Below are 72,089 nucleotides of genomic sequence, written 5' to 3'. Positions count from 1 at the left end.
TGTGCTGTAAAGTGTTGTCATGTTTAATACAATGTCTGTTCTTGATAACGTTCAACATTTGATAAGCCAGAAATTTTTAAATATTTACCGTGGTCAATAATTAAGACATCTCAACGGCCATCTTACTCAAAACGCCTTATGATGTCATAATCCTAGCAATTAAACCACGTTTAACCAAATATTTATCGGAAGTGTTAAAACTCAATATTATTTATCGTTTATTTGTGTACAACATTAAACCATCCATTCACACTGTTAGTTTTAACATAATTAAGTTAGTACGTTTTATAGACGAGAATATCTAACACAAACACCAACCAACAAACACAACTAAATGGGGTTGGATAATGTTTGTCCCAATAATTCTCGTCTAACCAAAATGAAAATGTCCTCGACTTTTTTTCTCCTATTCGGTACGTTTCCGCTCCGCGCTTATTTATTTAGATCGTGCCACGCGAAAGGGCTGACGGATAAACAAGTTTATGCTTTTACAAAAGGTGAGACGCTCCGTAATTTCTTGCCACGCGAAAATCTGAATAAATAACTTTGAGGAAAGCAACACCGAAAACTTTCGCGGAAACGTGAATTAAATATAAGTCGCTCAAGATGGAAAACCGTCGCACCAATAAAATACACTTTAAGATGTGAGGAATTATTGATGGAATGTTATTTAAATTAATGAAAGACCGAGGGAGAAAAGATAGAAAACCAAGGTAAATAAAATGTGGAAACATAAGGAAATAATAGAAATTATAAAGAAGATAGGAAGAGGAGAATTGAAGAAGAAAAGAAAAAAGAAGACGAGAAAAGAGATGATAAAAGGAGAGGAGGGAGGGAAGAGTGTGGAAGAAAAAGAAGAAGCCAAAATAAAGAGAGAGAGAAAGAGAAAAAGAGAGAAGAGAAGAGAAGAGAAGAGAAGAGAAGAAGAGAAGAGAAGAGAAGAGAAGAGAAGAGAAGAGAAGAGAAGAGAAAGAGAAGAGAAGAGAAGAGAATGAGAAGAGAAGAGAAAGAGAAGAGAATAGAAGAGAAGAGAAAGAGAAGAGAAGAGAAGAGAAGAGAAGAGAGAGAAGAGAAGAGAAGAAAGAGAAGAGAAGAGAAGAGAAGAGAAAGAGAAGAGAAGAGAAGAGAAGAGAAGAGAAGAGAAGAGAGAGAATGAGAAGAGAAGAGAAGAGAAGAGAAGAGAACAGAACAGAAAGAGACAGAACAGAAGAGAACAGAAGAACGGAAGAGAACGGAAGAGAACGGAAGAGAAGAGAACAGAACGGAAGAGAACAGAAGAGATCAGAAGAGAAGAGAAGAGAAGAGAAAAGAACCAGAAGAGAACAGAAGAGAACAGAAGAGAACAGAAGAGAACAGAAGAGAACAGAAGAGAACAAAGAGACAGAATTTTCATAACATAATTTACCTTTACAATTTTCATGAGAAGAGAAGCGAAGAGACTTTAATTTAAAATTTTCATAACATAATTTACCTTTACAATTTTCATGATAAAATAATACCTTTACAATTTCATTATAAAATAATTCTATGAACGAACCTATGCCATGAATATAACTCCCGACTCGCCCATTTGTATATTAAAATTAATTAATTCAGATTCTTCGAACCACAAAGCAGTTCATTAATGAATCCGGAATAGGTCTCAATATCAATCGAGTGTATTGTGATGACCAACAAAAGGTTTTCATCCCCGATCTTAGAGTGGAACCCAATATCCTGGCTGTTGAGCGATAAGAGCATCGACACAAAAACCGGGGAAACCTGAGGGATTTAGGACTTGAGTCCTGCTGGTCAGAAAATAATCAGGATTTACGAGTTGAGGGGGACAATGGGCTTCCACTAATTCAATTACCGTTATTTTATCTTTATGGCCGAACTTCACTTATTTATAACGGAATAAATTTGAATATTAAAATTTCCAAAAGGGGACTCCAACCCTCGACCATTCGCATTTATGTACGGCTAATGGATTACGTTTAAATATTAAAACAATGAACAAAACTTTGTACTACTGTAATACTAACAATAATATTTAATATCTGATGGAAGAGTTTGTATTTTTCAGATTGAAACTGGAACATTATACGCATTGTTACTATGAAAGTTCAAGATGCATTAGATGGAACAAACTGAATTGAAGCTAAGCTCCTTTATACAAGTAAAAATTCCGCTGTTCCATTTTACCGGATAAAAGGCTCGCTTTTCGTTCCCCTGCTTTAGCTGAGTGACATCGGAAAAAGTGGACATTTAAAGGGAAGACGGATAAAATCCCGCTACGAAATTGTTATAGTACATAAAATGGAATCTGACTTACTTTTTATATTTATTGTTTTCATAACTCTTAAAACTCTTCTGTTCCATTAGATTGTTGATGGTTAATAAATTAAATCTAATTGTAAATTATTGAATCAGCCCCTACAATTCGGTAACATGTGTAAGCAATAAATATCTTAAACATGCTGGTAGTTATAAAACCGCACCCTGGCAATAAGGGTTGAACGTGGAAATTGGTTTAATGGCTTCGATAAATGTAATCCGATTGATTTGCATCAAGGGAAACGCTGAAGTGGTAAACAGAAGTTGCGAAAAAAGTTAAATAAATTACACCTTGGCGCTAGATAAACATAAACTGTTACGCAAGATAATTTACATCTTTTATTGGTTTCTTAACCCAATTCGATGCGAGTATTATTCTTTAAACAGCATTAATGTAAGCAAATAAATTGCATGTATTCATAAAAAAGCAGGCATAAATACAATTTTATGCAAAGTCTGGCCATACCGTAACGATGTTGTATAATGAAATATGAAAATTATCTGACACTTGATTCTTCGATACGCGGGTAAATTAACCTTGTAATTCCTGCTTATTTGAATTTCTATTGTTTTGTACCTACTTATCTCCGCAATCTAAATATCATATTCATATAAAACCCAGTCAACAACTATTTAATCCAATCCAGTTTTAACCTGTATTAATTTTATGTAATCTATTCATCCCCGTGAGATCTCCGACGATTCGGAAGGACTACGATTTACCCAAATCCTGTTGCCATGGCCAGAGCCACGTGATCGCAATTAAAACCGGGGGATGATTTTGATGAGCGTTCGAAAACACGGGAACGTGATTTCATGCAGAAACGATTCGAGAACTGACGACTGGATCAACATGTTTTCTTGCGGGGAACACTGCCACTGACAACGGTATTGTTTCGATGCTTGTTTGCTTATATGTGTGTGTGTATGTGTACATTGGCTAATGAATGCAAAATGAAGTTTTCGGAGTTACGAATTGTTTCTAAGATTTGCTTATTTAGTTATCTTAATAAGGGTTCCGGTAAACATTTAGGAATTTGACCTGTACACAGGGTGACATAAAACAAACTACAATGCGGTAGAGTATGGAAGTTTTTTTAATAAAGGGTAGAATTTTCTGTTATTAATTATGTTTACCGAAGCTGATTTTAGTCGCGATGGTGTTTAGAACTTGCATAATATGTATTATTGGAGCGATGAAAATCTTCGTCATACCGTAATACGGAATCACCAGTATGGGTGTTTAATGTGTGTCAGGTATAATCGATAATTATCTTATTGATTTATTTCGGTTGCCCAGTCAGGGTAAAAGCATTTTTATAAAGAAGATTTGGAAATAGGTAAATTGGTTGTGGGAGACCTATACCACAGCCAGATCGTAGTACCGATCTTAATCCTCTCTATTTTTCATTTTGAGGGTTATGAAAAATAAATAGTGAAGAGCAATTATGAAACAGGATTGTGGAGTCTGCTGAGAGATTTCGTAATAATCTAAACATATTTCAAAGATTCTGTCAATCATTGACACGAAGATTGGAAATGTGTGTTCAAGAACAGGGTCACCAATTTGAACATCTTCTGTAAATATGTTGTTTAATTAAATATTTAATAAAAGCCTATTCAATTTATAAATAAAAAACTTCAACATGCTGTAACTTGAAAACAAAAAAAAAATTGAAACTTTTTTTATTATTTTTTTTGGCCCCCTACCGCATTGTAGTTTATTCCATGTCACCCTGTAGATTCAAAATTGGAACAAACTATGTTGCTTTCTTATTTTACTATTCCATATCTTTCACATCTCATTAATTTTTCAATGAGTAATTTTATATAAGTATAAAAAGTATACCTTAAATTATTGTGACAAAAAATAATTTGATTCTTTTCTACTGAAGACACTTTACAAAAAGTAATTTTAAACTACAAAATATGTAAAATAAACAAAAAAATACTAAAACATAAAGATTAGATTAATATGTTTACTGATTTTGATAATGAAAGGAATTGTGTTGAAATAACAACTTCAAATTACAAAATTTGAATAAAAAATGAGAAAAATACGTAAGTGTAAAGTATTAGAATACCTAATAATAGTTTTTCTTTATTGATTGATCTGAGGCAATTATATTTATTGGCTCTTATAAAACAAAAATTTTGAAGCACTTCCGAAGAATATTGACAAGAATTTCTATCCTCATTTGAAGTGGATAATTTGAATCTCCTAGATTAAATATATTTTAAAATATTTTCAATATGTTTTATTCTGACCAGTAATATTATTTGAATATTTGTAGCTCTAAATTTTAATTTAATTTATGTATAATAGTCATAAAAATAAACAATATGTAAAATTTTTATACAAAAAAGACGTTTTATGGATGTGAATACATTTTATTCGGTTCATACTTAATATATTTGTTATTTGTCACCATAAAATGACGGTTTTGCTACTATAATCACAATTTTGGAACATAGCAATCTGAATCAGCAACAAGTACAGTCAGCGTCAGATCTGCAGTTACACCTCGAATTCAAATTCGCTTGCGGTGCATTGTCGGCCCCCCACCACATACTGCCCGATCACTCCGCGTGTTTAAGATAACTGATTAAAAACAATTAATCTACCTTGCACTGTCGAAAGGTAAAGATGCCTCGAAACATTTCTGATGAAACACGAAAGCGAGTTATATTTTTACACGAACAAGGGAACAGTAATACAGAGATATGTCTAAATTTAAAACTGTTATTAAATTTAAAATTCTAATTATCACTAATAACGACGACGACGAACGAAACTGCTCATAATTATTTGATCGAATTCAATTTTAGTTAAAATTTTAATATGGATCATAATATTTATAACATGAATTTTTGGGTGGTATTTAAACTTTTAAACAATAGTAGATTTGAATTATTTATTAAATTAATTTATTTACAATATATTTCATGTATCTTGATCAACAAAAATAAACGATATAAAATAAAAAATATAAAAAAGTAGAACTAAACCAATAATGAAAAATCAACATAGTTATTTCAAAATATTTTTAATACTTCTATGACTTGTGAGATTGCAATTTTTTTATTCAAAATAGCTTGTCTTAATGGAACATTTTATTTAGTATATCCAACATCCAACCTCGCTAAAATGTAAGATTTCTTTTTAATATTAAACAATACCAATTATATTTTATAATTTTGTATTTAAATATTATGTTTCATTTTAGTTGTTATTTATAGAAGTATTATACAATATATTTTGTTCAAATAGAATTTAATACTATTTTTTAATTAGTTTTATTAAATATATTCTTATTTTTGAATTTATTTGTTTACTTTAATTATACATTTAACTTTTAATACGAATACGATATGGTAAAAACTTTCGTATGATAGAGTATAATTCTTAATTACCAACATATTATATGATATTTGAGTAAAGTACCTTTTAGAATAAATATATTAGAATTAGGACAACAATTATTATACGAATTAAACAATAAGAACTATAACTATAAAAAAGTTGTATACATTAATATTCGATTCAAAATACTTAAACGTGAATAAGCAATATTCTTAATTTGTCAAACGCCTGGTATCGTTGTTGGCAAACTGGTGATGCCAATGTGGTGATGGTCGACAACGAGCTACGAACAAAAGAGAGGACTGTTCTCTGATTATTTCTTCTAGACGAAATCTACATTTAGGCTGCGTGCAGATGTTGTCTACCTGTCTACCATCAGAAGAAGGTTGCTTGAAGATGGTCTTAGACCCAGAAGACCTTTTCGATACCCTCTATTAAACAGAGGGCATCGGGTTGTCCACAGAGCATAGGCTACCGATCACCGCCTGTGGACTGCAGCCGAATGTAGAGTTTGTTTGTTCACAGATGAGTTGTGACATGGCGTCAACGTGTTGAGAGATATTATGAGCAAAACGTGGCTCCAACTGTTGCTTTTCGAGGTGATAATTAGTGTGAATGTTTCTTTAGAGAAAAACATGAAATTATATTTAATCAAGAAACTATAAATATTCGACATCACAACTTGATTATTCAACCAATTATTATTCTATTTGCTCAAGAATTTGGATGCAGATTTGATTTTTGTAACTATGTAAAATATATAAATATAACGATGTAAAATCATAACACTACACAGAAACAGTGGCCGCCGCGTTTAGTAGATTGAAATCTAATTGAACACTTATGGAACCGAATTCAAAGATAAATTTACACTGGTAACTAACGTCCTCAAAATTTAAAGCAGCTTATTAATGATCTTAGGCAAAAATGGCGAGCTTGTTGATCAAGAACTTACTGCTTTACTATTTTTGAGTATGCCAAGGAGGGTAGAAGCTATTCGTAGAACAAGAACAGATGGACTAAGTACTGATTGGATAGATGTATCGATTAATATTCTGTTTTTTTAATTTTAATTAGTTTTGTTTTATTGATTTCCCAAGAAATTTGGTTTGTTACTGGTTGGAAAGTTATGTTGTTGATACAATTTTGTTTAATTTATGCAGGAGATTACATTGTTTATTAAAACTTATTTTGATACTATATTTATCACAATATAATGCCATTGATATATTGAAATAATAATTTTAAATTACACAATACGCTTAAAAAACCGTTAACAATGGAACTAACTATAAAGATATTTGAAGTATAAAAAGTGTAAAAGTATCAGAATAACTAAATAATAGATCTGAATAAAAGATGATCTATTTATTGACTTTGGTAAAACAAACTTTGAAGTGTCACATATACTGAAACAACAGTTCTAAAACTACAAAATATTATTTAAAGAAGGATTAATAAGGGAACAAAAAATGAATGTATTTTAAATGTAAAAAGTGAACAACTAAATAACAGACTTTAATGAATCAGTTTTAAATAATAAGGATTAGATATATACTTATTGGCTCTCGTAAAACAAACTTAGATACACTTCTGAACTGTCTAAATATATTTCAGAAAGAATTTCAAACTACAAAATATATATTAAAAACAATAGTAATGGAGCAACATACATATAAAGATATTCTAAGAGTAAAAATGTATAGAACTACCAGAGTAACTAAATAAAAGTCTTTATTGAAGTAAATCTAAAATATAAAGATTAGATTATTGTTTTTATTGATTTTGGCAAAACAAACTTTGAAATACCTTTGAAATATACTAGAAAATTTTTATAAAAAATTAAAAAATCAATATCTTAGAAATTTAATAATAGAATATAATATAAATATTTCTAAGGGCAAAAATTGTAGAAATATAATAACAACTAATTAATAGGTTTTCTTCAATAACATCTAAAAGATTAGATTATTATGTTTATTGACTTTTAAAACAAAAATTAGCATTAAGCTTAAAATAACAATCGAGTATTAATAATAAACATTTTTGATAAAATAATAATAAATAATCTAAATTGTCTGCTGCTTAAAATAACCTGATATTTTAAAAACACATTCTCACCGTATAAAATATATAAAAATAAAAAAATATCGGCATGTTGTTATTGCATGAGCGCCCGTAATAAATGTACATTGTATAAAACAACAACTATTTTTAATGGTAGTACTTTTGCTATTTATAATCGGACTGATCATTGACTTGAAAAAATCTTGGCACCGAATTTTCGTGCTGACAAAAGGTTTATGTGTCGGACACCAAAACACTTTTTTACGTTCTTCCGTTGTGCATTATCCCGAAAAATAACAACACCCAAACACAAACTTAGAAAAGCGATAAATCACCGATGGAAACCGGTTTTAGGGAACCTGATTCAATCCGTTAATTTGTTACATCAGGCAACCTGTTCGCAAACAAACCGAGAGCAATTTTTCGTCAGGCCTAAAAGATCGATACGAGAGGGAAATCCTTGAAAGCCAACAAAGCGAAAGATCGTAGGTGGGAATCCCTTTGACAAACGCGTACTCAGTTTGTAACAAACTAATAAAGTAATATGGAAAAATGCCCCGAGTCCGTTTCTTACCCCGGGATCCTCTTACAACAAAGAGACGGGTTTCTTAGAAAAGAATCGGATTTCTCGTGACTTTAGGGAACTTCGACCATCGCAAACTACCTGACCCGTCCCTTTAAATTCACTGCGTCACGTAGGCACCCCGGTTTTTTTTCTTGAGATTTGTTATGTAAAACGTCTTGGTGGACCGAGAGAGAGATGGGACGACTGAAAGGGAATCTTGTCAGGGTTGTTGTATTCAGGTTCTGGGAAACTTTTAGGGGTTTCTTAGAAGTGGCATGGTCGACTTTAAGAAGTTTGATTGTGTGGCCTCAGTCGATACAAATCGGTTGATTATTTATGTGCATTCAAACGGGACGTTTAAATCGTCACTGTTACAGGATCAGATTGCGTCAAATTAGTTTGGTATCAAGAAAATGTCATGGCTTGTTGTATGCAAATTTCCCTCGTCTGCAATAAATCGTCGGTCCACATTAGCGCACGATTTTCCGCCGTCGAGATGAAAAGCCGATTCGATCGGCCGCCATATATCATTTCCTCGTTTCCTTGTTCCGGCAGTGCGGCGGTTTCGCGCCTTGTATGGTCAATACAGGCCGAAACCGATGCGATTATGCGAAAACTTACTGTGACGGACACGCTGCGTTCATGGCGACTGCTAATTGGATTTGTGTTAATGGGTTTTTAAGATTTTTATGTTGGGACAGGAAGAAACGTTTAACAAAGAGTTACAATTCTGGTTTTAGCTTTGTTCTTTATCTGTTAGGTTTTAGCACTTCGATGACAAGTTGTTTTCCAAATAACCTTATCAATGGTCGTAAATGTTTAGGTAATTTAAACAAACAAAAAAAATACTAGATCTAACGTAACAATTACTTACTTACTACAGCTATAGTAACTGAAATGTATTGAATAAAGAATAAAAAATAATATTTTATTAAATATAGTATTTTAACTTTAAATGTGATATTTTAATGGTGAATTTAATATTTTAATATTAAGACATTTATTTATCTTTTTGATATTTAAAGTGGCTAGTTTCGGACTAATGTAGTAATAATGCAAACTAATTACACAAATCTGGTACGCGAATGCGCAATATATCAAGATGACCAACGGTGACATTCAAATAAATATTATATTAAGAAACTATGAATATTCTTATTATATATACAGGGTGTTTCACAACTTATTCCGCAAATTTTAACAACATATGCAGTTACGTATCATACGTTCACAATGGGGATATTTAAAAAATCTTACCTAAAACATCTGGATCAGAACCGTATGCGATATTTTGGGTCTTCAGGATCAGCATGAAAAAAGAACATGAACTGGTACACCAAAATTGGATGGGACGACACCAAGCTTGCGTTCAAGTCAGTGGAAACAATTTTGAATAACTTGTTTAAAAGTTATAAAATTTATGATTTATTATCTCGTTTTCTGTTGGAGTCTTATAACATTTTTTTCAAAAATGAACTTGTTATGTAACAGTGCATATGTGGTTAAAGTTTGTCGGATAAGTTGTGAAACACCCTGTATATACTTAAACATGTATTATTAAAAAAAATGTGGTAGTATATTGTTTAGGGAATCGAGTTAATTAATAATTACTACTCTTTTTTTGTTGTCATTATTTCACCCTTTTGTTTAACGTGGTACTGGGAAGGGGTGGAACGACCCTTGACGAGTACAATTCTCTCTCTTGTGTTTCAACTGTGGAAGAGATAAGACGTTTAGAAGGATAATAAATTATTGATATAAAAAATTATAGTTATTACATTTCTTGTTAAAATTATGCCATTGTATAATATTTGTATTTGTTTTATTTGTTAAATGTCGAATTTTCTCCTAATTTTGAATTTTTTGGATCTTTATTAATATAATGTGTCAAATGTGCAGGTGTACGCGTTTCTTTGTTAATTTTGTCGGCCATGATTCTTATTTTTCCGTCTGTTGAATTAGGTACTCATGAAACGTTGTAGAGATTACTGATGAGAAGATTGTTATTATGTTTATATGTTTAGGTATATGTATATATTGTAGTGTTGTTGTCGATAACTGATTAAACATGACCTCTATTTTAATGTTCTTCAAAATGAGACCAGAAGGGAATTGGCTTCAGCATTCGATAGAGTGTCTACATGACGGTGAACAATAACTAAATTCATTTAAATGGATTAGTTAAAAATAATTATTATTGCACATTATATTGACGTTCATAGTCACTGTAAAGTTAATTTGCATATATTTTAAACAAATATGGATGTGATGATACCAAATCACATTTGTTAATTTTATTTGAGTTTGGTATTTGTGGTTTTTCTTGATTATTCAGTTCTACGTATTCAAAATGGGATTACTACTATATTACTATTACATTCTTCGATTTCATAATAATTTTCGTATAACACACATCAAGGGTTCTTAATTATTCTAGTTGGTCACGTAGTAATTTTCTAGTCCTTTTGTAAATTCTTATGATATCCCGGTTGGTACCATTACAATAGATACGATAATTATACACACACATCAATATTAATGTTACATGATTTTAAAGAAAAACATTGACGTTTTTGCCCAATGGTTTATAAAGAAAATGTAAGCTTATAATATACCTTTCTTTAATAATTTAATAAATGAATCTAACGTAACCATTACTTATTGCAACTGTAGTAACTGCAATATATCGAAACAAGATCTTATATATTTTGGTCTGGTACAGGTGGGCCAACCTGCGGCTCTTTGAATGATTATTTGTGGCTCTCGATAAATGTACTCGAATTCCCTTTTCATTTTAAATAATTATTATTATTATAATTTTAATTTCAATTTTAATATTTAAATTAAAATTTTAGAACTGATAATATAGTTTCTAATTCAACGTTTTAATTTTAAACTTACTACATATTTTTATTTTATTTTATTTAATTTCTGGATCTAATATTTTAATTTAATTTATCTAAATTTTCAATTTTACCAAATATTTTTATTATTTTAAATCTTATTGGAATCAAACATTTTAAGTCAAAAATTTAAATACATATTTTTGCCGTAAGCCAAGGCTTTTGTGCAATCACTTCGTTAAACATTAAAAAGCTTTAAACACACTTGAATCAAGTTTCAAAATGTGGCAGCCATACTAAAATAACGTGGTGAAGGAAATTTAAGCCTTCAATTGTACTCAAGACCCATACATAACTGTAAGATTTTATTAATTAGTTAATAAACTAAAAAATATTTATATGTTTATCATTTGTTTTCTTGGATATGTTATGATACAAATTGCCTTATCTTAAACAAATTTAAACACCATATTTATTATAGTTCTTGTATCGCCTAGCAATAATTAATTTAGTTGTGCAATATGATTATCACAATTTACCATCCAGGTAAACCAATACAAACAATTCCTGATTAATATTTACCAACCGAATAACAAAAGAGTTAATATCCAAATAATCTCCGACTTTCATATGTGACGTGTTTATTAATATTCGACCACACCACAAATCTCGACCAATGATAACTCTTGGAGTTTGTAGTAAACAAAATCGAGAAAATGTGCGTTGATTTCCGAGAACGTGAATAATTTATCAGTGACACAGTATTTTTTCTTTTTTAAACGACAGAAGTAATTAACATTCTAGAAACTGCCACACCGCTGCTCTCGTCCAATCCGGACTCGGTAAACAACTCTTGAAATAATATTAAAGCACACTGATGAAATCTCGATTTGTACTTGCGTCACCATTTTTATAAGACGGCAACAACAATTCCAAAACGAAAATATTGCTCTTAAAATTATTTGGCACGACACTGGATAAAGGTATAAACGCATCGGGGGCCCATTTTAACGCCTGTCGCGTTTTCTGCTCCTTTTATCTGTTTGTGGCAACGTATAACTATATAAGGTTGTTTTTATGTGCCTTTTTATAGACGTGTTTGTCTTGGGTACATGACAAAAGGCCGAACATTTTCCCCCTTGTTGACGAAAACAAAATGTATCTGTCAGTTTCATTAAAAAAATATTTTTCTTTGTTGTCGTCTTTAATATTTTAGGTCTTATGAATAGAAATAAAACACCGGAATAATATAAAAAACCGAATATATTTAAAAAATAAAATAAACAAACTTTTCTGGTATAAATATTTTTATAAACTTTTGTACTAAATCGAAAACAAACAGCATCATAATTAAGTACATCACTTATCATATTTCCCCATGGCAGCCTCGTACAATATGTTATTGATTAAATGTTTAACATGAATTTGGGCTTTCGATTTCAAATTTCTGATCTCGTTCCCTACATGCTCCCCATAAGTAGCGCAGGCGTCCCTTTCCTGGAACCATTTGGGCTTGTCTTCTTGTTCGTATGGAACATCTTCTTCTAAAGGGTTTTGCATCTGCATCTGAGACCTTTTCCTTTTCTTCGCCACGGATTCGGGTTCCGTCTCTTCGTTCTCCTCCAAAGAAGGCAACATTATGGTTTCAGACTTAATGAACTGGTGCACGGACAGCTCCAGGGAGTCTTCGTTGTTCGATTCCTGCAACAAATTCTCAATGTATAATTTACATCGGTCTGTTGCGACGTCGAACGTCACCTCGTATCTCTCATCCTCGGACTTGTCGCAGTCCTGGTGCTTCGCGCCGTTCAGCAGGAAGCACAGACGATCGTACGCGAACCATTTCGGGCCGCGCTTCTTCAGTGTCGACAACTTCTTGTGCTCCCTGTGGAATGCCGACCTTAAGTTTTTGATCTTCTTCTTCAACTCCCACACCTCGCAATTATACTTGGCCGCCAACTTAATGGTCGTTTCGGCCCTGATTGCGGCGTCTGCATATCGTGTGTGGTTGAAGTTCCACAGCTCTGGGGAGTGGTGGTAGTCCTCGATGAAGGCTAGAATCGTATCCTTGGACCACTCGGCTGACGGTGCGGCAGACATGCCGCAGCGACTGGCTGCCACTCGACTGGAGTGCGATGCGGCACGTCGGGTCGGCGGACCGGTCTTGGCGCCAGTGTCGCCGTCGTTGCCGCACGGAACTTTCGAACTTTATATTGGCCTGTGGATAATATTTTTTTGCGCATTTATTTCCATCAAATTTTTTACTTTGCAAATATTCTAAATAATTATCTGTCACCTCATTAAAAATGTATATTATATTAAGGGAAACTACTTGTAATATCCACATTTCAAAACTATGGAACGCAAGAAAAATAGGCAAAAGAACGAACGATTTTCAAAATTTAAAAAAGGTGCTCCCCGGTAGACAACCAGTTAACGTATTTTTACGAAAGTTAACATATTTTTACGAAAACTGAAATTTGCATTAAGCTGCCTTGGCATTTAGTTCGATGCGTTTCAACCTGCAGTAATTGCATTTTGTTCGGCACAGTGTTTGCGTTTTCGATTTTTTTTCGCGTTGTGCAAATGCAGGGAATTGATTCTATAAATAAATGGTTTGTTTGCCTGTCGATGAATGGTTATGGGTATTTGTTTCCTCATTAAGTGTAATTTATGCGAAATTTATGGGTGTACAATAATAGAAGTAACCTTTTGTATATTTATTAGTTGCATTTATTAAATATCAGAGTTTATTACTTTGTATTCGCATTTATTACACACAACACAATTGGCTTATTTTTACCAACACCCGATAATTTATGCAGTATTTACACAACAAAAATGGATCGGTTGAACAAAACTTTTAATCCCTCAAAAAAGTCAATAGGTCAATTTCATCACTTTCTTTTTCACGGTTCTTTCACGAAGGTCACTGAACACAATGAATAGTACATCGACAATTTACGATTGTTGCAGTTTTTTATTGTAAAAATAGTCGGGGGTGAATTTTATTTTAAATACAGATAAAACACATACTAATTTTTTTTGTGACAATTTTTATCACATTTTATTACAGGAGAGCAAAAATTCTTTAAAAATATTATTTTCAAAGACGAGAATTTTTTTTTTACAGAAATAACAAAAAGAAAAACTAAAAAAAAAACAATGGTTTTTGTCATTTTAGAGTAATTACATCAATGATTTTCAAATATGAGTAAATTTTTAATAAATGAAAAATGTCAATTTTTCTTATATTAATTTTTATTACAGCAACAAGTTAAAAAAACCTTTACCATGCAATCAAAGTCATAAAATGTAAGCAGTGAAAAGAAGAGAAATTAATGATTGAAATATTTAATCTCGCACTCATTATATACAAAACAATTTAATTATTTTTAACCACTATCGATCGATATTTTGCAGCATTTACACAATTATAATATAACGGAAATATCACCGAAATTTATATATTCATCAATGACGTAAAGTATGAGTATAGATAATTTTTTTTCTTGTGACTATTTTTATTACGTTTTATTAGAGGAGAGCAAAAATTCTTTAAAAAATAATATTTTCAAAGACAAGAATTTTTTTTACAGAAATAACGAAAAAAAAACTTAAAAAGATTAAAAAGAATGTTTTTTGTAATTTTAGAATAATTACTATTATTACATCAAGAAGTAGAAATTCACCAATGTAATAATTTTCAAATATGAGGAAAATTTTAACAAATGAAAAATGACAATTTTTGTTTTCTTATATTAATTTTTATTACAGTAACAAGTTAAAAAAAAAACATTTAATATGCAATCAAACTCATAAAATGTATGTTAAGCAGGAAGAAGAAGAGAAGTTAATAATAGAAATGTTTAATCTCGCACTCATTATATACAAAACAATTTACTTATTTTGACCAACTATCGATATTTTGAAGCATTTACTCAATTATAATATATCCATTTAAGTTTTCAAAAAATTCATTTCGTAATCGTACTTACATCGACAAATTTTGTATATTTTGTTTTTAATGATAAAATTGGTTTACGTTTTCAATTATGGCAAATGTCAAGAACATATTTATTTAATATATTTCAATTTATTTACTGAGGATTTGTTATTAGATACAAATAAAACGAATTAATTTCTCTTCATGCGGTTATTTTTGTTTCACAGGAAGAAGTAATTCATTTATCAAAATGATTGTTTCTATGAGGAGCAAAATTTCTTAAAATCTAAGATCATCGCAAGAAAACAAACGGAATGATTTTTATCTTTTTAGTGTAATTTTTATCATAATACAATAAATATAAAAACTCATAATCTCTAAAATCAAGAAGTAAAATATTCATCAAAATGAAATAAATTAATTTCGTTAAAAGTAAGTTGATAATTGTGATGTTTAATCTGGCAATTATTACACAAAATAAAATTGATCTATTTTTACCAGCCCCCGATAATATATACATCATTTTCACAACTAAAATATATGATCGGCTAAACCAAACATTTAGTGCCTCAAAAAAAGTCAATAGGTCAATTTCATCACTTTTTTTCACGGTTCTTTGTCGAAGGTCGTTGAACACAATGAATCGTACTTAACATCGACAAATTCCGATTGTTGTAGTTTTTTATTAATAAAATTGGTTCGGTTTTCCAATTAAGCCGATCGTAAAAATAGGCCGGGGCTTATTAAAATTATGGCAAACGTCAAGGACTTGTTTATTTAATTTATTTAAATTTGTTTACCGAGGATTTATTATTAGATACAGTAGTACAAGTTTTATTGCTCTTTTACGACCGATACAATTGAACGTAACTTGCGTGTTGTTAGTGTTTTTAACTATTTGTAATTGATCGTAAAACACTTTCTTTTCGGTTTGAACAACATATATTTGTTTTTACTTTGGAAATTAATTTAAATGGTTATTTTAGTTTGAAAAAAATTGTTGTTTTTTTTTTAAATTTACAACAGCTAATTATGTTTTTATTGTCATAATAAATTAGACGAATTAATACAAAATTAATTCATTGTGCAAATTTATTTTGGTTTTGTTCGGTTTTTTTATACTGTTTGACGTCAACACGGTACATGAACATTTGTTTAATAGAATAATAAGATTCTTTTAATTAAATAGGTTTGCTTGAAATTAACTAAATAAATTATGCCAACAAACAACAAACAGCTTGATCATTAAGTACAAATTTATTCTAATTTTACTTATTTTACATAATTAATTTTCATTTCTTATCACCTTAACTGCATTTAGTCTTGATATTAATGAGTAGAGACCGGAATGTATGCTTATTTCTTGCTTTTTCTGAAGTTTTACGCTTTTTTCTCTGTCGTACTTATTTAATTTTTTTTACATTTATTTACATAATTGTTAAAAGTAATACATTACATAATATAGAAAAAAAACAAAAACTAAATAACTCTCTGGATTTGTTTATAAAAAGTTTTTTTGTCCAATATGGTTCCAATTGAAAAAATTTATTGATATTAACGTTGAACATATGGAAAATTTGCATTAAATATTATTTTTTTTACAATAATTTAATGTATTTCAACTCTTTATCTGAAAATTAAAATTCCAGTTTTGCATATAAATTAATTAAAAGGAGAAAAAAAATATTTATAAGAGAGAGATTGTCTGATATTCTCTACTCTCATAATTTATTTTAACAAGATTTCCCCGGCTAGACGCCGATAATTTTAGAGAATTTAGAAGCTTTTTTTACATATATTTACATAACTGTTAAAGGTAATAAAACATTATATAGGAAAAAAAAACTGATAATAACACTTCTGAATTTGTTTATAAAAAGTTTTTTTTGTCCGACATGGTTCTAATTGAAACAATTTATTTTTATTAACATTGATTATATGGAAAATCTGCATCAAATATTAATTTTTTACAATACTTTAATACAATTTCACCTCCTTATATGAAAAATAAAATTATAGTTTCGTATATAAATTAATTAGAAAGGGAAAAATATATTATAAACGTTCCATTGTGAGTGTAACATTTTAAAGAGATATTGCCTGATATCCTCTACCCTCAGAATTTATTTGAACAAGATGGGGAACTTGGCTAAATGCCGATAATTTTAGAGAATTTAGAAGCTTGTTATTTAAATTTCAAGGTACAAAAAGCAGTTCAGGAATGTCATAAAGTTTTAGAAATACCCGAACTTGTACACAATTTTTTTTTTATTAAAAGTAATTTTAAATATTCAAATCCGATTTTTGGAAAAAATGGCGGCTATCGTTTGTCGAAATTTTAAAGCAAATGTTAGTCCAGGATCTTTTTGTTAAATAGTAAAAGAAAATTGCATAAAATATGTACTATTTTGAGTGATGTATAAATTCCCATTTTGAAATAGATCCAGCAATATTACCGAAATTTAAATATGTACCAATGACGTAAATTATGAGTGTAGACGTAAAAAGTAGTTTTTCTGTACTTAAAAACAGTTTAACAGTATGTATAATACGTTATTTAAATCATAAATAATAATATTTGCTTATTTGCTGTTTTTGTGACAAACGTAGTGTTAGCGTTTAGAATCTTTTTTTAAAAAAAATTGTTTTGCTTTTTGATCCGGTCTCTATTAATGAATAAATTTAGTATTTTCAAGCCTCGATAAATGTGTAATTTAAAAGCACTTGAGTTATAAAATAATAAACAAAGCGATCCAATTAATTTTGTCAGTGAAAATTTAATCCGAACGAGTCTTAAAATAAAGTTCTGTTGCAGCAGCAATCCATTATTTATGCAAATACTTTCGGCCCCGACAGTTATTATTAACGTCGAGCATTTTAATAAATTCGTAAAATTATCACGGGCATTAAACCGTCGAGCGCGTTCCCCCTTTTTACGCCCTCCGCCAATAATTTCTCATATGCGCCCTTTTCGGCTTAAAAGCGCACATGACCCATAATTAAAACAAAGTTAAACAAAATAATTAAGCCGTGATCCGCGTTCGGGATGCGACCTGCAATTTATATGAAACTTTTTAATTTACAATGGCCAAGGGAAAAAAAGGACGTACGACGTACGTCGTCCGTGGAATTGCTTTATTAAATTTCCGTCGAAAACACACAATCCATCGGGGATGCTGTCGATGTTTATAATCTGCAATCTTGTTTCGAGAGCAAAACCAACACATTAAGCGGCGCGTAATTAAATTTGTTTGGTTATTATAAAACGGAGCTTTGCGCGATAAACTGATAAAGCTTGTTGCCGGGCCATCAAATCGTTTCGCGTTTTGTTGCCATAATGCCGATTTTATTTTGTTTTCGTTGGTGTTTGGGTGGGAAAACAGAAAAGGGTAAGAGAAAAACACGGCACCAAAAGAGCTTTCAGTTGTAGCGGTAAATTTATGTGTATAAGTAGTGACAAGGTCAAACGGCGAGCATAAATTAGCACCACTTAAACGTAATTGCGCATCCAACTTTGGCCACCATTAACAATTAAATAAGATACGACCGCAAAAACGGAAGCGCCGAATTAAATATTAGGTGCACGGTGTTATTGTTTTCGTTTCGTACTACTACTACGAAAATGCCTGAAAGCGCACAAAACGGAAACGCAACCGGCATACGAAAATAGATTCCGGCCGATGGAAACTTGGATGTAACCAGGATGTTCTGATTATACGCAGAGTGGATTTTTATTTTTTCGGGGAGCTTGGAGCTTGTGTTATAAACATTCAACAGCAGTTTGCGGTCGTCGTTATCTACTTGTAATGTGCAAGTTTTTGTCCCGATTAAATTGTTAACAGTCTCCATAAATTATTTTCCGGTATCAGTTACGTTCTAGTTAACATAATACAATCGTAGTCTTGGCAATGGCAAAAATCTTCGGGCCGAATTATTCGAATTGCGCGAATCGAGTTTTTCACTTGAGCCACAACAGTTTAAACGCCATAGTTTAAATGCCGAATTATGTAAAAAATCTCGCGCTAATCGCGCACTCCATGCAGGCACCCACAACTCCAATAAACACGAACGATTTGCATAAACATTAATGCGAATCGTAATTACGATTCGCGAGCTTTTACCGATTTGTTTTTACTGTTTTACTGCCAGGCAGTTGAGTTGAGTTGAGTTCTTTTTTCGAAAACAACGAGTAAACAAGTGACGGAGTTGGGCGAGGTGTTTGAACAACTGAGCAAAATAATAATAATAGAGAAGAAAAAAATTGTCGCTAGATAAATAGATCGGTATGTACGTGATACGGTGTGATAACCTCGTTTCGAGTGGGATAACAAGTAAATAAGCTGTTTTTCCGACTAGTTAAGTAAATATGTTTTACATTAGAGCACCGAGAGATAAAAGGTTATTTTTTTGTCGGAGATGAAAATATTTCCTTGTGAGATAGATAAGATGGCGAATGATTTATTGCGTGCACTCCTTATTGTTCCTTCCTGGGAGAAAATTACGATCGTTAAACAATCAATTTACGAATGTTTCAAAAATGAGTTTTGGTGGGCCTTCAAGCAAAATATTGAAGTAACACGATTACAAACGATCCACGATCCCTTCGACATTTCTCGACTGGATCCACACTGTAATTAATATTCTCTTACGTCCAATTAAAACCAGTTTTCTTCCAACGTTTCGTGTTTCGTCTCTCATCTCCCTCGACAGTGAGTATCAAAACAGAAACGAGTTATCTCCTTACGAACAATGTAATCGGCTCGGCCATCACGACTCTCGGCCTGTGTGGAAAACAACGCGGAATTATGGCCACTAATTTAATTACATTATCATTTAAATGGAGGCCCGTTTCGGTTTAATCTACATCTATCCATCAGTTTTTCAACAGTGCATTTATATTTGAGCCGGACCGTAGGGTTAGGTCGGAATTAATTTTAATAATTTACGTTTCGGGTACGTGAATTATGGCCGGGACGAGGACGCAGCCTTCATCTAATACGTGATCTTCACACTTTTATTTATAATTGCGCTGAACAAATTTAATGTTCATTTATTCAATAACAAATCTTCTTAAATTTAGGTAAAAAATTAATTAATCGAAATGAGCAGATCAGATCAGATCACATCAGACCACAATTTTTTTTTTTTTAATTTTACATTTTAAAAATTTTACAAAAGTAAAATACAGAATAATGCTTGTATTTAGTTGTAATTTTATTTACACTAAAAAAACCCGTATATCGTATACGTGTAACGTCTCCTTAGAGCATTTTTTATATATAAGAAATAAAAATTTATTACAATAAGTATCCAAAGACTTTTCAATCTTTAAAATCTTGGTACAAAAATAAACAGAATAATATTAGTTTTCTTATGACACTCCCTATTTCCTAATAAGTAAAAATTCATCAGAATGATAATTATAAAATACCAACAATATTTCTTTACTTCTAAAATATTTTAATTTTTAAAAACTATGAAATACCTAAAACCTTAGCAAAAAGATAAGGAAAATATTTTTTAGGGTAATTTTTATTTAAACATTTAATCTTTGTGAAAAAATAAGCAGAATATTTTTATTTCTCCTTAAAGGAATTTTCATTACATCAAGGAGTAAAAATTTACCAATAATTTCATTTATTTTTAAAAAAATAAGCAGAAAATTATTTTTTCTTTTATGATGGTTCATATTTTGTAATTAAATTCTCGCTACCTGCGATGTCGATATGTCAAGATGATCAACGTAGACATTCAAATAAGGATTACATTAAAAAACTATGAATATTGTTATTATTTATATAAAATGTGATTGATTTTTATTGTATTTTGTTTATATTGATTGCAATTACTTAATGTAATATAAATGTGTCGTCATTCTTTTGTTCAAGTTGGTAGTAGAAAATAGTACGACCCTTGACTAGTACGATTCGATCTCTTTGGTTTCAACTGTTGAACTGAAAAGACATCGAGAAGAGAAATAAAATCTGGGTATTAAAATTTATATTTAATTTATTCCTTAATTAAAAATTATTCCATTGTAATAATATCTGTATTTGTTCTATTTATTTAAATGCCGAGTTTTTTTTTTAATTTTGAATCTTTCATATCTTTATTAACATAATGTGTCAAATTTGCACCTGTTCGCGTGTCTTTGTTAAATTTATCTGCCATGTTGAATTTCCATCATTTCATAATCTTTTCAATCATATTATTATTATTCTTATTTATTTAAAAACAATATGATGTCGTAAAACTGTTTTTCTCATGTATAGATTTCTGGAGACATAGATGAGAGAGAGCAGTGTTTTCAGACATCTAATATTTTTACAAATTTATTTATGGTAATGCTCATAATTTTTGTTAACTAATTTTAAATTTTTATGCGAGAATTGTTGTTCAGAATTATATTGTTTCTTACGTCATTTTCCGTCCGTTGAATGTTGTTTTTATTTTAATTATTGAAATATTTATTTATATACTTATTTATATTGTTCATGAGACGTTGTGAAGATAACTCTGAGGGGATTGTTATTATGTTTATATATATATATGTATATATTTTATTTGTGTTGTTGTCGATAACTGATTAAAAGACCTTCCTTTTCGTGTTCTTCTAAAATTAAGATCAGGAGAAAATTGGCTTCAGTATTCGATAGAGTGTCTACATGACGATGAACAATAACTAAATTCATTTAATTTGATTGGTTACAAACAATAATTATTTCAAAAAACATTATATTGATATTCATAATCATAGTAAAATCAAGTTACATATATTTTGAACAAATACTAATATCATAATACCAAAGTAAGTAAGTATGTAAGTAAATAAATCACATTTGTTAATTTTATTTGTGTTTGTTATTTGTGGTCTTCCTTGATTATACAGTCTATGCATCCAGAATGGTTGGTACCCTTATACTTTTTAGAGGAAAGGATATGAAGACCTCTTAATTTCTAAAATCTTACAGATATTTTTATTATGCAAGAAGGAAAAATCATCGCAATAAACGAGATAAATATATTAAATTTTAAAAAATGTGAAACATTTTTTATCTTCGACTGTAATTTTAATTACTCTAATAAAAAAACGCAAGAACAATTGAAATATTTTAACTTATAAAATAATAGAAACAATTTTTGCTTTCTTGAATCAATTTTTATTAAAGTAACATAATTAGAAAAATAGCATCATATTGATTATTTAGATAACGAGAGAAACTTCTTAATCTCTGAAATCTTTTCATTAAGAAATAAACAGAATAGATCTTTTTCTTTCTTAAAGAAATTTTTATTACAACAAAAACTAAAAATTTATAAAAAAATTCACTTTTTGGACTCGGGACAACTTCTAAAATCATCAAAACATTTTTTAAAAAGACAATAAAAACCTTGAAACGCTTAAAACATTGATGAAAAAGTAAGCAGAATAATTATTGTCTTCTTGGGGCAATTCTCATGTAATCAAAAAGTAAAAATTATTTCCAAAAATAATAAAAGATAAAATATGATAATTCTGCAATTTTTATTAAAGCGTTAAAATTTCATTAATTTCAAAATGATTATTTAGATGAAAAAAGAACCTCATTAATTCCAAAAATATTCATAAAAAATAAGCAAAAATATTTGTCTCTTTCTTAGGGAAATTTTCATTGTACATTATCACAATTCTAAAATTATGAAAATGTTCACCTATTTAAAATGGCATTAAAAACTTAAAATGCCTTCTTAGAACAATTTTCATTCACCAAGAAACAAAAACTGATAAATATTATTTAAATTATTTCAAATATTATTTTCAAAGAATACGAAAACTTCTAAAATCTTTGAATTACAGCAAGAAGTAGAAATTCCTTAAATTCTAAAATCTAATCTGTTCACAGACAAACGTTGAAAAAATTGCATAGAATCTTCTGTATCTGTCCACGTCACATCATTTTATTGTAACAAAAAGTAAAAAATTCATCGAAAAGAAATGAAACTAATTAAAGGCAAGAAGTGAGAAAAAGAGAAGAAGAAGAAGAAAAAATTGGGATGTTTAATCTCGTTACCATTAAAATCACGTTCCAAATCCACGCGCATTCAAAAAATAATTACGAACCGTGGCAAACCGAATACGAATTTCTTTCGCATTGTTAATAACAGATTAGACGACTGCTCCTAATTTCAATTCAACCAAATTACATGGCAACACACAACCATACAAAGGCTGTATGTGGAACGCACCTATTAATTTTTTCACGAATAATAATAGGTTCACTGAGTCCAATCTAACTAATTTGAATATTTGACGCTTTGTATAAAAAAAACTGTTCGCCTGATTTTAACGCATTAATTCGTGCAATAATTGCGGGTTGCACTGCGATAAATTACCAGTGATATTTCCCATTAGTTACGAAATAATTGGCATACATTTATGTTTGGAATTATTCGCCTAATTGATACAGAGACAATTGTATTGAATAAATAGAGTCCTTTGTGTTTTTACCGTACAAATTATTGGACCTGGTTTGGTAAACAAACAAGGGCGTCTAATTTTAGTGCGGAAATGGTTCTATATCAGTTCAATCAGGAAGTAGGCCCAGTAAACACACTTCATACGCTTTTGATGATAATTATCGACTGAGGAACTGGTAATTTAATTGTTGCATGCGTTATTGTTAATAAAATGACACGAACCAGAAACGTCTTGAGTGCACTGAATATTGGTTTTAACTCAATTTTCTAAACGGGGAAAGTTTAAGCGGGGGCGAAAACTGCAAACTAAACAACTCCATACCACCAGAAATAATAATCCCGTAAAGTTTTATCTCCCCGGATTCCGTGCATCCTTGTTTTCTGGGGGGAGGCGAAATTGAAAGACGATCTTTATTATATCCAAGCGAGAATTCGATAAGCAAAATCAACGAGTGAATGAAAGAATTGTTTTGGTGCGGCACTGGTTTGTGAGAACCGAAATTTAATTAAACCTATTAAACGAATATGACACAATCCCAGGCTTTATTATCTGGATGATGAATCTGCGCAACCTTGACTTATCTAACAATCGCTTCAAGGCTTTTATTTCATTGTAAGATGCCGAAAAACACGTAATAATATTTTTCGGCCAATTAATCTTTATGGCCCTTTCTTCTGGTTAATTTTATAATAATGGTAATAAACTGAAATTTCATTACACAGAACAATTAGGTGAGAACCCATTTTGTTGCCCCAGTTTCTTATGCAGGATATTATAGATGTCACTCTTCAGGAAAAACGTTTAACAATTATTTTATTGTATGACCTTCGTTGAAGCAATTAAAACTAGGTACTCCACAAATCATTGTATCACACGAAATATATCAGCACAATGCTTCCTTAATAATGAGTTCTATTGACATTTAAAACTAATTAAGTATCCACCCGGAGCGGCAATAAATGTTACCATCATACAACTGATTTATGCCCGTCCGATAATTAGCTGGGGCTAATTAAAAATATATATACAACCATACATATCTGATGTAATTGTGATTTACTGGTGAAATCCGCTTTTTTCATATACACTTTGACACAAAACAAACGAGATAAACTGGAATCGAACTCATTTACATTTTCATTAATTGTCTCGGATCGATCGTCTCGACCCCTGAAGATAACCGGACAGCGGGTCAAAACGGCTCAGTTTTTTTATTTTGTTTACTCATTTTACAATCGAATTAATAAACCATGATTGATAGATAGTATTGTTTGTTTTTTTCGTGAGAACTTGAGTCGGTTAAATTGCAGGTCTTATATTACCATGTTTGTCAAATATAAGGGCGTTTTTCGCAGTCATCTGGGCTGACAAAGGGCATTGATTAATGAAGATGGAATGGGGGGGAAAGCATTTTCTTTGAAGCTTTCGATCAAGAAAACAGAGACAAATCTGAAATACCCTTTTATTAATTCCCCTTTCTGAAATTTTTGCAAACTGAAACGGAAATGATTATTTCTTATACGAAAATCCGGCCACGAAAGAAACCAATAACAGTAACTCATTAAGGAAAAATCGACGTTTCGTCATTATCGCCTTATTTATAGGCGCAATTTGCATAGATACCCACACAAATAATTAACAGTTGTCTGTTTAATAGGTTTGTTTTCATTTACACTCGACATATCGGTTATTTGCGACGATTTTTTCGAAACATTTAATCGACACAAAAATGTTGTTTGTTGCATGCATGTTATCGCCGTTCTAACAGGAAGCGTTCGCATAATCGTTTCCTTTTAGATTTCTTAATTGGTGGGTTCAGCAGATGATATTTTGCGGTTTCAAGTGGAAACTAATAATCGCTTTATTTAAAAAATTTACATGTGAAACGACATCAAAGGACAAGCACACGTTTTGAGGTTTTATTATCTCTTTAACACTTGAAGCTTGAACAAAATATATTTTTCATAATTTAATTTAAAGACTAAAATCGCTCATTTTCTTGTCTGTTACACTAATATACAGTAGGAAAAGCGTTTGACCCGTCTGAATAGAAAGAGAGACATCATGCATGTCAGAGACAGTAGAAGTCTGTCCCATAGTGGGAGACTTACTTACTTACTTACTTATTGTCGCTATTGTATATGATGTCTTTTTCAGGATTCAGATGGATCGAACTCTTTTCGTACTGTATATGACACCAAGAACTAAAAAATAAGCATGATTATTTCTAATGTGGATTATTATATTTTACCTTCTGAAAAATTGGAATAAAATATGAGTTAAGATCTTTTTAATATTTGTGGTGATTAAAAAAAGTACGCAACAAAATAATTAGTTCTCAAGATGGGCAAAATGTTTTAGCTTTTAACATCTTTGTAAAAAACAATAAACACAACCATTTTTGTGTTGGTACAAGAATTCTTATTTCACTTATTTCCAGAGACAAGCATAATGTGTTGACTTTTAAAATTTTGGCAAAAACATTAAACGTAATCATTTTCGTTTTGCTAGAGCAATTACGAGTACACCAAGAAGTAAACCGTTTTTTAAACGCTTCGTAAGCCTGAGAAGTGAGCAATTTTTCTCCAGTTGACACATTCGGTCCAAAACATATTCGCAAGCGACCAATGCGATAAACAGCTGTGCGTCGAGTTCAACGATCTCGGTGCATATGCGTTTATTTCTGTGCTGGAAGTTGGTGGTTCGTTGCGAAAAATTTATGGACGACTCGAAAATCGGAAATCGGATCCGTTAATTAAATCCATATTCATATATTAAAAACGTGACCGTAAATTTTTGGTCCACTTTGATGTTGGCACTCATCTGGAATCGGGTCCGTTTCGTAAACACTTCTGAAATATCGTACTAATTAATTTGGTGGAAGAGTATAAATCAGCCGGCGGCTGACAGTTTACCACCTCTGAGTTCGGAATTATCGAAACGGTACGCCCCGCTCTCGCATCTCGGCGTGTGGGACGATGGACCACGAAAAGACATCGAATAATAATAGTTTCGATTTTATCTTGCTGTTGTTACATCACGGGGTCCATCAAATGAAGGCTAGATATAACAATTGAAACATCGTTCAATCGTCAACCAAAATATTTTTTGGGTCTGTGCCTTGTTGTTGCACCAATAAGACTCCAACAAAAGATATCCAATATGTCATAAAGTATGACAACATTCATTTATCCATGTTCGCCTTTCAATGCCTCTAATACCCACAATACTTCTGAGGTTTCACTTTCAATTGCTCATTTACTTGGTTTCTACCTGAGACGTCAGTCCCTTCTACATTTGTCAATCCTCATTAGTCCTCGTCCCTTTTGGACACATTCACTTTGCCACGGATCACTGGCATCATCATAATTTAATCATCATTACCTAGGCTCTCGCGGAAACTCGTTTCAAGCGGCGGAAAATTGAATGAAGGCCTTTTGCTTCCTCATTTTTCTTGCAACAAAATGTGTATTTCGTTCTGCACACACAAATAAACTACATTATCCACCATTCGATGTAAATGAGCCCGAGTTGCCACACGGTATCGCAACCCGGCTTATCTCGTTCTCTAATTTATTTCAAAACTCCGGCCAAGCATTAATATTAAAACGGCGCAGATCCACGCCCAGCTCGCACAATGGCCCGACGATGAAGAAGTTCAAGATCTGAATTAATCAGCTTTTGAGATGCACAGTCACGTTTCACGTCTGACGAATGTTACTTGTCTGTGTTGGATGAAAATTATTGATGTATGACACGAGTTATATTAGTCTTGGAAAAGAATTCAACTATTTAAGGTGTTGATTTTTTGAGGCTTTAAAGAGAATTTCTTTATGATTTATAATGCAATATGTATATTATCTTGCAAATGTAAATGTATGAAAAAGAATTACACAAAAAGTTAATGTTACAGATAAATCTGCTATAAATGTTATAAACCTACACTATTTAAGTTTAACAATTTATAAACAGTAATACTAAATATTACAAACTATCACAGAAAAATAACTATTTTAAAACTCTCTTTTTATTACGTACAATGACAAATTAAGAAGATTATTACAAATCTGACTAGATAGGAACTAAAATGATGATTAATAAAAAAAAATAGGGAGAGGGACATTTTTCATGTCTAAATTCATTGATATTTAATAAGTAAAGTTGTTACTTTCAATTATTAGACGTAAAATTTGGACAGTTTTAACGTTAATTACTGAAAGGTTATTAATTTTTAATTAAAAGATAAAGGCATGGGATTCTAGTTCCAAATAATTAATGATGATTTATGATTCATTATTAATTAATAATTTTTAGGTCATATATTGATTTTGTTGAGATCATTATTAATTTTTACTTTTGCATTCTCAGCGTGATTATTAAAAAAATTATAATAAATTTGGATGTCAACTTCATACATATGAATTTTACAATAATGTATTGTTTTTATTAAGCCAGTTGAAAACAATAGGGGCGAAAGACAGAGCTTTAATGAACACCAGCATTTACTTTTAGTAAGTCTGACAACTGTTTATGATTAGGACTATCGATCTGCTGAAATCAATTTTTTTTTAACTTACGCAAGAGAATATCTAAATTAACACTGTCGAATGCATCATTGGACATATCAAGAAGGCTTAAAGACAAACATTTTCCCGAGTTAATAGACAAAAAATATTGTAATTTACCTTTATTAAAGCTGTATCTGTTCCACGAGTTTTTCTAAATACAAAGTGAACAGGGAGAAGACCTGGCCTTGGTTCCAGAACAGGGGTGTGTTTTATAAATGTGATTAGTTATCGAAAAACAAAGAAAAATTGAAAACAAAGTTCATGTATAGCTTGTCCAATTATTTAAACAAATAGAAACAAATTTGATTGGCATATTCTGGTGGTGTGGTTGTGACAATTTTGGTAAACAAGTCGTTTATGAATATAAGATTAGTTTTATCGCCGCGCCTATTACAATTATTTACTATCGGAAACCGCGATAAGAACAGAAATTAATTTTGTGCCAACAAACAACAAATTAAATTACAGACGCCATTGTTGACATCATCTTTTCGGATTTCCGTGGAGGAGGAGTTTCGACACGTGCTTCTTCTCGAAATAAAAATCCTTGGAACGAAAAACGAAACGAGGCTGGGCCACGAACAACGATCGTGGGTGCGTACTATCGACTGTGATCGATCTCATCCAAAACAATTTGGAGGAGAGAGACGAACTAGACATACAAAAATATACTGTGTTTTATTGAAAAAAAAATCATTTCTGAAGTGTTTTAAGGACTTATTCAAACTCTTAGAACAATTTTAAGTACTATCTTCCCTATTCGTGATGGTTGAAGGTTATTTTTGGCACAACAGCAAAGAACTAGATAATTAATAGATTGACGTCGGTGCCTGACAATGATATTAAACACGTGTCCGTTGATTTCTCACGAGAACCAGCATATCGAGAACCAGTTCGGTCCGTACCGAAAACGCCGATCCACCAAACAAAGAGTCTTAAGCTCCGGAGAGGAGTAACACGGTAGTTTCGAAGGACAGAACCGGTCCTAGTGGTCCAGATTGGCCTTGGCCGTGGGTGTGTGCCACCAATACGTATCCCGAAGAGGGGATGATCGGCGATCAGATGATTTGTGCGAGTCAATCACGACCGGTTTTGCAGTCCGAGTTAATAAAGCGTTTTAATAAAACGCGCGCCCAGATTTTATGCGCGATGCGAAACGGCCAATTTCGTAAATTGTTTATTTCCCAATTTAGCAAACGGCCGAGATAAAATACAGATTCCAATAAAAGGAGCGCACAAACAAAGGGAGAACGGGTGCTTCAATATAAATTCTCCTCCGCTTTGCTCTTCCACACTACATATACACGTCGGTCGATTTCGTGCGGCTTTGTCTACGCTACCCTACACGTTTAAGTGCCGCAAATATTCCATCGGCGAATTGAAATAGTTGCTTTTTATGCGCCACTTATACAACCCTTAAGCCCGCACAGCTTTCCCATATTAACATAACATCAATTACCGCTACTATATTTCGATCCCTTGGTGACAACGAAGGGTTACTTTTAGTATGTGGGGATTATCTTTTCTGCATTTCATTAAAAATTGTATCTCATTTTCTAAATTAATAAAAAACTCCAGTTACATCACTAATGGCATGGCTGACTTTTTTATTCCAAGAGTATTTTAATCAAGGGAAACGTGACGAAAGAATCATTGTTGTTTCAGTCCCTTTTCAACCCTTTCAACTTTCAATCTGGCTAAGTGGTTTTAATAACTTATACGGCAGTATTAAGATACGATTACTTGACAAGCGAACTAATTAATTTTTCAGGAGGCTAATTAAAAGTTAAATGTAAACATTTTATTAAAAGATTTTGTGTTCTCCGAATTACAAAAAAAGTTTAAGGAGAAATTATTCTGACTGAATAAACTACAGCTAAATAAAACATTAAAATAAATAATAGTGTGAGGAAACACAAAATTATATAACACTTGCATAATAAAAACATTAGAAGTGTTTAAGTATTCGAGACGGTCAACAACAACGTTTCAACTAACTCTGTTTGTTAAGTGTTACGTTAAAAATAAGTAACAGGCAATTTTTTTCGTGTAAATATAATTTGTTCTCTAGTCTAAAAATACTTAACTTGTATGTTTATTATATATTAGATTATTACATTTAAAGTACGTACGTAAATAGTTTCGTTTCTGTCAGTATATCTTTTAACAGTTTCGTATACAATTTCAAAAATTGTTATATTATTTATATAAATATATAAAAAAATAATATATAATTTGTAAATTTCAAAATTTCTAGATAGGAATATACAACAGGAAGCGGTTGTGATTTTCTTAAAACTATTGTATAAAATATTTTTTATACAATCTGCATGTTACATGTTGTGAAATCAATCATATACACAATTTCAAACTTCCTAAATTGTTCAGTAAACAATTAAGACTGTTGTGAAACTTCTTAAGTAACTTTCTATACAATTTAGGCAGTCTTAAACTTCTTAAACAGTTGTGCATACAATTAAAACAACTCTTAAACTTCTGAAGTAGTTTTGAAAACAGTTTAGAGAGTTTCAAACTTTCTGAATAGCTGTATATATAATTAGCATAGTTTTAAAAATTTTGAATCATTGTATACAATGTAGACAGTTTGAATCTGTATCGAGGGCTCTGTTATAATTTAATTTAAATTTAAATTTAAAATTTCTTAAGAAAATTTTGTACACAATTTGAAAAGTTTGAAACTTCCTAAAACAGTTCCACATACAATTAAAACAGTTGTGAAACATTCTTTTATACAATTTAAATAGTTCAAAGTCTTCCTGTTAAGAAGTTTTGTATATAATTTAGGCTGTAACTTCTTAAAAAGTTGTGTTGAAAAGTTTTAAACTTCCTAAACACTTCCATATACAGTTAAGACAGTTATGAAACATTCTTTTATACAATTTATATAGTTCAATGTTTTCTGAATAAATGTATACAGACAAAACAGTTTTTAAATTTTTAGAGTAGTTTTGTACATGTGTACACACTTCCTAAATAGCTGGATATATAATTAGTTATTTTGTATATAATTTAAATAGTTTTAAACTCCCTATACAGTTCTATATGCAATTAAGAAAGTTTTAAAATACTTAAATATCTATATACACAATTAAGATTTTTTAAGAAAAATTTTTGTTTTCGTTAAAAAATTGCGCAGTTTCGAAAGAAGATATTTTTAGCAAGTTAATGCTGAATTTAGAATAAATTCCAGGTCTGCGACCTGAATTGTGTGGTTTATGTACTAAAGGTTTTTATTTTTAGACAATAAATGTATTAAATATATTGTGGGTGTACTCAATTCTATTTATATAAATGTCGCAAGAAAATCAACATGAATTTTTGACTTTGCAATTGGTTTACTAGAACAAAACCGGACAAAGATTTTAAATAAATATAAACAATCCATAAAAATTATAACAGATTATAGGTATGTTCGAAAATTGGAACGATTCCAACATGTCCAACATGTCCAACGTTACGTGAATGTCTGTCTAATGATACCCAATATTAAAGTGAAATTAAATTTTCAATCATAAAAATTTTAGTTGAAGTGATGAAGTCTATGCTACCCTTCATATCAATCAAAATATGAACAAACAAACCCCATAAACGTGAACGAATAAAGTCCAAACGGGAACCTGAAATTGTATTTGAATAGGACATCGAAGGGACTGCAGGAAATAAACGTGTCCCCGTTTCCTTCGCAAAATCCTCAAAATAACTCGCAAGGTGAAATATACGAGGGAAAATGCGTAATCGAATTTTGAACCCGAATTGGATTCCGGCCATGCATATTTCATCGGCGGTGAGCGGGGTTGTGTAGAAAAATTCCACTGGCCCAGAAAAACGTCGCGTCATTTACGAAACGTCGAACGATTTTTTTTCCAACCCCCGTTGTTGCTTTTTTTCCGGGGGTAATTATCGGTAACATTTAGGTGGAAGCCCGAGTCCTAATGGAGTCTCCACTGCGATTCGGCTGTTCCGCCCTCCAATTAAGCCGCGGCGTTACTCACCATGTTCACTTGGAGGGCACTACAGGAGAGGACTCGGAAAAGTGGAAAAAGTTGTCTTGTTATTTTTTCGACGTCCTTCGTAATATCACCCCGGGGTTGACTACAATGGACCCGATTTTGTCAGCCCTCATTATCAAGCCACACGCAAAATTTAAACCGCCCTAATTAACTACCGGTTTTATCTGGGTAAATTGGGATTATGAAGAAGAGATTCTTTTTACGTCATTCGTCATTTGAATTTTTGATTACTTTGATACTTCTAATGTGATCGTTTAGTTAATTTATAGGATTTTTAATTTAGGCAAGAGTATAAGTAAAAAACTAATGAATCGGATGACTGTAAAAAATTAATGATTCCTTAATTAAAAAAACTAAAATCGGCTTTTAGATAGTAAAATTGCGAAACTGTAAAACATTACAAAATGATTTACAACGTGCCATTAACAATAAAAACCTAATGCAATATAAACTACATAATTAATGGCGGTTTAAAATAATCAACCCGTCCAAAAATGGTTTTGTTGCAAACATAATGATTGATTTAATGATGGGTTTTAAGAACGAGCATAAATATTTTATTTACCCAATCAATTATAAACTTAGTATGTTAATTGTATCCTAGTTAACATTCAAAGAAAGTTCAAGTAAATTCAATAAACAATAGACATAATAATTATAATATATTATAGATTTTTAAAATGCAACAATAACGGATTAATCAATTTTCAAGGTCCATAACACCAAGATAATGTCACAATGTTTTTATTTAGAAACATATATTTTTTTCCAAATGATTTACAGAAGCAAAAGCGAACAGTGTGCCTCTAATAGTCGTTAAACTGTTAGAAAAAGTGCATAAATTACCATAAATGTTCATAATGGTCGATGATTCACCGCAAAACCTAATCCATAAACATGATACCCGTACATTTTAAAAATTATTGTCTGTTAGTGTAGTTTTAATTATTTTTTGTTATCGCCGAAGCATTGATAGCCGTGAGTCATGTGCTCCAATTTGTTTATACTTGGAACAAAGAAAAAAGTCGTTTTGCTAAATTAATTCGGAAAAGAAAATTTTAAAACGTAATTAATCGAAAGTGACTGTGACTTTGATAATTTTCAACCTTGCCAAAACGTGCCGATAAAAGTTTTAATGAACCTTTTCGCCGAAACGCACAACCATTATTATTTGAGCGGCATAAACATCCGTTTTCTGTTTAGCAAGGGGATGCAAAATGGGCCTTTGTCCGAAGTCATCCCTAAACGAGCGCCTGTTAAGGTCGAGAATCGGGCGATCCGTTCAGGATTATTAACTTGAATTATGATCGGTGTTCCAGTGTGTCGAAAACGTGTTCGTCTTTGTCACCGGTTTTTTGGGGTCTTAATTGATTCGCCGATTCGTGTTTCTGATTGTCTCCGATGCATCGGACGCTCCTAATTGAATTTTCGTCCGAATCAGAAATAAACATACAGCCGATTATCAAATTCGAACGGTTTTCCGTTTTGTGAGGCGGCTTGCGAATCAATATCAGCTGGGCACCGACATGCGCAAATTAACGTCGACCTTGGCCTTGGCAACGGAACGAGTTTTCGTCAATTATGTAAGTAGCGAAAACCGATGAGCTAACACCACAATTGGCCACCTAATAAAAACTCGAACTCGCTAATGCGTCTTGTTGTTGGGCGCCCGAAAATACGAGTACGGGTACGTGCGGTCAATGTCAAATGAATGAATCATCAGCAATTCATCTATTCGATTGGGAAAAGTCGAAAACTTGCTCCAAGCTAAAATCTTTTGTTTCCTGTTCGTTGAATATGCAACGAATTATAAACTGGGGAACACCACACCGAATCTATCTAACGTTATTTTACACAAGTTCACTTTCTTCTGATGATTATTTAAGAGGAATTGGAAAAGTTTAATACAATAATTAAAGTACATTTATTTAGAACGAACAAAAATAAATATTTTTCTAATAAGTTTCCAATTAACTGAGCACCAAGATTTCTACTTTTCAAAATTTTGTCAATAATATATGATTATATTCAAATTTACTTTATTCTGAAGATTATTAGAAAGGACTGCAGAAATTGCAACAAAACAATCAAAAATATATCATTCAAAACGATTAAAAATAAATAATTTAAAATTTTCCGAGCACCGAGATTTATTCTTTTCAAAAGTTTGTCAATACATATTCAAATCTACGATCATTACTCAGATTTACTTTCTTCAGACGAAGATTTAGAAGGAACTATAGAATTTAGAACCAAATAGTTTATTGTATCATTCAAAAAGAACGAAAATGAAAAATTTCTCAATAAGTAATTTTAAAATTTTCAAGTTATAGACTTCAAAGCTTTGTGAATAAACATCCAAATCTACAATTATACTACTCAATTTTACTTTATTCTAAAGAAAATTTAGAACGAATTACAGGAGTTGCAACCAAACAATCAAAAGTATATCATTCAAAACGATTAAAAATACGTAATTAAATATTTTCTGAGCACCAAGATTTATTCTTTTCAAAAGTTTGTCAACACATATTCAAATCTACGATCATTATTCAGATTTACTTTCTTCAGACGAAGATTTAGGAGGAACTATAGAATTTAGAACCAAATAGTTTATTGTATCATTCAAAACGAACGAAAATGAAAAATTTTTTAACAAGTAATTTCAACATTTCCGAGTTCTAGACTTCAAAGCTTTGTGAATAAACATCCAAATCTACGATTATTCTATTCAACTTTAGTTTATTCTAAAGAAAATTTAGAACGAATTACAGGAGTTGCAACCAAACAATCAAAATTATATCATTCAAAACGATTAAAAATATGTAATTAAATATTTTCTGAGCACCAAGATTTATTCTTTTCAAAAGTTTGTCAATACATATTCAATCTACGATCATTATTCAGATTTACTTTCTTCAGACGAAGATTTATAAGGAAATATAGAATTTAGAACCAAATTGTATCATTCAAAAAGAACGAAAATGAAAAATTTCTTAATAAGTAATTTCAAGTAATTTCCGAGTTCTAGATTTCAAAGTTGTGAGAATAAATAGCTAAATTTACGAATATTCTAGTTAAATTTACTTCCTTCTGAGGAACATTTAAACGAATCTATAGATGTCAATAGTCAATAATTTATTGTATCATTCAAACAAGTGAATAATTTGCTAGCAAATAATTTGTAAGTTCCTAAGTGCTACATCTACAGATTTCCACTCTTCAAAATTCTGTCAATAAACACCCAATCTACAATTATTTTACTCAAATTTACTTAAGAATATTTAGAAAGAAATATATAAGCTAGAATTAAATATTATCATAATTATCAACGAACAAAAATGAATTTTTTTTTTTGAATTTTCTAACAAGTATTTTGTAATGATCTGAATTCCACATTTCTACATTTCTAAATTTTGTCAATAAACAATCAATATGCTATTACTTTACTAAGATTTACTTTCATCTGAACAAGATTTAGAAGCAGCTATACTGTTACAAGGAAATTGAAAAATTTCCATATAAGTAATTTGTAATTTTCTGAGTTTTTGAATTATATTTTTCAAAATTACATCAATAAACGCCCTTAACAATTATTTTACTCAAACTTACTTCCTCCTGAAGAATATTCAGAAACTGTAGAAGTTAGAATGAAATAATATATTGTTGTATTGAAAACGAACGAAAATAAATAATTTCCTAATAAGCAATTTTTAATTTTGTAAGTGGTACATTTACTAATAATTATTTTACCCAGGTTTCCCACATTTCAAAGATTTTTTAAATGTAACTGTTTTAAAAGTTTCGTGTCAAGACTAAAGTGCTTCTTTGAAAACAAACTAACATAAAATGAATATTTAATAAATAATCCGCAGGGATTCTCGCATAAAGTCCGCAGATTCATCTCACGCATGCTCCAAACCGGAGTCTTTGTCCGAATCCGAAGAGTGTAACGTGATAATTTCACCTTCATGCATTTTATAGCGTGGCGATTCAATTGATTCGAGATTCACGCACGGTGACTCCCTGTTGCATCGGTTGCAACGTACCCTAAAATCTGGGTCGATCACTGGTAGGTTCATTGTGTTGAAAAGGGTTTGTTCGAATGACCGAATTGATGGAATTATTACGACACTTTGTGTTATTTAAATCGGACGTTTTAATTGGTTGTGTTCGTAAATAAGCAAATAATCATTTGTGTGTGTATGTACAAAGTTGTCTAAATATTTAATTTTGACGCGGTCCGTTCTGTTACCAAGTGCAGATGGATGCATGGAGATAACCGAATTTCTAAATTCGGAACGCGAACTATTAATAAGCGTTTAATATCGGTTAATTATAAATAGATGGCAGCAGAGTTGATTTGATTGAAACCTGCAACATTTCCTGCATCTCAATATTAACTAACATAGTTCTAATGGATTTTTACTTTAGCAATAGGTCCTATAAAGATTTTTATTGGCAAATATTTTAAATATTGTTTCAACTGTTGCATGAGGGAGTAAATTATATTATATGTATATGTTTTTAAACTTCGTAAATGTAATACATATTTATTATTAAAATTCCATATCTGTATTTGTTCAGGTTTATAGGTCGACGTTTGTTGGAATTATTTTCTGACGTTTCGCTAGCACGAGTGACGACTAACATCTTCAGATGTCTGAAGCCACTCGTGCTAGTGAATAATTCCAAAAAACGTCGACCTGCAAACGTGAACTAATATAGATATGGAGACAATGGTCACGAAAGCCTTAACCTTTATATTATTAAAATTATTATATTATCTTAAATTAAACTTTTTAATTATTTGTATACGTAATAAATAAAAAACTTTTATTTTGAAAATTATTTGCTTTATTTCTTGTTTAATTTTTTAAAAAAACTAAAAAACAAAAATATATTTTCACAAAATTTTTTTGTTATTATGTCATTTACTTTTATGATCCAGAATTCAATACTTTTTTCAATATATTCATAATATAATGTAAATAAATAAAACAAATTAAATTTAATGAAATAAATATTAATAAAAATAAGATTAATTAATAATAATTTTAACTATTAATAACTAAACGATTACTTTTTTATTTATTATGTAAATAATTTAAAAAATCAAAATTATCATTTCTTTTTTAAATTTGTTATATTTTGTGTTATTCTAATGTAATTTATTTTTATAGTCATGACTAAGCATATTTAATGTTTTTTTTTTCATTTCATAAAATCAAATAAAAATTTAATTAATTAATAGCTTTTTTCTAATATTTTTGACTAAACAGAATTAAAAAATATAAAAAATTAATATTTCTGTTTTAAATATTTGTTATTATTATTTTTACCATGATGAATATTCGTCTCAAAATTTACATATAAATAAAAAAAATTATAAAATGTCATAAAACCAATATTTAAAGATAAAAATTAATTAAGTAAAAACTTATCAACTATTAAACCACTAAAATACATTTTTCTTACTTTTTTAATATTATTGATCAAACAAAATTAAAATATATAAAAAATTAATATCTCTGTTTTTAAATATTTCTTATTATTATTTTTACCATGATGAATATTTATCTCAAAATTTACATATAAATAAAAAATAATAAAATTTCATAAAACCAATATATAAAGATAAAAATTAATTAAGTAAAAACATTATCAATTGTTAAACCACTAAATAACATTTTTATTACTTTTTTAATATTTTTGATCAAACAGAATTAAAAAATATAAAAAATTAATATTTCTGTTTTAAATATTTGTTATTATTATTTTTACCATGATGAATATTTATCACAAAATTTAAATATAAAAACATTATCAACTATTAAGCTACTAAATAACATTTTTCTTACTTTTTAAATTCTTTAAAATATTAAGATTATAATTTCTTTTTTTAATTTTACGTATCTTTTGTTATTATAATATCATTTAATTTTATAGACCATTTATTCAATGTTTTTTTTTTAATATTTATATAATAATAAGTAAAAATTAATTAATTAATATTAACTATCAATAACTAATTAAAAAACTAAAAAATAATAATAATTTTTATGTTTTATAATTAATATTTCAAAAACAACAACAAAACAAAATCTTTGATTTTAAATGGAAAATAGAAGACTGTTTTATTGAATTTAATTAGTTCAATGTTTTTTAATTATTTTTTACATTATATTATAATTTCATTTTTAATTATCAATTATTTTTAAAATCCTGAATAATATTGGATTTTCTTCCAATATATTCGTAATATAACATAAATAAGTAAAAACAAAATATAATTAATTAATCAAAACAATATTACATTAAAACTTATAATAATTCTACATTTTAATTTCTTTTTAAAATATCACATACTTTTATTTTTTATAATTTATTTAATACTTTTAAAATTTAATCAATTAAAATAGTTAAAATGACAACAATTACACTAATTTTAAATTAAAATAAAAATAATAATAAGATTTTTTATACTTGTATGAATAATATCTTAAATTATCAAACAAATTTTCTTTGGTTTTCTTCTTTTTTAAATAATTAATTTGTAAACTGTTATTTTGAAATTTAGTTGAATGTTTACCTAAATATCATTGTTTATTTATATACTTTTATGGACATTAAAATAAAAGGAGAGAACATAAATATGTAAAATATATAGCACCTTATTATTTTATATTTAAACTTTTTAAAAATTTAAACAATAGATACCTAAATTTACTAATATTTGTTATGTCACTCCATCATTCCTTTTCCTTTCGGCTAAATAAATTACACGAATTTAAATTGATGCCTGTTGACACGATAATTACAGCAGGTTTAATGTACCAATATCAAATTTCAAGGTCGACAATATCAAATTATGTCCACGTGTCATACTCAGCTGATTTTCAAAGCGCAACCCCGTTATTCCAATTTCAATTCGAAATCAGCGCATTTGTTCTCATTAGGGCTTACAAACATTTTTGTATTTTAAAAATACATTAAAAATTTTCGTTTGTATATTTTTAACCTGCCGGATCCGTTACTAAGTGCATATGCATGGGTAAAAATCTAATTCGGTTGCCGATCAAGATTAACAACAGTTTAATTGAATTACGATCATAGTTTCCGAATTATTTTCGGATAAGTTGCCATGGATTTAGCGAAAGTCATACAATGTTAACCATTTCTGTGTTCGTGTGTTTATTGAATCGTTTCTATTTTCGATTTAATTGCTGGTGATTTATGGAAGTTGGTGATTATCGATATGTTTAGTGGCCAAAAATCGGCATTATAAAAAAGTCGTCGGTTCTTCCGTTTTGTTTTCGTTGGGGACTTTGATGTTTTCGGGTCTAATAATGGTGTCGACAGGTTATGAGGTGCCTTAGGCCGATCAAAGAGGATTCTGTCAGGATCTTTTGATTTTAAAATATCCCCACAATTGATACGTTGATTATTAAAATTGGTTACGTTCAATCATTTATTATTTTTGGATGGTTTAAATGATAGGAAATAATGTTTAAGTGATAACAGACTTAAATTTACACAAATTTATTTTGTTTGTAAATTTAAAATTCAACACACTTTTAAAAATGGACATTTATATAAATATATTAAAAAACTTTGGAACTTTAACTATAACTCGATTTTAATCAATGATATTATAACAAATAATAATTGAAAAGAGAGACAGTAGAACTATAAAAATTGTTTTCTGTATCTCCCGATTGTTACCGGGGTAAAAATCACATTTATATTTTGATTAATTAAATTAACTAAATCATGCAACAAAATATAAAATATATATGGAAATACCAGATGCTGACTTAACTATTAATTTTCATAATCAGTTTACTGGTTATTAAAATAACTTTCAATGTGTAAATGGTAACTGAATGGTGTCATGGCGTAACAGACAAAATTGAATTTGTGGGTCTTGTTAGTAATAAAAATTAAATTAATTATGAGAGCCACAAGCTTTTTAGACATTTGATTACATGGTTTACTTACTCAGAAGGAACAAATTCGTTAGAAATGTGACGTGATGAATTTGAAGGATTCTTTATTAATTATTAAATAAAATTACAAATAAAAAATTGTAAGTATTTACTAATTATATAAATTTGGAATTTAATATACGTATATATTTAAGTATATGATTCCTACCCTTAATGAATTTGATCAAAAATATCCAGTCATAATTTACACGAAAAAAGGTCAACTTATCAAAACTTCGAGATATCAAATAAATGACAAAATAATTATTATTGTACTGGGTGGCCAAATAATTGAGATATCACATACTAATCTAATAGGTGAATTATGAATAATAAGTGGCCCTGAAAGAAACGTGAAAGATATCTGCCACTGACTTATCAGAAAAATCAATTGTTGTTCTTAATTTACCAATTAAAAATATGTTTAAGACATTATTATATGTGGTATACACTTATTTTGATGGATCTGAATTCAATGATATACTCATTTTTCTTAAAAATTCTTTATTAATTTATCTTATTTTTAGCGAAAATTAGTAATTTAATATATTTAAAATGATTCTAACCTAAATTAAGCATTTGATAAAAAATATTCAACCATGATTTATCAAAAAAAATCGACTTATCGAGACTTATAGTTATCGAATGAATGACAAAATAATTATGAATGCACTGGGTGGCCAAATAGAGATACCTCAAAAAATACCGATTAAATAGGTGAAGAAAAAATATAATTAATAAGTGTCCCTGAAAGAAACGTGAAACATACCACTGACTTACCAGAAAAATTAATTATTTTTCCTAATTTACCAATTAAAGACATTTGATTATTTTTCTTAGGAACAATTGCCTTATTTTTATTATAAAATATCTGTTTAAATAAAATGTAAAAAATTGTAGTCTTTGAAACAGATAAAACTCTATAATTTTAATTTGGCTGAATAAAAGTCTTATTATTATTAGTATTGAAAGATTAAGTTTTTTAACTCTCTTTTATATTTTATCTTTGTACCTTTTAGAAAAACTAAGTTTCATTATATATATATTTTTTGTTTTAATTAAGTCCTTCCAAAAATTTCTTATCGAATTTACTAGCATATATTTTGTTCAAATATAATGTAAAAATTACATATAATCCTTATTTTTGATGCTAACCAATATCATTCGAGTTATCAAAACTTCCATTTACCAAAGTTATTAATAGATAATAATATTAAGAAAGAAAAATAAGGTTGTAGAGAAATAGAAAAATAAAATAATAAATTTAATAAATAAAAATGATAAGTTTTATGTTTTTTTTTTGTTTTAATTATTTTCAAAAATTTCTTGTCGAATTTACTAACATATTTTGTTCAAATATAATGTAAAAATTATATATAATCCTCACTTTTGATGCTAAAATAAAAATATTATTTAGTGATAATTATTGAATTAATTATTATAATTTAAAAATATTTGTTATAATTTACAACATAAAAATTTACAATAAATTAATAATTTTTATCTTTTATATATGTTTTATCTTTCTACCCTTAAGAAAAACTAAATTGACCACTATACAAAAATGACAAGTTTTATTATGTATTTTTTTTTTGTTTTAATTAAGTCCTTTAAAAATTTTCTTATCAAATTTACTAACATATATTTTGTTCAAATATAATGTAAAAATTACATATAACCCTCACTTTTGAAGCTAATCAATTTCGTTTGAGTTATCAAAATTTCCAGGTGCTCAAGTTATTGAATATATAATAATGTTAAGAAAGAAGAATACGGTTGTAGAGAAACAAAAAAATAAAATAATAAATTTAATAAAAAATGAATTAAAAGGTACACAATATTAAAAAATAAAAATATTATTTAGTGATATTTATTCAGTTAATTAATTTAAAAATATTTCTTATAAATTCCAACATAAAAATTTACAATAAATAAATAATTTTTATTTTATGTATTTTTTTTTTGTTTAAATATAATGTAAAATTACATATAATCCTCACTTTTGATGCTAACCAATATCATTCGAGTTATTAAAACTTCCAGTTGCCCAAGTTATTAAACAGATAACAATATTAAGAAAGAAGAATAAGGTTGTAGAGAAATAGAAAAATAAAATAATAAAGTTAATAAATAACGAATTAAAAAATAAAAATTTTATTTAGTGATAATAATTCAATTAATTATTATAATTAAAAAATATTTTTTATAAGTTACAACATAAAAATGTACAATAAATAAATAATTAATAAAATAAATGTGAGATATGTTGACGAATACTACGTTGGGGCGGTAAGACTCGTGCATTTCGGTACAATGAACTTTCTCCAGATCAGCTGGGGCATTAGCGGATGCTGAACGACCAGGCTCCATCCACTCCGGCCTTTCAGTAAATGTGGGTGCAGGTCAAACATAAACGGGACACAGGTGCTCGATTTCTGAATTAACGCTAAAACAACATCCAAAAGTCCCATGTTCCCGGAGGAAAACGCCTCTGTTTTGTTTATGCTTTTCGTTTTAATGGACCGGAAAATGGATATGTTAATAAGCGCTTTTAGGTTTGCGATCGATCGACACCATTTATTGTTCTTCTTTACCGAATTCGATAGCTCGATAGCGCAAAAGAAAAGAAATAGATAATGTTAATGAAAAGCCGGCTTATCAAACGTTCCGTATCTCCTTGTTTACGATATGTTCCTTCAATTTCCATTGAATTCTATTTTTAATGGTACCGTACCTTACTTCAGTCACGTATCCATAATTTTTGTAATTAAAATCGTCGTTTGGTTAATCGATTCTTGATTACGGCTTTGGTTCCCGGTAATGGGTCAAAACAGGTCGGTAATTCAATTAGTCATTTGTCAAGTTACCAATGTAGAAATAACGATGGTCCGAACGAATATACGAATATACGAATATAGGAATATAGCGAAAATATTTAACTAAGCAATTATGACAACCCCATGAAGCAGCAACTAGTTTTTACTATTAACACCACCTGTGTTTATAATTTTTATTAACCACCATCCATATTCATGACTACGGTATTACTCACCTATTTTGACTCGTAATTAACATACAAAAGAATTAATTTGCCGGACCGTTTTTTTAATTCGTGCACGCACACAATTTTAGAGCAATAAAACAGAATCTCGTGCAAAGATATTTTCGAGTTGCCATGTCATTAGGTTAGTTCTCCTCCTTTTTTTCTCCTTTTCGAATTGTGTAACTCATTATATGGAAATGATTTTTCTGCAGCTGAGAACCACTACTAATGGCCTACTCAAATAAACGTAATCATGCGAATAGATTTAGTAAAGGCACTGTTCCATACTCGCATTGAATATAGAACAACCGTGTCAACCGAGTCTGACCGCGTCGATTTAGCCGTCCACAGCCGCGGTTGTAAACAACAAATTTATTATATATACCCAGCAGTGTTTAATACGTGACTAAAAGAAGGTTCGCGCCATCTAAAATAGATCTAAAATAATTAAAATCATAGCTGTAAACACCATTAAACAATCCTTGAGGTGTTTATGCGAATTTTTCAGCTACCCGTTTGTTTATCGCACATTTTTATTTCGAACCAATCACGTATTGGATAAAAAAATCAATTAATAAGAAAAACCTGACCATAGTTACGCCGTTTCACACGGATCTGTTTCGTCTAAAAATACATATCCGTTTTTTTCCGTTTGAAAACTAATTAAACGCACGAAAATAGCAACGTCTAAACCCTCCGGTTTATTTTTCCGCTGCACCCCAGAAACTGTTTTCAATAAATCCATCTCGTTTAGTTTAAATATAACGGCGTTACGCATAAACAGTTTCGTGGAGATGAAGTTGACTTTACCACCAAGAATATTTCTAATTTAATATATGGTACATATAAACTGGCGTTATAGTTTGTATTAAAAGTACTTTTTGTTTTTAAGTGGGTAATTCGTTGCTCTTAACAACTTACATATTACGTCAGTGTTTAAATATAAAAGTGTTTAAGGAGCTTATAATAATAATAAACACATAAAAATGGATTGTATCTTGCACATCTGTCATTTTATATTTTATATTTTTTAATGAATTTTCTTTAAATTACTCAGGTGTTAATTGAACTATTAAAACGGATTATTTTTATTGCAAATTCGTCTTTTAAAATGGTGTTTTTACTGTTTCGAAAGGAAGTTAATGTGTATGAGTTTCTTTATTTAAATTGAATTTTCCATTTTACTGTCTTGATTTATTATTATTCCTTGATAAGTTTCAAACAAAAAATTAAATTTTAATGGTTTACTTTTTTTTTTATTTTTGCTAGTCGGAACTAAAAATACACCAATGAAAAAATAAATAAAATAAGTTGAAATAATAATAATATTTTTATTTATTATTTGTATATTATACTATTTTTATATATTTTTTATAATAAAGTTTTTCTCCAAAATTTTCACGATAAAATTATTTCCTCTGTCTATTAGAATATTTTTAAATATAAAAAAATCATAGTCTACATCTACATAAGTTACTTTTGTTTGTTTGTTTATTTGTATAATAATTTGATACAAGTGGCAAATCATAATATACCTAACACTCAAAATTGTACATATTTTTTGCAATTAATTCCTAAATAAAGTCAAAACAAAATTTCTTTTGTCCTTGACCTAAAACTTGCTTCAGAATTCAGAAATTTGCCTCTCATTAGAGCTATAAATATGTGAATAAATATAAATATTTTTATATCATATTTATTAATTTATTAACCAAATTGATGCAGCTTTTTCCATATATGATGCAGCCTTGGAAACATCAATATTTTTTTTCCTTATTTAACTATTCATGAATAAATAAAAATAGCATGAATATTTGTGTTTGTTATGTATATATATAATATTTATATATATTTAAAAACGGGACACCCCCGTCAACTTTTAGTATGTACAAAATATGTACTGATAGGTAAAATGTTACATTTTTTAGTACAAAATCAAATCTTACTAAGTAATTTTTTATATTTTAAAATTAAGAAAATCACATTATCAAATTGTTTATAGCAAATCTAACTGCACCTCTGGATTAAGCACCCCCTGAAATGGATGATATAATATTTCAATAAAAAATTATGGATATTCATAATTCTCTATATTCCGAATTTACTTTTAAATGGAATAAACGATGAAAAGTAGCTCAAATTTTCTTATTTTATAATATAAATATAGCAGTAGTATAAATATAGTATAATTTCGACATATGATTCATTAATTCTAAAAAAAATAATATGTCGCGCTATTTTTGATAGTTTATTTCCTACTCTACTTTATTAAAAAAAAAAATCATAAAAAGAATACGATTTTTAATTTTTCCACAGAATAAATATATATATTTTTTTCAGGGAGTACTTAATACACACTAAAGTTGCTAGTATGATTACTTCAATTTTCAAAATTGAACGAACAAAACTAAGTCTATGAAGATGTATGCTGCGAGATGCTTATTTACATTAAAATTATTTTTAAACGTAATATAATTATACCTAAGAAAGTTTAAAGTCTTCTCCATTTATAAGTATAGTTAGTTAATTTGAATTAATAATATCCTTTTTGTTACTATCTTAACATATTTAATGAATAAACTGTTATGAAGGGTCTCAAGTGTGGAATCAGCTGTTTTAGATCAGTTTTCTCTTAAAGCAGGTCTTATCAAAACAATCCGAGGCAGGCAGAAAACATGTTTCCAAACAAAACTTTTTCCATTTTTTATGCTGGATGATTTTGCATTACTTTTATGACTTGAGTAGCTTTTTTGTTGACTTTTATCCTAAACAAAGTTAAATATTTGACCCTTGGAACAGTTTCAGGTAGCCAAAACCTCCATATCAAAATGAGGAGCACATTATTAAGATAAACGGATGACAACTACAAAAAATACGACCACAGCTCTACTATCTTTCTTTCTTTAAGTTAATTTACTTAAAGTTTTCATCAGGTACATGGAACAATCTTGTCTGAAATTTGTAGCTGGTTTGTTTAATGTTGTTGTCACAGTGCTTAAACCGATTGAAATGATCAATTTCACCTACACCAACTAATTAATCCAGATGTTTACAAATTTCCAAGAACGAATCTAGATTTGAATATTGAAGTAAACAATCGGATATGTCGTACGATCGCATTAGCATAAGAAATTAATTCAGATTTTGTTTTTTTTTTTCGAATGCCACAATGAATTTATTCATTAGCGAGGTATGAATCACGATTTTCAATTATTATGGAAAATGTCATAATGTCAAGGTGGAGTTGCAAACTTTTCTGCATGCCATTAAAATATGATTTACGGCAGGTTCCCAACCAAATAAATCCGATGTTTAGCAAGCAAAGAAACGAGTTTTGTACGTACAAAAATAGCAGGAGAACGAAAAGATAAAAGGGTTTAAAATAAAGATCCCGATGCGTGTGTTTATGCTTTTACACAACGTGGTCTGTTTCGTTTCATGGAAGACGAAACACATGTTCGCTATCACGTCGAGATTTTGTTATATTTTCATTAAAAACTCGCTCGCTGTTTACAACATCTCGGTAATGGATTCAAGAAAATCGAATTCGATTTCGTCTTCGTAACCGATGATGGGACGATAATGAAAATAACTAAATTCGTGCGCGAGCTCAAAAATCGTTCGTACGACAATTTTCTATCCGACCATAGGATGGATGAGCGATGGTATCGTGGTGGAACGAAGGCGAACGCAACACAAAAGGTTGCGTACGGGTTTCGGAACGAGTCTCGCTGCACAACAGTTCCAGGCCATTACTTTAACTGGCTGTTAAAATAAATAGTCTTGAAAAACAACAGAGTGGACGTGCTTCGAAGACCTACTTCGCCACGGGCGCACCGGCATTACCGTTCGTTCTGTTCTTTTCCATCGTTTCTCTGTCCGTTCGTTTTTCTGCCGTCTCCGACAATTGTTTTTGGTCTTGGTTTAATCCCGGAGAACAAAACAGGACGTATAAACTGCCAGCGGATAATAAATTAAACAATTTCTCTAATAATGGTCCAAAATTAGCTCGTTGCACGCTGGATTGTTCCTTTCCTTCACAAAAACAAAAAACTACTATTTTTCTTTTAAAACAATTTTGATTTCGAGTAGTCTTAGGTCAGAAAACTAAGAACGAACTACTTCATGTATGCACGAAATTTTGAACTAAACAGCTTCGATAAATGAAATATGTTGTTACATTGGGCCATTTCCGAGTACATAGTTTCAAAGGTAGAAAATTCCTTATGGAAACGTACAGGTGATGAAAATTAGAGCACATTGCAACAAGTCGTTTGACGAGCCCTCGAAAAATAATTAACTTGATTGGTGCAGTGATCGAATCAAGGAAGAGAGGCCGAAATAAATTGAATAGTCGTGACCTCAGTGACATAATTGGTTTATGTATTTTTGATGGGCTTATCGGGCTAAAATTAGACGACGTAAACAAAAAATTTATTTGATTGTATGAACGCTTAATTAATAATTAAAAAACCATGTGACACGTGTACCATAAATCGTGACGAATTTTCGGCAGTTTCGATTAAACTCGAGACGTCTAAATCGAAAGCTCTCTAATGAAGGGTCATTTACATTTAGACTCGGATCATTTTTATTAATATAAACGTTATTTTATGCAAATAATCACGGAGTTGTTCTCGCGTTTAACCCAAATAAACAAAACCTACGTGACTTGTGGAAGGTACGTAATTAATACTACATTATTTATATAGTTGGAAATGATCACTTCAGACATGTGATTATGCAATTAAGTATTATTTTTGTTTATGACAAATCGGGCATTTTCAACATATTTTGTTTTTTTCGTTTTTAACTTAACATGACGAAATCTTTCGTTTATCTTGCCGCATGCTAAAAAATTAACTTAACTTAACTTACTATGATAAATCATTAAAAAAATGACCTTATTCTTAGCCTGAACTAATTCGCGTTTTTTGCCACTGATAAAATTAATTCATTAAATGACTTAATCAATAGACAGCTGTAATTACGATAAATACTGCAAATTTATTGCAGACATGCAGGAATACCGACAGCAACATTGTGCTTGATTACATGCTAATTGATTTATTTTTAGTTGCAAGACAATGATTAACATATTTATTTGATAAACCTGAAGGTTTGTAAATGTGTCCAGTTAAAACTCAATTATCTATCAAAGCAAAAGTTAATCTCACTTTAAATTATTAATAAAACCCAACAGTAACTACCTTTTTGAGTTTTTAAATGTTTACGATCTGTTCTGGATTGTAAACATTCGTTTTTATCTTTCCTGTTTTCTAGTTTTACGATGCCAACGGGGCATTATCAACGTTTTACCTATTATTCTATCTGACGGAGTTTACGGCGTCTTAAATTGTATTTTGTAAGGATAAACAGTCTAAATTTTCTGGTACGGTTCTTTGTTCTTCACTCCGAGATGAAATTTGATAATGTTGATAAGACTGGTTCTATTCTAGTATGTATTCTGGTCGTTTGTGATGTAAAATTTACACCGTTAATAGTTTTATTGCTTCAGTTTAGTGTGATGAAAATAAAATTAATTAAAACGATTAAAATAGTCAAGATTAACGTGACCATATTTGAAACAATTGACATTTGCAGGAATAATTGTTTACGGAAATCGAACTCTGCGATCGAGTCGTGCGTTTTTTTTTTAGTAAAATATCCATTTCCTTCAATTATTGCCAATTGCAATACAACGAGGAATCTTATTTAAGTCAATTAGAACATATTTCAAGGCCGGAGACATATTTTTACTGTAAGAAGATTAAACGCACTGACAAGATTTACGACTAGCACGTCGATAAACTATTAAATGATTTATCAGTAATTGCTTTTTACCGTTTTTTTAAAGTGCACTCCAATTACGCAGCCGCTCGGATCTACATAGAACTCGGCAAACAAAGAGACGCACGGACGAAAAAGTCCGGGGCGTAAAGTAGGTTCGCGAGCAATAAAATTAATTATGAATTATGGTCGTCTGACAGGCGCTACTGCGTTTAGTTGGAAAGTGTTGTCGGGAACGGGTTTCCTTTACTTCGCCTCACCACGGGGCAAAACAACACGGGCAGCGAATCGAGTTTCGATCTCTGTAAAAAGTGTGCAACGGCCATTGGCGTACCCAATTCCCAACAAAATCTCCTCGTTTTATTTCATTTCATACACACAACCAAAATTTACCATTTACTTTTTTCTCTATAAATCTATGTCCAACAGGAACAATCCTCGTTGTTGTTCAAGGTATAAAAACGATTATTTCTTAATCTTCTTATATCTATAGAAAGAAGATTAACGAATGGACGGACAATGACGAAAATTGCTCTTGTTTGACAGAAGTGAGCATGAAAGAACTTTTCTCCAATTGCTTTGGTCAATGATGCAAACCCAAGTAATTGTACTAATTGGTTAATCTTCATTTCATCAACACTCAACACTAGCCATCCAATTAAAGTAATTCCGAAAATTATCCCCTAACCGAAAGAAAAACCTAAATCTAAATTATGATGGATCGTCCCATTTTCAATCCGATACGATTTATTTGAACGGCAATTAGCCGATCGTTCTATGTAGTACCACTCGTACTTAAATTGCTTTAATGGTGAATTAACTAGATAACTGTACGACGTACAGCTTAATTTATGGCAGTTTTTTAAAGAGATTTTAGATAAAGGAGCACGGCTTACAAACTACCGCACAGTGGTGGTGGTACTTTGTATCAGGACACTAGAAATTACATCATTTTGGTTAAAGAATTACCTGAGTGTAAGTCTGTTATTGACGAATTTGATTTTGCGTTAATAATTGATGTCATTGACCAAAAGCCCTTAACAAGTAACTGTATTTTAAGAAATCAATTGTTATGTGTGATTTCAAACATTACAAAACCTTATTGTTCAGATAATTTTTTTCTATAACATAACAATGGTGCCATAATTAAATTGGAAATATTGACAACAATTTGTCTTGACTTGTTACTGTTAACAATTATTATTAATAATTGTGTAACAATAAATCGTTAATAACTCTCTTAATGTGTCCAACAATAAGCTCTAAATCTATAAATAATCCAGTACCACCAATAAATTTTACGGCACTTTTATTGCGTCTACATCCAAAGAATAATTTCAGTCTTGTATTAAGTACAAAATCCATTAGCACACCAATAAAAACCGCACCCTAGAAACGAATCCCCGGGAGATCGTGGAGATGGTACCCCGTCCGAGCGACGAGATTTGTGATGCTGCGCCGGCACCGTAGCTGATGGGCGACCGGTTCTCGAAAAACCCGTTTGCCCGAGGAGGCCAAACCGGCGAACCCATTGGCGTATAAGTGGTACCCGGTATCTAGCCGGTTTCGTAACCATCGTACTACGGCTAGAAAGTAGACGACGGCAAAAACACCGGTGCCTACGACCATTTTTAGTACGGCCTACAGTGGTACGATGAACTTTTCCCCTGCAGTACCGAGATTGGTTCGTTTCCAATTTGATAAGTCCTGCTACCTGGTACTCGGGCTGGTTCTTTCGCGGATTTTCGGTGAGGTTTGTGAACCTTATAAATCTAGTTGCACCCGATAAACACATCGCAAATATATTTCCATCAATAAGCCCGTTGCGTACATTAAGAATATGGCCTTGGGGCGTTATTTAACGAATTTATTTTTGTCGTACTGATTCGAGTGCCAAGAAAATGTTTTTTGCCATCGGTCTTCAATACGGAAGTTATAGGTTCTAATTACTGATAATTATCAGTTTTTCTTCTCTTGTGCACTGTGTGTTTTTATTTTTTAACCATAGTATAAACAAATTAAGGACACGCATCGACTTTATCTTGTGTCTAGTGTGCTATCTAAAATAATTAATATCGCTGACGTACTGCATTTAATTTGGGCTCATAGTAAACAAAATGTATCCTGATTATGGATGTATTGAGAAATATGAACGAAAACAAGATATTCCTAACAAAAAAAAGTTTTAAAATTGGAAATTATCGATAAGAACCTTCCCGAATATGTATATACAATACCGGTCCAAAAAAATAAACAAGAAACTGGTTATTTTGATCGTTTAATTATTTATTTGGCTGTTTGTAGATTATGGATTTTATTTTATCAATAAACAAAAGTATATATAATCTTACATGTTTTTACAACATTTCAAGACTATAGCAACGATTAAAATATTTGAAGTTAAATTTTAAATTGTTAAATCATTGTTTTCCATTTCATGTTTTTTTAGCTAAAATTTTATAGACATTAAAATAAACGAGCGATACGATATGATAATTTTTATCAATAACTGCAATTAAATCATAATTTCATCGGCATATAAAAAAATAATATATTAAACCACTATTGGACGACGTTGTTGGTAAAATAGTTATTAGGAAATTGAAATTAAAATCATTGAGAATATCATAACTTTGAAGTTCAAAATTTCTATATTTTTAGATATGTAAATGTGTTTGTTATTAATAAACAAAAATTATGCAAATATGCACTACAATATTATACAACTACAAGACTCTGACAGAATTATGAGTGTTTACACCACTGTGCACTTTTATTTTAAACTATCATAAAATAATAAATTCAATAAAATTGAAGTGATTTATGTTATTTATAGATTTTATATTTAAAATACCAACCTTCCAATATTTATTTAACACCGTTAATAATTGTGTTTCTTTAATAATTTGGTGCACAGTTGGACAAGCTTAAGTAAGATAGGAATAGGAAATAAAAGTCATTGATTAAAATCAATAAAAATTGTATTTTTTCATAAATCATTTTTCAATAATTTTTTATATAAAAGCTCTGTTGTACAGACATCTGTACTATATCACATTACAGCGATAGAAAACTTAAAAATTGTTACATTACTAAGTTTCTAAGAAAATGTACAAAAAAAAACTTAAACAATAAAAGATTGCCATAAAATGTTCATGGCACAGCATTCACCATGAAATTGAGATCAGTGGCACTTTTTTATAATTCAAAAATTCATTTTTTTGTGGAAAAGAACCAACAAATTATCGAGTGGGGGCGACTACAAATAATCCGGAAAAAATAAAATGATATTCTTTTAAGAATCCGGACGGTAGCCCATTTTTTTAATACTGAAAATTAACAATTTCCTTGAAAATAAAAACATTTGTTAGTCCCAAACCATCTTCGTTATCGTTCTAATATCACATATAGAAACACAAACATAGAAATACTATTTTAAAAAATAAAAAAAAAATTAGAATTTTATATCACAACTTTAAATGAAAAATTGGTCGTTATAGAGTCGATCGTATTGCGTTTGACACTTAACTACAAGTTAAAATTTGAAAATACTATCACTTCAATATAATAAACTATATCATATACTTAACATACAAAATGAATGATTCAGAAAAAAAATTAATGATGATGAAAAACAATTAAATAAAGAGATGAAAATACTTATGCAAAGTCTATCACATGATAGAATTCAGTCTTTCTATCTAGGTACATAAGTATTCCTTCTTTATTCAGATAAAGAAGAACGATAAAGCTTCTTCTTCTGAAGACCGTATTCCGGGCTGATCATCACTGTGCCACTCCTCGTAATTTTCCTGCAAAGGACAACAACCTTTAGTGAACAATTCAAATGTGAAATCCTGAGTAAGAAAGGGGGAACAAAGGATACTTACTTGAGGAATTGTGGCAGGAAGGAATTCCATCCACCCGCGGACTGTTTAAGGGTCAGATAAAGTTCGAAGGTGGTCGGAACCGTGGGATCGCACTTGATTGTGCTTATCCTCTTCACTTCGTCCCCTTCAAAATTGATGTAGAGCGTACATCCCCGGAGACCGCACGGTTCCGAGTCGCCTAACAAGAACATATCCTGCGAAATCCTCCTGGTCAGGCCGTTCGGCAGCAGAACTTCGCCGACGGACAGGTGTTCCTTTTTGGCGGTGCGAAGCTCCTGCTCCAGTCTGGTGGTCAGGGCTTCGATCAGGGCCACCTCCTCCGATTCCGGATAGTCGTATTCGAAATCTGCAAAACGAGAGAGGTGTTCGAGAGATTGTCGGATTGGAAAGCGGAGTGAAACTCTTGTTGCCAGGCGCTCGAGGTCGAGCGGGGTCATCGAGTTTGGCTCCGTTCGTTTCAATGCTAATTCGGATTTTTGTTGTTGATGTTGATGTTGATGTTGCCGTTGTATGCGACCCAACAACACTTATAAAACCAACCCCCCACAAATAAAAATAGTTAGTTTTATGGTACTTACCGTCGGTACTTTTGTAGTCTACGTTTGTAACAGATAGTACTTCCATGGTCACAGTTATGTTCACAAAAACTTTGGGGTAAATTGTTTTGGGGGGTGAAAATGGTTCACCGGTTGCCGGTTTGAAAAAAATTGCCGGTCCTGTTCACTGCACTGGCTCTATTCGAGCGAGTTTAAAGTTTTACTGCTGCCGGATCAGCTGAGACCGGCACTTTTATAACGTTTCCGTCCCCCACCAAAAAGGCGAGCTCGGCTCGGGTTCGGCACGATTCGGTTATGGTGTACGTGATGCAAGCCGTGTGCTCAGTTGCTTCTGCTCCGCCGTGTTGCCATATGTATGTGTGTGTGCTATATCTCCGTTCAAATCTGTCCTTTGTTTAGAATTTTAACAATACTAGACAGGTATCATAAGACAATATGATGAGGATTATCGAATGTCGAATGTTTGACTCTTATTAGGAACTGATTATCTTCAAGTTCTTACGGCGGAAATTGAAGATTACAACTTTATAAAATCAACAAGTTCGATCGTTTTATAAAGTTGTTAACAAAGGATACATCTTCTGGCAACACCACTTAAATTAAACATATTCAAGACATTTAAGAAATCTCTTATAATCAGTAAAAATAACTTCCCTTATATTAAAAGTGTTACTTATTACACCAACAAATATGTACTTAAAAGAAGTTAAAAAGCATATTTTTTTAAATGAAACTAATATTTTATCTCATCTTTCCTTCTTATACATTTTTTCAAAGAACACATAACACTCTTCGAACACAAAGATTAAAAAATGGTCATAAACCTTCCTTTGTCTGAGTAAATGATTATTGTATCATTCATTGTCCATTGACGAGAAAATAAAGAATGATTTTGTTTCGTAGACAAGTTAGTGCTTGTTCCAAAAATCGCAAAAACAATCGTCCTTGAAGTCCGCAGTAAATATAGAACTAAAGCGTTTCAAAAACTTAGTTCACATTTGGTTTATGCGATAACATAAGAGACTAACTATAATTAGTTACGCCGGTCGTTGTTTTCAAGTTGCTTGAAAAATAGTTTTTAAAATGAAATTGAAAGTTTCAGTTTATAAAATCAACGATATTTCATTGTATTTATAATATTTTCAACAAAGGATAATTTGGTGATAAAACAACTGAAATTAATATCTTATAACCAGAAAAAAAGTAACCCTATTGTTGAAACTGTCACTTACGGAAAGGTCTTATTATATCATCTTTCTTTATTTTATTGTTCATTTTTTTAAGGAACAAATTTGACAACATCGTTCGGATACAAAGACTTAATGGTCATAAACCTTCCTTTGTCTGAATTAATAATTATTACACCATTGACCATATGAGGAGAGGGAAGAAAGAATAAAATGTCCGAATGTAGAGTTCGACAAACAAGTTGAAGCTTGTTCTAAAAATCGTTTAATCCATATTTGGTTTATCATATTTATTTAGGCTGGTCATTGTTTTTGAGATTAAAAAAATCGTTCTTAAAACGAAATTAAAAGTTTTCAGTTTGTAACACCTAACAAGTTTTTTGTGTTATTTAATAAATATATTATATGTAGTATAGTTTATAAATAAATAAAAAATGGTCCTGATTAATTCATATTTACTTATTTTATTGTTCATTTTCTCAAGAACAATTTGACAACATTGTTCGGATACAAAGATTTAATGGTCATAAACCATCATTTGTCTAAGTTGACCACTGAGAAAAGAGAAGAGAAGAAAGAAGAAAAAATCCGAATGTATTATGTTTGGAAAACAAGTTAGTGCTTGTTCCAAAAAGCGCAAAAACAGTCGTCCTTGAAGCCCGTGGTAAACATAGAACTAAAGCGGTTCAAAAGCTTAGTTCACATTTGGTTTATGTGATAACATAAGACACTATAATTAGTTACGCTGGTCGTTGTTTTCGAGCTGTTTGAAAAATCGTTTTAAAAACGATTTTTAAACGAACTCAAAATGGAAGATTTCAATTAAAAAGTATGCTCAAAACGCCTTTTAAGGATTTAATGGAAGCGGCATAAAATTCGTCGGCTAATCGATTATTAATTGCCATAAAGTTTAATTTAATTTGTGTATAAATGGCAAAAATGAAATGTTTAAATTATTATATGGGTTGGCCAATTTTAGTGAATCACGATTTCCGTTTTTTTTTTAGAGGATCGATCTGACCACAGATTAATCATAAAATTTGCATTTTTACTTTTATTTATTTTAATAGGGGAACAAAAAACGCCACGTGTATTTTAATTTATTTTTTTATTAATAATTTATGTATTATGTAATACTTGTATTAATAAATGATTTATACGTATTATGTTTTAATTTTGCTTGTTTCTGGTTCATTTTATAAACATGGATTGTTTAAAAATGTCAAATATTAATTAAATTAAATACTGGAAATAGTTGAGCAATTATATGATTCATTGTTTCCGTTATTTTAGTGGCTCTAGTAGCTAACCTCTTATTAATCATACAGCTTGAATAAAATTAAATTGTGGTAATGCAGGAAATATAAGTTACAAAACGTTTTTTATTAAATCATTTATTTATTTGTGATGGTACTATTTGTCTCTGTTTATAACATAATTAATTGTCAGTTTTTAATATAAAAGAATTGAGTAGAACATTCATAAATTAATCGAAAATCAGTCGATTAATCCTTGAAAATTGAGTACACATAAACGAATCAAAGTGACACCACATTTTATTAATAGAAATTTTCAAACGTTTCCTCTGTTGATTTAAGATAAGATAACGTCGGTACAGGAGAGACATTTCGGTGCCCCCCAAATGAAATTCGACGAAATCGCGTTTCGACCTGCTAAAAAATTCTCGCAGACGATTCGGAGCCGGATTATTTTTAGAACGATTTAGAAACGATTTCTTTTGACTAGTCAAATCTTGTACGATTCTAGAATTTTCTGGAAGACGTTAACGGACGAGTCGTTACCTGCTCGCGGTTAAACCGCAGACGAGTCGGAGCCTGAATAGTCTCTGAAGCAATTTTTTTATAACCGGTCGAATCTTGTCGGCTTCTAGAATTTTATAGAAGAAGCAAACCTTAAAGTCGTTGAAATTGTAACCTTGTAAATATTTATAGACCGTTATTAAAACGTTCGGTATAATGTGATCAAATCGAATGCAATTCAATCAATATCAATTAACGTCAACTGATCGTGAATGTTTTCAGTTTTTAAAACATGGTATGTGGGTTCTTGTTTAAGGGTGGGCTGTTTTGATCATGATATGATTATATTTAATAAGTAAAAGGTGGTTTAGTGATAAACAGGAACGGAATTATTTTTAGCATTGTTTAAAACGTAGGACAATGTGTAAATGCGTTATCGTACATTTCAATGGGTTACATTCATATTTCTTACACTTATTGCTTTTATTCATTTAATGTAATATTTCTCTAGAAATTACAGCTTGTCTTGAACTAGTTTACTAATTTATTTTGAACAAAAATTCATTTCCAGTTTCGCAGGAAATGACATCTACTTTGTTATTTTCACCCTGTGTATTTTTAAATTATACATGTATTTGCAAATAAAATTGCTATACTATGTCTTATATCTAAACTCAATAGTTTTTCTATTATCAATTTTTTTCCAAAAATTTTAACAAACCATTAGTTTTTTTAAATGTCTGTAAAACCTTCAATTTTAATGTTGGAAAGTTAGTTTATTTTGGGCATACACGTTAACTAAGGACCATCCTATAAGAAGACATTATTACTATTCCCAAATTTTATACAGGGTGTTTGTAATTTATGTAATTTAACAGAATTAAATTAGTATATTGAGCTTTTTGTATGAACAGAGATTTTACTAAAAATGTGAAAAATCACTATAAGACATGGTATACTTATTTTATTTGCAAATACATGTAGAATTTATGCAAGAATATGCGGGGTGTATTGAAAATACCAAAGTTGAAATCACTTCCGGCGAAACCGGAAATTGAATGTTGTTCAAAATAAATTAAAAGTTTAAAACAAGTCATAATTGCTATAAAAATTTCAAATCAATATCTTTTTCCGTTCTCTATAAACTTCCAATGAATAAATTAAGTGAATCATCGTGTATATTATATACATGTGTAATCAGTCGGTCTACTTTTTTGTTTAAATATGTGCCTATTTTAGTTTGAACCATTTTTGTGCATCTACATAATTTGCTTTCTTTGAGTTTTTTCATGGACATTATTCTCTTTACCCCTTTGGATCATCAATGATAACATAGGCATGGTTTCTCTGTAATTAAGTCATTCTCTAATTCTAAAAATTCCTCTATAATTTTAATATTACTCACTAATGCTTCTTGGATTAGTTTAGTTGTTCTTCAGTTAAATTAATGGTAAAATATTTTTCTCCCAAAATGTATGTCCTGGTATTTAAATTATTTTGGAACATCTTCGAACGAACTAAAATTATATTATCTATACTCTTTTTAGTATGTACTGTTTTCATCCCTGAATTACAAAGCAAAAACTTCAAAATGACGGAATAATGAGGGCGTTCAGAGTTCCGAAGTTATAGTGTATTAAAATACAATTAATTTATAAAATGAACTAGAAATAAAATAAAATTGTGATTTAATATCTGTGATATATCATTAGTAAGTAATATTTATCAAATTTAATTTGAAACTTGGCGTTGTAATCAAAGTATCGAAAAACAGATTAGTGTAGTTTAATCAATCGAAAATCCATTAACAATAAAAATAACATCATTAACCTGTTTATTATTTTATTTTACTGAATAAAACAAATTTTCTTAGTTACGGAAGAAAATTAATCAACAACACGTAAACGTTTATAATTACAATTAATCAACAAATCTATTTCGGTCCTCACAATACAGGTAAAAATCGATATAATTAGTTGTTGTGCTGACCGTACGAAAAACACGATGGAAAAATGATGAACCCGCGTTTTTATGTCGAGCAAGTTCACGAACGCCACGCGTTCGACTTTTCTAATATTATAACGAAAAAAAAATTAAAAATAAAAAAGTTGATGTCGGAAACACGTGTTGGATGTTTCGCTATTTTTTAAACTGGGACAATCAAAAGAAAAGTGTGATATTATTAGTGGTGCGTTGGGTAATAAGTTATTTATTGTCGAAAATTACACGTCTGCAAGTTTTCGTCCCCTCGGCTCGTATCGGGGGGTGCATTATTAAAATTAATAACAGACTCGTGTTCGTCCGAACAAAAAATATAACACAGGTCATTAGAAACTTGTAGTTTTATCACAAAGAGAACAGAGAACAAACATCCTGTACAGAATTACACAGGAAACAATATTTTATATTACAAAAGAATACAAATGCAGTTAATTACGTATTATTCACTAAAAAAACTGTAATTAACGAGTTTCCATGCATCCGCGAATTTTATGTAACAGTGTTCGAAAATCCATCATTTTTCATCTGAATCACGAATTGCATCACCTACTTTAAAGACTACGTGTCTCGACCTTGCGTGTTGATAACGAGTCATCGTACCTAGTAAATTCTGACGTATCCATCCAAATGTGGTGCAATCGCACGCGGTACCGCCGATTTACCTGACGAAAACCATGTAAATTATTACTAATCAAGTCGAATTAAATCGAATGGGACTCTCCATAAATGTCTGCTTTAGAATTATTATTTGTACGGTTTAAAATGAAATTAGGCTAAAAATGCATTTAACTGCCGTTTTATTTATTTCTCATGAATATTTGGTGGGTGCACCTTTCGCTTTTATTAGGGCAGTAATTTTTCTAGGAAGGCATTTTACTGACTCCCTACTTTGGTCAATGATAATTGCACCCCATTCTTTTTCCAGGACGACATTTAAGTTTACGTTCGTTTTTATGTTGTGCTCCCGTATCTTTCTTCTTAACTGAGACTACACATGCTCCATTGGATTGAGATCTGGTGATTGGACAAGCCACTCCATAGTCATAACCTTAATTTGATTCCTGCTTTAAGTACTGACTGGTGATAACTGATATGACACATGGGATTTTGGAACTGATACACAGTAGACACAAATTAAACTCACCAAACCACACAATGTTTCTTTTAATTTTTCTTTGTGAAATGCATATAACTAAAAATTTATTGCCACGGTTTCATTCTGGCCGTACATCTTTTTAAACCCCAAGTATTGCCAAGTGTTCTACTAACAGTAGCACTCACTGATTCATCAACTTTCACAGACAAGGACTCAGTTAGGTTTTTTTCTACGATTTCTTAATGGAGGGCGGATCAAAATACGATCATCAAGGGCAAAAGTTTTTTTTTCTCTGTAGTTTTGGGTATTTCATTTTTGGGATTCGCCCTATTCGTATAGTATTAGAATTCGACCACACTCACTTTTTGTTAACTAATTGATTTTTGATATTTTTTAAAACAAGCATTACACAGGAATTAAATATACGGAAATAAAGTTCGGAGGGAATCTCAATTAAATTACTGAAAAAATCGTAGAGCGGTGCCTCATGCTTTTGGCCCCGACAGTATGTTGTTCTATTTTTTATGATTGTTTGTTTTCGAATTTTTTGACGCGTGGCCAGTTGAAACGGTGGCCGTAACTTTTCGCGTCGAGGTCATTTCCTGAAAACGCACGCCCCGCACTCGCCGTACGGTACATTCGCGATTTTTGCAGACAAAAGTTCAATAGACGTTCACGAGAAATCGGACGTTAAAATGCAGTTTCGAAAATCGAACAATTACGGTCGCGTCGTAATTTGCGTATTTTTTTTCCACTCCGTGTCTGGTTTATTTTCGAATTTTACGGCCGTGTCCAATTGTCGAAGAACGGTTAAATTTGCGAAATGGTACACACTAAATAATATTTCGTAGGTCATTGTGATTGTTAAGTTTCGTTTCGTAGACTTAAAGCTATTCCTGTATGCGTGTCGCTTTATCGGTCGCCAACAATTTCGAACTGGAATTAATTAGATCGTCGCAGAATTGTTTTTAAATCGAAAATATGTTGAAAACAATAAAACATTGCAAAATGAAACCAACTATAAGACTTTTCAAATATTAGTACCACAAACTCATTATTTGAATATTTTTTAAGTATTTGAAACTTGATGTTTGGTATTTCCATAAATTCTTTACTATCCTATATATTTAGAAGGCTTTTATTCTTTGCAACAACTTTTGACTTTGTACTGTCTTAACATTATGTCTATAAGCACATATTTTCATTCTTTACTATTGAAAATAAAATTTTTTAAAATCGAACAAAAATTAAAAATTTGAAATAAAATATATTTTTTTCAAAATCAGAATATTCGACCTTGAAGTAAATTTTTTTAATATAACTGATTCAATTTATAAAATAAAACAAATTTTGATATATTTTATACTTTTTAACATTCTAATGAGTTTATTTAATATCTTTTATATCTGTTCAAAAAGGAACAAAAGAATCACTACTTCTAATATTGTTACCTTGTGAAAAATGTGGAATTTTATATATTTTTTACATTTTCATATCTATAAATTAATTACTCTTGAATCTAATTTATCATTTATTTAATCAGTGTTTAGGATGGGTTTCCAGTTTTTCTATATATTTTTGTCTTAAATTTCAAACTTTTAAAAATTCTTTTATTTTTTATTTTTCATATAAGGATTTTTGATATCTGCTTATTTTAAGAGTATTATATTTTATAAAAGTTAAATTTTCAAGTTTATTTTTGTTGAGTTTAATGAGTTTTTCTTTAAAATTGTTGTGACATATTTATAAAAAATTTTTGTTTAAATTAATTTAAGAATGCAATAAAATACCATTTTTTCTATCAAACCAGGATATTCGATCTTAAAGTAAACAACAACATTAATCTAATCTCCATTAGTCACATTTATCATTATATTTTTACAATTTATTAATACACCTGATTCAATTTGTAAAAACATTAACATTTAAAAATTAAGAAAAATATTTGATATTAAAATGTGGTAACTGAACTTAATTATTATGTGTTTATGATAAAATTCTATCTAGTAAAAAACCGTTACATTTTGGGCGCGAAGCAAGTGACAAACATTTTCGGATCTTAATTTATAAGCGCTGACTCAGAAACGCTTATCTGCAATTAGCATAAAAATCGTTAAATGTTCGTCAATTATCCGACATTTTAGCACATATTTGTTGCACACTTAACAGTTGTTATTGCACGTAATTTGGAATCTCTTAAAATATTCAACATGCTTTTTTCTCCATTAATGTAATTTGCGTTTGCATTTGCGGTTGGATCTTCCGCGAAATCAATATCGTACGATTGATTACGACAATCGCACAATTAGTAACTAATTGTGTTTGGAACATAAACAAATTCGGATTTTCATACGAATCGGGCCAGTTATTTGCATCACTTGACACAGAAAAATAATCGAAATTCATGACTCTTAACATTGATAAGTGTTAAATAACAATTTTGTAACAGCCATCAATCATTGCAGATAAATCGTGTTTTAAAATTCCACAAAAAAACCTGTCCGGGCGAAAAATATTCGTTTATCTGAAAATAATTAACATAAATCGTTTATTATTGGGCGCCAATTTGGTAAATATCAATTTGCACGTGATAACTTGTATAAATGATGTATGCAAATTGACCGTTTCACTTTTTCTTATGTACTGCTTGAATTTTCAATTGTTTTTTTTTTTTTGGGGAAACGAAAAATTTACATTCACGATAATTTTAAGTTATGACTAAAAATAAATAATCCGTATGGACTTATTATTGAAAAAAAAAACCGAAATTGGAAAGTTCAAATAAAATTGATTTAGTACGTAAATAATTGATAAATAGTTGGACACTATGGACATTAATTTCTACGTCCGATTGAGGTACCAATAAATTATTGTAAAGGCCAAAAAACCTAATTCCAAATTAAAACACACAAAAGAAACGTAAGTTTGAAAACGTGGCCACAATATAAAATATTATGTCCAATTGTAATCAAAAATTAATTATCGATTAAATTGCATTATTATAATCATTTTTGTATATCGGAATTTAGTACATGTAGATAATAACATTAAGTGTTATTTAATAGACACGTTAATTAATTAATCGATACTCGACATTTCACATTAAATGATTGAAATAATGTAAAAGGTCAGTGATTTTATCATTCGTCTCTATTTTCAACAAAAATCAATTACTTGATAATAATTCTGGTACTTTTCCGGAAAAAAACATATAAATTGAACAAAAATAAACGTCCTTGCACATTTATCTGAGTTTTCACGGCGATTCCTATGCAGAAATGTCAAGTTTAGCATAAGTAAAATTGCGAATTTCGTTTTTAGAAATTTCGAACGCGTTTCTTATTGATAATCACAATCTTGGTCATTAGACAACGACAATAAATATGTATGAGCCGAATTTCGCTCATCGTTATTGCTTCGGAACCGAGAGTTTCACCCTTTTTTGGGTAGGTACATCGGTCGCCTGAATCATTCCTTATCAATATTTTTTTTAATCAAATAGATAAAAAATACATTAGACATATGATTTTAAAGTAAATAAGTTATAACTGGTAAATGTTCTAGAAATTTAATCATTATCAGTAGATCATATAGTATCTCTAAATCTATTCACAATCAGACGATTCATTGTTTTTAAAAAGATTATTTTTTACAATTTAAACAAGTTATTATTAAATTAAAATGAAAAACAGAAATCATTCGATAAAACTGCTGACGAGCGTCCTTAGAATGCATTTCCTGCGCACGACAAACGTACAACCGAGAAAACTGCTTATCGCTTATTACTCAGCTGGTGTAATCCAAAATCCGCGCAAACAATATTTTTTACACAAGCCTTCACGATAAGCGGTATCTAGTTGTCAAGGACGGGGGCCTGCCTGTTCATTGCATCAGACTCATCGTCGCCATGTCTCCTTCTTCCATCAGAAGTAACAATTTATTCGTTAATCTATCAAATATGCAACATTTAGACACAACTGCAACAAATACCCCCTGTTTGCTTCAAGAGACTGAATTTTATATTCAATGATTATTATATACAACCACAAATACACTGCACGCAATAAACAGCGCCATCGTTATTCGAGGCTCCGAACTAGAAGAATCATTAAAGAAATCTGCCGCGTTTTCATCCGTGCGTTTCAGTGATTGCAGGTAAGACAAATTCGCATCAACATTCGAAATAGTATTTTACACTACAAGGGAAGAAAGTTTGAGATTCATTCATGGGTAGCCGAGGGCAAGATGGCGCGCAGGGCAGGGCTCTCAAACTTTCTTCCCGTGTAGTGTATACTATTTTTCTTACTACCTCGGCTACGCCTCGGGCAATATGACGCGCAGGGCAGGAATCTCAAACTTTTTTCCCGTGTAGTGTATACTATTTTTCTTACTACCTCGGTCGAAAGTACGTATTTTGCTCCCCGGTTCCACGACAGAAAATAGTATTTTTCAAAATACGTACTTTCCACCGAGGTAGTAAGAAAAAATATATATCCGACGGAAGAGAATAGTAACTGAGAAGAAGCTTATACTAGGTAACCTTTTTTACCATTTATTATTGTTTAGTTATATTGTAGTTTAAGGAATAAGTAATGGATGGTTATCAAAGCAGTTGGGCGAAACTTAATAGTATAATCTACAAGCACTACAAAGTAACATGTAAACAAAGGAATAAATCAAGTTTGGTCACCTTAATTCGAGAACGTGAGATTTTGTGGAATTACAAACTTCGTGGATGCGGCACTAAGCAAATCAAGGTGGATCCCTGAATGAAAGTTGGACAGGAAATTGGAATTAATTTACATTGAAGATTAATTAATAAAACTGTTATTAATTGTTTTTTTAAGTCAATTGTTTTCAATTAAAGAACTGGAAAACAAATGGAAGAAGATAGTCCTGATTTGGCTTTAATGCAACATAATTAATCTGAAATTGATTAAACAGACCATTTTCGAACCTAATTTCTCATCATAATTTTTTGACTGAAATATACTCCGTGCAAAAAAAAATAGGTTTATTCCATTTTTTTTAAATATTAACCTACTACACAATAATAATTAATTAATTAAAAAATTAAACAAAAATCTAGAAGTATAAATTGTCAGAAGGTAATAATGAAGGTGACGCGTCGTGGCATCGATCTAATGAGATTATCGACATTATCTTGTGGTATCTCATTCCCCATGATTTGAATCTGACGTCTTAATTCATTAAGATTTCTTGGAAGGTACTGTATTGGGGAATGGTCTAAAGATTTGGGTGTCTAAGGCAGTAAATTCACATATGTGGCTTCTAGGAAGTTTAATGTATTTCTGACAATTTGTGAACGGCATTACTTTGCTGAAAAATTAATCCTTATCTAAGGTAATAAGGATCTAAAACGTCATCCACATATCCCAGGGACGTCATACTGCCATTAATGAAAACTGAAAGTGACCTGCTACCATAAGCAATAGCACCCCAGACCATTAAACCCACAGCGTTATGAATATGACTCTCCACAGCAAAGCGAGGATCACGTCTTTCTCCACGTCGCTATCTTACTAACACTTGATATTCGTGCATGCCCAAGTAAAAGCGTGGTTCATCATTAAACACAATGTGATTCCATTCCTGATCCTACTGTTGACGTTCCATACACCAGTCACTATGATATCCTGGTAGAAGTAAGTCCAAAACAGGGCTTATATGGAGGTAACCAGATCGATTACTCATTGGCCTACCTTCATCTGCAAAAAATTCATCAGCAATTATCCGCGTTGAACTCATCGCGTCCTTTATGACCAATAATCTAAGACGACGGTCTTGTGGCTCTGTGGTAGCTCTGGGTCTTCCGGAACCTCTTCTGTCCTCTGCACTCCATGACTGCAACATCATACTACAATACTTACATTTCTGTTCAAACGCCGCGCCATATCTCGAAACGAAATTGCTGCTGACCCACTGTTCTATCTCTATCGAACTCGCTTAACTGGTTAAAATTACAATATATCTCGTTCGTACTCTAGGCATGTTAAACATTTAGTATAAGTTGCTAAATAAAACAAATTGTGACAAAAACTAAGTACACGCTTGTTTGAGATACCTAAAGAAGTTTTCCGAGTGACTTGTATATCAAATTTTAGGAAAATATCTGATTACATTCTGGATGTTGCGTTTTTTTGCAGTTATATAGTTAATCAATAATCTACATTTTTAAATTTCTATGGTAAGAATTTGACAACTTTTTTGATTTATGGGCAGACTGTACATTTACTATTATTAAAACATCAAATTTTGAAGTTTGATTGATTCTCGCCCTGTCATTAAAAACCATATTAAAATGAACCCGAAGAGGGAGAAGATGTTTACATCCGAGTTCAATACAAAATTTATAAATTTAATCCAATCGTCACCTGCAATTTGGAACCACTTTGATGACGGATTCGGTGATCGGGAAGTCAAAAGAGACAACTGGTACAAGATCGGAGCGCAATTGTTCGAAAACTGGGACGAGTTCGAGGAACATGAAAAAATTGATTTAGGTTAGTACTTGGCTTTTTCCTTACGTAACTATGAATGAATCTGAGTTTCGTAGTGTTTAAAATGGAGGCGAGATATATGGAAATGCGGTACATGTATATCCAAGTATATAAAGGGGTAATGGAACCACAATATGAATATACCCAACAACTGAGTTTTTTGGACGAAGTTTTCGAAAAAATATTATTTGACGAGGTTCTGAAGCATGTGGAAGGCATTCGCAGAGATGATTGGGTTCCTTTCCTGAAACACGTTCTTAATTTCTTTAAAGTCACCGATTCGTAATCGATGATTTAAAGTTTACTAATTATTTTTCAGTATCTTCATTTTTTGTTTGTTAAATGAATATTTCAGTTAGTTTTAGTTAGTCGTAGTGTGAAAGTTTTCGAAAAAATGTTAATTATGGACCTTCTGAAGCATTTGGACGACATTGGCAGTGATTATTGGGTTCACCGATTCGAAATCGATGATTTACAGTTTAGAAATTATTTTTCAGCACCTTCGTTTGTTAAATGAATATTTCAGTTAGTTGTAGTTAGTCACGGTGTGAAAGTTGTTTAGAATTTTGATAAAGTTGATAAAAACCGCGTTATGAAGTCCAACTATCCAGTTATTGATTGTGCAAACCGCTCCCGGTCCGCTTCGCCTGCATCTCCGCAATTGCGAGCGCGCCGGACGGCTAAAATCCGCCGACGATCGACCGGTTTGTGGCCCCGGGAAAACGCCGTTCAGTTTGAGGCGAGGTGTTTCGCCGTCCGGTTAACGCTGCGATGTTCCCGTCATACGACAACGAACGTTTCATCGGCGTCATAAGGAACTATCCGGCTATTTGGGACAATGGTACTGCTGAATACGGCGACAGGAACCAGAGGGAGCAAGTGTGGCTGTTGGTGGGGAAGAGTATGTTCGAGGATTGGTCCAAGATGAAGACCAAGGAGAAACATGCACAAGGTAAATAATAATCTTGTGTCGTAGTCTTTTTTAACGATTGTTGTTATAGTGAAAGAGATGAAGAACAAGTGGAGGAACATACGCGACTCCTACGCCAAATATATAAGCCAAGGCAAAAACAGAACGAGGAAAAAGAAGTATATATACGCGGATGCTCTTTCTTTCCTCTACAAAACCATTAACAAAAAAAAGTATGAATTGACATCAATTTTAATGCATCAATTATTGTTCGAATTGATTTTTAGAACTGATCGTTTCTTTGATAACTCTGAACAACCGAAAGATACAGACCAAAACTCCTTCCAAATGAACGGCGACAGCGAAGACACGGAAGTCATGCAGATAATGGGACAAACAGGTTTAGCTTCGGATTTTCTGGAGCAAAGGATTGAGGAACAAGGCCTGACCGAGTTCCAGAGCAAATTACTGGATAAACTCGATGCTAAACTGAACGATGGAGACAACGGGGATAAACTGTTTTTGATGTCGGTTTTGCCACAAGTCAGCCGATTGAGTGAAGAAGAAAAGCTCGACTTCCGGTTGCATGTCTTGAATTTCTTTAAAGGCTTAAAAAAGGATGATCAGGCTTCTTCAACTGAAGAATGTTTAATAAAGTCTGATACTTTTCGATAATAAAGTTTATTTGGAGGCAAAACATTGATTTTTTTTGTTCCATAAACAGAGAAATTGTTAATATCCATTATAAATCTAAATGTACTTTCATTTAGCGAGTTGTTAAGGCAATTTTTTGAAACAATCGCTTCATTAGTGTCTCATTTCTTGTAATTAATATGTAAACGATAATTCGACTTTCCCAGTTAACTAAACGCTGAGTAAAATAGGAAGTTGGGTCTTCTTAATATTTACTTTCAAGTAATCGGCTTGTTTAATGGCTCTAACGTTTTAAATCTAAAGTAACCGTTAAGTTACATTGCAAGTTGTACTATTTCTGGCAATATCTAAAAACAGGTTGATAAATTTTCGTCAATTCCTTCGCTTGATTGAGATTCTTGGATCAAAATCACCGCGAATGACGCACAAACATTGACGCAAGAAAATAATTGTACATGACATGTTGTCGATTACATTTCTCACAAAACTCATCTCTTAAATTATGCTATTTTTTTGTTCAAATAAATTTAATATTTGGGCTACAAAAAAAACTAATCAATATGATGTGGTTTCTAAGAACTTATGCACCAGGTGTTGCTGTTTTTTTGCACACCGATAAAAACCGACACCGTTAATGTATGTCCTGCGGTTATTTCAATCAATTAGATCACCATTTCTTTTCTGGAATATCACGCCATGCGAACGTACGAAAAAAATCGCATATGCATCGGAAACCTTCGATCTCATGTCAATGAGCCCGGTAATTATATAGTAGTTACGGTTCTTGCATTATACATTATAATTTATAGCTTTGAAAGTATGCAGTAAGTAATTGAAGTTGGGTTCAATGTTGTCACTATGTAATAATATTCTAATTCGTATTATGTTTAAATCGGTGAGTAAGAAAAAAAAAACTGTGAGAAGTTCAAAAGTTTTTAGAACGACAAGTAGCGGGCAGCCAAATAATGGTAAGAAGTTGTCGGTCATATCTCAAACTTCTTCTTCTAATTGAATTATATTGACTCGTGCATGATTTTTAAAATGTGTCCAATCGTTTAATTTTATAGTTAAAATGTTTTATGTTAAATATACTAATTCTGATAAATTGGTAACACAGATTAAACTATCTTCGTTTCGTTAGAATTAAATTATCAATCTCATTTCTTTTTAATGTCTCTATTTTGTCAATATGCAATACAAATCTAGAAATTTAATTCGTAGCGAGTGTACTCAAGTTGTTTTGTTAGCGGAAGAAAGTTGGAGTTATAGCAGGATAGTCCAAGGGTTTGGTGTGTCTCACACAACAATTTCCCGAATGTCCCAGTGATACCTGGAGACTTAGTGAGTACACAAGGACCAGAACAAGGCAGCGATGGTGTCGAAACTCCTCAAGATCGTATTTTGTGACTTTCAACTTTAGGACAACGATTTGTAAGACAAGAATATTACAGTCACAGGAAACGTAGTAGATGTTCGAATAAGTTCTGAATCAATTCGACAAGGAAGGATAATTTATAATCTCACATTCCCGCTCGAAGTCCGTCATTAACCGTGGATTATCGCAGAACCCGGCTAAATTCTGCTAAAATTCACGTCAATTTGGTAGAAGCAGATTGAAAATTAGTTCTCTTTACGGACGTGTTTAGATTTTGCCTCTACAGAAGCGATAAAGGGGATCATGTGTTTCTACGGCTAAATAAGAGATGTGTCCTATGTAAATAAATACATCCTTATTTGGCTGAGATGTAATTATAGTGTGAAAAGGCATTTCGTTAACAGCAGATACCGATTAAACTTTGTTGTGTTAAACAATGCTAGTCCTAATGGTGAGCATTACATCTTGCACATTCTGAAAAATATGTCATGCTATCTATATGCTCATTTTATTGGCTTTAAATTTTCAACCAGTGCTGGATAATGCTCGTCTACACGCTGCTCATGTGCTTGCTTCCCTTAGAATTGGTACTGCGGTCGGGACATGATTAAAGGACCATCCAAACCGACTCAAAAACTTGGAACAAGTTTAACACTTTCTTGTCGAAATTTGGGATAATCTGGATCAGAACTTTTGTAATTATTTTATAATTCAAAAGGAAGTATAAATATTTTATACCTTTATATTTCCCATTTTCAAAAAAAATAATAATAATCAAGATATTGTATATATTACGCTAATTTCATGGAGCAGTTTCTAAAACAGCTGTTAAGAGCCCTAACACCACCAGCTTATGAGAAAAATCAATATTTCTTTATAATTTGCCAATTTGCGAGATATTTATTATTCATCTTGATAACATTTGTCACAACAGCAATTTAGATTGCAATTTGCTCTATTTTTCACATAAAATTTTGTAATAATTTGAACACTCATACACTATACACTGTGTAACTCACAGCAAACAGAAGAGCAAACAGTACTCTGGTTTGCATCTACTACTAGAGCAGAAGATGAAGCAGAGATTTGGTCATTTGTGCTCGTCTTGTTTCTAGAACCCCTTACAAGCAGTTGCTTTATAATATAGTAGTAGAGGCTTAAATCCGCTTGATCATCAAACGCTGGTTTCTTCGCAAGAATGTTGAAGAACACTGTAAATTGTACTGTACATTTCCCAAGTACCAAAGAATCTAGACATCAAGCTGAATGGATTGAAAGATATTGTATTCGATTGGTTTCTAGGTCTTGTTTTTTCACCAAACCGATTAACAGGTTTTGCGTACCTTAACTTTCTTCAGAACACAATGGATGATATTTTGGAAGATATTCCTTTGGACCAAAGATAAACAAAAGTGATTAGTGACAGTATAATTATTGTAGATGGATAGGAAAACACTTAAAAAATATTATGGGGATATTTAAAAACTTTAGACTATGGTACTTTTATAATTAGCAGCTACGAATTAACAAAAAATAAAGTTTGGATGTTTTAGAAAAAGTTCGAAAATCCTTTGTACATACACTACTGGCATGAAGTAGAACAACTTTAAAAATATATAAATTGCTACCGCCCTGTATATGCAAATCTAATATAATTTTTATTTTTAAAGTATACACCAAAGTAAATTGAGTTAATATAGTACCTCGTGGATAGAAATTATTTTCCGATTTAAAATCACGGATTGTATCGTTCTTTCAATCCGATGAGAGAAAAATTAATATAGCTCGATTGAAACGCGTGTTTTACAGCAATTTTCAAGATTTAGTAATGTAGAAGAAAAAAATAAAATTAGACGACTAAGAAAAACCAATAGGTTTCAGGATAAACAAATTTTATCCTACTCCAAAAAAGATTCTTTCCTCAATTCCAGTAAAATAAATGGTCTACTTGAGACACAACTTGGAATTAATGTTTCTTCAAGAACCGTAAGAGATAGATTACTACAAGGGGGTATTCATGGGCGAAGGCCAGACTAAAAAACCACTACTATCAGAGAAGAACAGACGTGCCAGAGTTGAGTTTATCAGGTCCCTTTTACACTGGACTTTAAATGATTGGAAACGAGCGATCTGGAGTGATGAAACCAAGTTTAATCTGGTTAGCAGTGATGGGTTTTTATATGGAAGACGACTTATTTATGAAAAGTTTAACTCAAAGTTTACCATTCTCATCATTAACACGGCGACAAGTCGGTAAAGGTAGGCCAATAAAAAGTAAGTTTTCCCACATTTCTCAACGATTCCAAATATTTTATTAATCGTACTGTTTACTCACATGGTAATTTATTCATTGGGAATTATTATTCATCAGGAAATGACCAATCTAGAAACTGAATTAATTTAAAGAATACCGGTTTTTTTACACATGTCACCCACAATCTTTATCTCGATTTCGCGTCAACCGCAAAGAAGCAAAGAAGCTCGAATATCGAGAGGAAATGACGAAACAGCCTCATTTTCTATACCTTATTCATATAGTGTCGTATCAGATTATGAACGTGAAAAGAAACCTTGCACAATGGTCAGAATTTTATTAATTTGCATCCTGTGTGACACTTAAATCAACAGATAAACATATTTTGATAACAGTTCTTTTACCTCGGCATTTGATAAATTAGGATCGTTAAACTGTTGCAGAAAGTCGAAATGGCAAATATTTACACAGTGCGTGAGTAGCTTGTATTGTTAATTGGGAAAGTCGAATTATCGCTTACGTATTAATTACAAGAAATGCGACACTAATGATGAGATTGTTTTTTTTTTAACAAACATTTGAACAATTAATGTGATCATAGTGCGTTATGGTCGTTTGTGTGTTTACATAATCTTAAAAAAAAAATTATGTGAAACCATTCGATGACACCCCTAAATCGGGCAGTTTCCATCACGCAAATAAACGTCGACGTCGAACCCAAATCATCCGTGAGTGTAAAGGAATTGCACGGGTTTCGAGACTGTTTCTATTTATGCCGGTCAGGTGTGTGGAACCGAATCCTGGTCTTTGTGTCGTTATTTATGCTCGACAGGCTCGTAAAAAAATCGTAAAATTTTTACGACCCCATCTCGAGTCACGTCCCGGGACCGTTTAGAAGAGCCCTC

General features: G+C 30.9%; 4 protein-coding genes across 4 annotated transcripts; 2 read left to right on the top strand and 2 right to left on the bottom strand.

The window, feature by feature from the left end:
• Nucleotides 1-12,406: 12,406 nt before the first annotated feature.
• On the bottom strand, nt 12,407-13,290 carry LOC109599427 (uncharacterized). Its single transcript, XM_020015417.2, has 2 exons — nt 12,914-13,290; nt 12,407-12,856 (listed from the first exon to the last, which is right to left on the bottom strand). The coding sequence occupies exons 1-2, from the start codon at nt 13,253-13,255 to the stop codon at nt 12,515-12,517; spliced, it is 684 nt and encodes a 227-aa protein (XP_019870976.1). The 5' UTR covers nt 13,256-13,290; the 3' UTR covers nt 12,407-12,514.
• A 38,652-nt stretch (nt 13,291-51,942) lies between these two features.
• On the bottom strand, nt 51,943-53,617 carry LOC109599419 (protein charybde). Its single transcript, XM_020015410.2, has 3 exons — nt 53,448-53,617; nt 52,870-53,215; nt 51,943-52,791 (listed from the first exon to the last, which is right to left on the bottom strand). The coding sequence occupies exons 1-3, from the start codon at nt 53,491-53,493 to the stop codon at nt 52,704-52,706; spliced, it is 480 nt and encodes a 159-aa protein (XP_019870969.1). The 5' UTR covers nt 53,494-53,617; the 3' UTR covers nt 51,943-52,703.
• An 11,816-nt stretch (nt 53,618-65,433) lies between these two features.
• Nucleotides 65,434-66,370, top strand: LOC109599423 (uncharacterized). The gene is made up of 2 exons (XM_020015414.2): nt 65,434-65,994; nt 66,048-66,370. Exons 1-2 carry the CDS (start codon nt 65,793-65,795, stop codon nt 66,275-66,277), a joined length of 432 nt encoding a protein of 143 aa, XP_019870973.1. The 5' UTR covers nt 65,434-65,792; the 3' UTR covers nt 66,278-66,370.
• A 75-nt stretch (nt 66,371-66,445) lies between these two features.
• LOC109599417 (uncharacterized) lies at nt 66,446-67,591 on the top strand. Its single transcript, XM_020015408.2, has 3 exons — nt 66,446-66,943; nt 66,993-67,134; nt 67,189-67,591. Exons 1-3 carry the CDS (start codon nt 66,763-66,765, stop codon nt 67,574-67,576), a joined length of 711 nt encoding a protein of 236 aa, XP_019870967.1. The 5' UTR covers nt 66,446-66,762; the 3' UTR covers nt 67,577-67,591.
• Nucleotides 67,592-72,089: the final 4,498 nt, after the last annotated feature.

This window comes from Aethina tumida, chromosome 1 (assembly GCF_024364675.1).
Source record: "Aethina tumida isolate Nest 87 chromosome 1, icAetTumi1.1, whole genome shotgun sequence".
Taxonomy (NCBI): Eukaryota; Metazoa; Arthropoda; class Insecta; order Coleoptera; family Nitidulidae; genus Aethina; species Aethina tumida.
The sequence above is the reverse complement of the archived record's forward strand: the minus strand, read 5'-3'. Positions and strand labels throughout refer to the sequence as shown.

Coding starts and splice junctions, on each gene's coding strand:
- LOC109599427 (XM_020015417.2), bottom strand. CDS start 13,255: ATGTCTGCCGCACCGTCAGCCGAGTGGTCCAAGGATACGATTCTAGCC. Junction 12,857..12,913: donor CCGAGGATGAGAGATACGAG/GTGACGTTCGAC, acceptor AATTTGTTGCAG/GAATCGAACAACGAAGACTC.
- LOC109599419 (XM_020015410.2), bottom strand. CDS start 53,493: ATGGAAGTACTATCTGTTACAAACGTAGACTACAAAAGTACCGACG. Junction 53,216..53,447: donor AGACTACAAAAGTACCGACG/GTAAGTACCATA, acceptor CTCGTTTTGCAG/ATTTCGAATACGACTATCCG. Junction 52,792..52,869: donor TTCCTGCCACAATTCCTCAA/GTAAGTATCCTT, acceptor TGTCCTTTGCAG/GAAAATTACGAGGAGTGGCA.
- LOC109599423 (XM_020015414.2), top strand. CDS start 65,793: ATGAACCCGAAGAGGGAGAAGATGTTTACATCCGAGTTCAATACAAAA. Junction 65,995..66,047: donor ACATGAAAAAATTGATTTAG/GTTAGTACTTGG, acceptor TGAGTTTCGTAG/TGTTTAAAATGGAGGCGAGA.
- LOC109599417 (XM_020015408.2), top strand. CDS start 66,763: ATGTTCCCGTCATACGACAACGAACGTTTCATCGGCGTCATAAGGAAC. Junction 66,944..66,992: donor CAAGGAGAAACATGCACAAG/GTAAATAATAAT, acceptor TTGTTGTTATAG/TGAAAGAGATGAAGAACAAG. Junction 67,135..67,188: donor AAAACCATTAACAAAAAAAA/GTATGAATTGAC, acceptor ATTGATTTTTAG/AACTGATCGTTTCTTTGATA.